The 71,530-nt window shown below is 47.1% G+C and overlaps 2 protein-coding genes and 1 pseudogene across 2 annotated transcripts; 2 read left to right on the top strand and 1 right to left on the bottom strand.

The window, feature by feature from the left end:
• Positions 1-6,165: 6,165 nt before the first annotated feature.
• On the bottom strand, positions 6,166-21,985 carry LOC135568918 (cis-aconitate decarboxylase-like; annotated as a pseudogene).
• Positions 21,986-26,926: 4,941 nt separating this feature from the next.
• Positions 26,927-31,910, top strand: LOC135568920 (uncharacterized). The gene is made up of 7 exons (XM_065015706.1): positions 26,927-26,950; positions 27,122-27,175; positions 27,262-27,342; positions 27,609-27,635; positions 27,727-27,753; positions 27,872-29,552; positions 31,732-31,910. The coding sequence occupies exons 1-7, from the start codon at positions 26,927-26,929 to the stop codon at positions 31,908-31,910; spliced, it is 2,073 nt and encodes a 690-aa protein (XP_064871778.1).
• Positions 31,911-32,780: 870 nt separating this feature from the next.
• Positions 32,781-40,221, top strand: LOC135568919 (putative threonylcarbamoyl-AMP synthase). Its single transcript, XM_065015705.1, has 6 exons — positions 32,781-32,880; positions 33,352-33,461; positions 33,600-33,957; positions 34,677-34,842; positions 38,695-38,789; positions 39,068-40,221. The coding sequence occupies exons 1-6, from the start codon at positions 32,817-32,819 to the stop codon at positions 39,151-39,153; spliced, it is 879 nt and encodes a 292-aa protein (XP_064871777.1). The 5' UTR covers positions 32,781-32,816; the 3' UTR covers positions 39,154-40,221.
• The last annotated feature ends 31,309 nt before the right edge of the window (positions 40,222-71,530 follow it).

Raw genomic sequence — 71,530 nt, forward strand, 5'->3', positions numbered from 1 at the left:
TCTATTATAATATGACAGACCAGCTAGATCTACTGTCTCTAATATATTATGACAGACCAACTAGATCTACTGTCTCTATTATAATATGACAAACCAGCTAGATCTACTGTCTCTATTATATTATGACAGACCAGCTAGATCTACTGCCTCTATTATATTTATGACAGAATAATTACATCTACTGTCTCTATTATATTATGACATACCAGCTAGATCTGCTGTCTCTATTATATTATGACAGACCAGCTAGATCTACTGTCTCTATTATATTATGACAGACCAGGTAGATATACTGTCTCTATTATATTATGACAGACCAGCTAGATATACTGTCTCAATTATATTTATGACAGACTAATTACATCTACTGTCTCTATTATATTATGACAGGCCAGCTACATCTACTGCCTCTATTATATTATGACAGACCAGGTAGATATACTGTCTCTATTATATTATGACAGACCAGCTAGATCTACTGTCTCTATTATATTATGACAGGCCAGCTACATCTACTGCCTCTATTATATTATGACAGACCAGGTAGATATACTGTCTCTATTATATTATGACAGACCAGCTAGATCTGCTGTCTCTATTATATTATGACAGACCAGCAAGACTACTGTCTCTATTATATTATGACAGACCAGCTAGATCTGCTGTCTCTATTATATTATGACAGACCAGCTAGATCTACTGTCTCTATTATAAGATGACAAACCAGCTAGATCTACTTCTCTATTTTAATATGACAAACCAGCTAGATCTACTGTCTCTATGTCTCTATTATATTATGACAGACCAGCTAGATCTACTGTCTCTATTATAATATGACAGACCAGCTAGATCTACTTCTCTATGTCTCTAATATATTATGACAGACCAGCTAGATCTACTTCTCTATGTCTCTAATATATTATGACAGACCAGCTAGATCTACTGTCTCTATGTCTCTAATATATTATGACAGACCAGCTAGTTCTACTGTCTCTATTATAATATGACAGACCAGGTAGATCTACTTCTCTATTTTAATATGACAAACCAGCTAGATCTACTGTCTCTATGTCTCTATTATATTATGACAGACCAGCTAGATCTACTGTCTCTATTATATTATGACAGGCCAGCTACATCTACTGCCTCTATTATATTATGACAGACCAGCTGGATCTACTGTCTCTATTATATTATGACAGACCAGCTAGATCTGCTGTCTCTATTATATTATGACAGACCAGCTAGATCTAATGTCTCAATTATATTTATGACAGACCAGCTAGATCTACTGTCTCTATTATATTATGACAGACCAGCTAGATCTGCTGTCTCTATTATACTATGACAAACCAGCTAGATCTACTGTCTCTAAGTCTCTATTATATTATGACAGACCAGCTAGATCTACTGTCTCTATTATATTATTACAGACCAGCTAGATCCACTGTCTCTATTATACTATGACAAACCAGCTAGATATACTGTCTCTATTATATTATGACAGACCAGCTATATCTACTGTGTCTATTATATTATGACAGACCAGCTAGATATACTGTCTCTATTATATTATGACAGACCAGCTAGATCTACTGTCTCTATTATAATATGACAGACCAGCTAGATCTACTGTCTCTATGTCTCTATTATATTAGGACAGACCAGATAGATCTACTGTCTCTATTATAATATGACATACCTGCTAGATCTACTGTCTCTATTATATTATGACAGGCCAGCTACATCTACTGCCTCTATTATATTTATGACAGACTAATTACATCTACTGTCTCTATTATATTATGACAGACCAGCTAGATCTGATGTCTCTATTATATTATGACATACCAGCTAGATCTGCTGTCTCTATTATATTATGACAGACCAGCTAGATCTACTGTCTCTATTATATTATGACAGACCAGCTGGATCTGCTGTCTCTATTATATTATGACAGACCAGCTAGATCTACTGCCTCTATTATTTACATTTAAGTCATTTAGCAGACGCTCTTATCCAGACCAGCTAGATCTAATGTCTCAATTATATTTATGACAGACCAGCTAGATCTGCTGTCTCAATTATATTTATGACAGACCAGCTAGATCTACTGTCTCTATTATATTATGACAGACCAGCTAGATCTGCTGTCTCTATTATACTATGACAAACCAGCTAGATCTACTGTCTCTAAGTCTCTATTATATTATGACAGACCAGCTCGATATACTGTCTCTATTATATTATGACAGACCAGCTAGATCTACTGTCTCTATTATATTATAACAGACCATCTACATCTATTGTCTCTATTATATTATGACAGACCAGCTCGATCTACTGTCTCTATTATATTATGACAGACCAGCTAGATCTACTGTCTCTATTATATTATAACAGACCAGCTAGATCTACTGCCTCTATTATATTATGACAGACTAATTACATCTACTGTCTCTATTATATTATGACAGACCAGCTAGATCTACTGTCTCTATTATATTATGACATACTAATTACATCTACTGTCTCTATTATATTATGACAGACCAGCTAGATCTACTGTCTCTATTATATTATGACAGACCAGCTAGATCTGCTGTCTCTATTATATTATGACAGACCAGCTTGATCTGCTGTCTATATTATATTATGACAGACCAGCTAGATCTACTGTCTCTATTATATTATGACAGACCAGCTAGATCTGATGTCTCTATTATATTATGACAGACCAGCTAGATCTGCTGTCTCTATTATATTATGACAGACCAGCTAGATCTACTGTCTCTATTATATTATGACAGACCAGCTAGATCTGATGTCTCTATTATATTATGACAGACCAGCTAGATCTACTGTCTCTATTATATTATGACAGACCAGCTAGATCTACTGTCTCTATTATATTATGACAGACCAGCTAGATCTACTGTCTCTATTATATTATGACAGACCAGCTAGATCTACTGTCTCTATTATATTATGACAGACCAGCTAGATCTACTGTCTCTATTATATTATGACAGACCAGCTAGATCTGATGTCTCTATTATATTATGACAGACCAGCTAGATCTACTGTCTCTATTATATTATGACAGACCAGCTAGATCTGATGTCTCTATTATATTATGACAGACCAGCTAGATCTACTGTCTCTATTATATTATGACAGACCAGCTAGATCTGATGTCTCTATTATATTATGACAGACCAGCTAGATCTACTGTCTCTATTATATTATGACAGACCAGCTAGATCTACTGTCTCTATTATATTATGACAGACCAGCTAGATCTGATGTCTCTATTATATTATGACAGACCAGCTAGATCTACTGTCTCTATTATATTATGACAGACCAGCTAGATCTACTGTCTCTATTATATTATGACAGACCAGCTAGATCTGCTGTCTCTATTATATTATGACAGACCAGCTAGATCTACTGTCTCTATTATATTATGACAGACCAGCTAGATCTGATGTCTCTATTATATTATGACAGACCAGCTAGATCTACTGTCTCTATTATATTATGACAGACCAGCTAGATCTGATGTCTCTATTATATTATGACAGACCAGCTAGATCTGCTGTCTCTATTATATTATGACAGACCAGCTAGATCTACTGTCTCTATTATATTATGACAGACCAGCTAGATCTGATGTCTCTATTATATTATGACAGACCAGCTAGATCTACTGTCTCTATTATATTATGACAGACCAGCTAGATCTACTGTCTCTATTATATTATGACAGACCAGCTAGATCTACTGTCTCTATTATATTATGACAGACCAGCTAGATCTGATGTCTCTATTATATTATGACAGACCAGCTAGATCTACTGTCTCTATTATATTATGACAGACCAGCTAGATCTACTGTCTCTATTATATTATGACAGACCAGCTAGATCTGCTGTCTCTATTATATTATGACAGACCAGCTAGATCTGATGTCTCTATTATATTATGACAGACCAGCTAGATCTACTGTCTCTATTATATTATGACAGACCAGCTAGATCTGATGTCTCTATTATATTATGACAGACCAGCTAGATCTACTGTCTCTATTATATTATGACAGACCAGCTAGATCTACTGTCTCTATTATATTATATATGTGTTATTATTGTATGTATATATATAGTATCTATGTGTTAATATTGGGTATATATATATATGTGTATATCTATGTGGTATGTGTATATATATATATATAGTATCTATATGTTATTATTGGGTATATATATATATGTGTATATCTATGTGGTATGTGTATATATATATATATAGTATCTATGTGTTAATATTGGGTATATATATATATATGTGTGTATATATATAGTATCTATGTGTTATTATTGGGTATATATATATATATGTGTATATCTATGTGGTATGTGTATATATATATATATAGTATCTATGTGTTAATATTGGGTATATATATATATATATATATGTGTATATCTATGTGGTATGTGTGTATATATATAGTATCTATGTGTTAATATTGGGTATATATATATATGTGTATATCTATGTGATATGTGTATATATATATATAGTATCTATGTGTTAATATTGGGTATATATATATATATATATATGTGTATATCTATGTGGTATGTGTATATATATATATAGAGTATCTATGTGTTAATATTGGGTATATATATATATGTGTATATCTATGTGATATGTGTATATATATATATAGTATCTATGTGTTAATATTGGGTATATATATATATGTGTATATATATATATAGTATCTATGTGTTGTTTTTGTCAGGTAACATTCCCATGTTATTGTTTGTTTCTGATTCAGTGAGGTAAATGAAGAAGGATAAACAGATCAAGGCTATAATTAGGTTAATATAATTATTTAATGAAGATTCAAGTATAGAATCAGAATAATATACATGTTTGGTAGAATACAAGACTGTTCAACAAAATAGAAAATAAACTTCATAATAAAATCATATGTACATACACGTCCATCCTTCAAATGAATTGTTGTTATTGTCAACATCCACTCAGGACTGTAGAGATACGTTGTCAAGGAAACACAGGGACCCTAATCGGGGTCATATAAATGGATACACCAAAATATACTGTACTTAATCATTTAGCTTTGATTGTTTATATAATTTAATGTACAGCTAAAGTTAATCACCTATAGACTCTCCCTCTTCCCTCACATTGGGAACTAGATTCTTCATTTTAACTTAATTTATGTTTGATTCTTTAAATTATTTACTTGTCTCTTCCCTCACATTGGAACTAGATTCTTCATTGTAACTCAGCTCATAATGTAAAGTGTTAACATGATATTGTAAAAGGCAGAAACATCAACTGGTCAGGAGTTCTGTGACGTGATGTGTGTTTTTATTTATTTTACCTTTATTTTACTAGGCAAGTCAGTTAAGAACAAATTCTTATTTTCAATGACGGCCTAGGAACAGTGGGTTAACTGCCTGTTCAGGGGCAGAACGACAGATTTGTACCTTGTCAGCTCGGGGATTCGAACTTGCAACCTTTCGGTTACTAGTCCAAAGCTCTAACCACTAGGCTACACTGCCGCCCCTGTGTGACCCCTGTAGCTCTGTGTGTGACCCCTGTAGCTCTGTGTGTGATCCCTGTAGCTCTGTGTGTGATCCCTGTAGCTCTGTGTGTGACCCCTGTAGCTCTGTGTGTGACCCCTGTAGCTCTGTGTGTGATCCCTGTAGCTCTGTGTGTGATCCCTGTAGCTCTGTGTGTGACCCCTGTAGCTCTGTGTGTGATCCCTGTAGCTCTGCGTGTGATCCCTGTAGCCTGCGTGTGATCCCTGTAGCTCTGTGTGTGATCCCTGTAGCTCTGTGTGTGATCCCTGTAGCTCTGTGTGATCCCTGTAGCTCTGTGTGTGATCCCTGCTCTGTGTGTGATCCCTGTAGCTCTGTGTGTGACCCCTGTAGCTCTGTAGCTCTGTGTGATCCCTGTAGCTCTGTGTGTGACCCTGTAGCTCTGCGTGTGATCCCTGTAGCTCTGTGTGTGACCCCTGTAGCTCTGTGTGTGACCCCTGTAGCTCTGTGTGACCCTGAGCTCTGCGTGTGATCCCTGTAGCTCTGTGTGTGATCCCTGTAGCTCTGTGTGTTCCCTGTAGCTCTGTGTATGATCCCTGTAGCTCTGTGTGTGACCCTGTAGCTCTGTGTGTGATCCCTGTAGCTCTGTGTGTGATCCCTGTAGCTCTGTGTGTGACCCTGTAGCTCTGTGTGTGATCCCTGTAGCTCTGTGTGTGACCCCTGTAGCTCTGCGTGTGATCCCTGTAGCTCTGTGTGTGACCCTGTAGCTCTGTGTGTGACCCTGTAGCTCTGTGTGACCCTGTAGCTCTGTGTGTGACCCTGTAGCTCTGTGTGTGACCCCTGTAGCTCTGTGTGATCCCTGTAGCTCTGTGTGTCATCACTGTAGCTGCTCCAGCAGAGGACAGCAGTCCTCCAGTCGGTCTAGTCCCTCTACTGCCTCTATCAGACCCTCCACCTTCTCTCTGGGAAGGACCGCCCCAGCGTTGCTACGGAACTTCTTCCTCAGGCTCTCATTGGTCAAAGGGTTACGCCAGTGACCATAAAAAGTATCACAGCGTCCGTTCAGGACGTCCCCGCCCACCAGCGTCACCTGCACCTCGCCGTACATGCGGTCAAAGTTAGCGGGGTTGTCATGGGGATGCTCAACGTGGACACGCCCCAGCAGGGAGTAGAGGTCGGGGCGCTGCAGTGCTTCCTGGGAGAATGAGTCCACGGTGACCTCTCCGTCCAGCAGGGCAGAGCAGGCGTTGAACTGGAAGGAGTGTCTGGCCTCATGCTCCGACTCCGGGAACGGACGATCAATGTACTTGGAGCGGGGAACCCTGAGCAGGATGTCCTGGACCTGACCTACGACCCCTGACCCCTGCTCCCCAGCAGCAGTTTGTGTACGGCGGCAGCAGCGTCGGCCACCCAGTGCATCCCCAGGTGGGCCGGGAACCTCTTAAACCCTATATCCTGGTTCTCTAGGAGGAACTGCAACCCCTCTTCCTCTGGGAGGCCAAAGGTTGTGGGGCGTAGTCCTCGTAGAAGGCGCTGAACCCTGCGACCCCGGCGGTGTCATCCAGGACCCTGGGTGAGGCCTCCAGGCCTCTAGAGGCCAGTAGAGCCGCTTCAAGCCCCAGCCGCGCTGCGTTGCCGATGTGGAGGGGTTTGGACTGGGTGGCGGCGTTAGCCATGGGGGCTCCTGATAGGCTGGCAGCGATGGCCAGGGCGTGGCTACACTGGGAGTGTTCCAGAGAAAGGAGGCGGGCGCAGGCTGCTGCACTACCCAGAGTACCCACAACAGTAGGGGGGTGGAACCTGGAGGGAGAAGGGGGTGGAGGGAGAGAGAGATCAGATGTTAAGGAAGAACAACAGTAGGGGGTGGAACCTGGAGGGAGAGGGGGTGGAGGGAGAGAGAGATCAGATGTTAAGGAAGAACAACAGTAGGGGGTGGAACCTGGAGGGAGAGGGGGGTCAGTTGTTAAGGAAGCACAACACTAAAAAAAGTGTACACTCCAAGGTTCTGATGTTACCTTCCCCTGGTCTCTGAAGTGTACAGTCCAAGGTTCTGATGTTACCGATCTCACCTCTTGGGGATGTTGTGGGTTAGTGTCGGGGTTAGGTTTAGGGGTCAGGGGTCAGAGTCCTTACCTCTTGGGGATGTGGTGGGTTAGTGTCTGGGTTAGGTTTAGGTTAGGGGACAGGGGTCAGAGTCCTTACCTCTTGGGGATGTTGTGAGCCTCGTTGGAGAATCTCATCAGTCGTCCCTGGATCTCTATACCCACATTGAACGCAAGCAGGAAGTCCCGCCCACTAGGCTTGCTGTTACTGGGCAGCATATCGCTGACTGCCAGCAGGGCAGGAAGGACTGCCCCTGACGGGTGAGTGGCAGGATGCCAGGTGTCATCAAAGTCCATTGAGTGGGCCTGGAGAACAGACACACAACAAACTCAGTTAGCCTGAATAACAAACTCAGTTAGCCTGGAGAACAGACACACAACAAACTCAGTTAGCCTGAATAACAAACTCAGTTAGCCTGGAGAACAGACACACAACAAACACAGTTAGCCTGAATAACAAACTCAGTTAGCCTGAATAACAAACTCAGTTAGCCTAAATAACAAACTCAGTTAGCCTGAATAACAAACTCAGTTAGCCTGAATAACAAACTCAGTTAGCCTAAATAACAAACTCAGTTAGCCTGAATAACAAACTCAGTTAGCCTGAATAACAAACTCAGTTAGCCTGAATAACAAACTCAGTTAGCCTAAATAACAAACTCAGTTAGCCTGAATAACAATCTCAGTTAGACTGAATAACAAACTCAGTTAGCCTGAATAACAAACTCAGTTAGCCTGAATAACAAACTCAGTTAGCCTAAATAACAAACTCAGTTAGCCTGAATAACAAACTCAGTTAGCCTGGAGTACAGACACAGTTAGCCTGGAGAACAGACACACAACAAACACAGTTAGCCTGGAGAACAGACACAGTTAGCCTGGAGAACAGACACAGTTAGCCTGGAGAACAGACACACAACAAACACAGTTAGCCTGGAGAACAGACACACAACAAACACAGTTAGCCTGGAGAACAGACACAGTTAGCCTGGAGAACAGACACAGTTAGCCTGGAGAACAGACACAGTTAGCCTGAATAACAAACACAGTTAGCCTGGAGAACAGACACACAACAAACACAGTTAGCCTGAATAACAAACACAGTTAGCCTGGAGAACAGACACACAACAACACAGTTAGCCTGGAGAACAAACACAGTTAGCCTGGAGAACAGACACACAACAAACACAGTTAGCCTGGAGAACAGACACAGTTAGCCTGGAGAACAGACACACAACAAACACAGTTAGCCTGGAGAACAGACACAGTTAGCCTGGAGAACAGACACACAACAAACACAGTTAGCCTGGAGAACAGACACACAACAACACAGTTAGCCTGGACAACAAACACAGTTAGCCTGGAGAACAGACACACAACAAACACAGTTAGCCTGGAGAACAGACACACAACAAACACAGTTAGCCTGGAGAACAGACACACAACAAACACAGTTAGCCTGGAGAACAGACACAGTTAGCCTGGAGAACAGACACACAACAAACACAGTTAGCCTGGAGAACAGACACAGTTAGCCTGGAGACCAGACACACAACAAATACAGTTAGCCTGGAGAACAGACACAGTTAGCCTGGAGAACAGACACACAACAAACACAGCCTGAATAACAAACACAGTTAGCCTGGAGAACAGACACACAACAAACACAGTTAGCCTGAAAAACAAACTCAGTTAGCCTAAATAACAAACTCAGTTGGCCTGAATAACAAACTCAGTTAGCCTGGAGTACAGACACAGTTAGCCTGGAGAACAGACACACAACAAACACAGTTAGCCTGGAGAACAGACACAGTTAGCCTGGAGAACAGACATAGTTAGCCTGGAGAACAGACACACAACAAACACAGTTAGCCTGGAGAACAGACACAGTTAGCCTGGAGAACAGACACACAATAAACACAGTTAGCCTGGAGAACAGACACACAACAAACACAGTTAGCCTGGAGAACATACACAGTTAGCCTGGAGAACAGACACAGTTAGCCTGGAGAACAGACACACAACAAACACAGTTAGCCTGGAGAACAGACACACAACAAACACTGTTAGCCTGGAGAACAGACACACAACAAACACAGTTAGCCTGGAGAACAGACACAGTTAGCCTGGAGAACAGACACAGTTAGCCTGGAGAACAGACACAGTTAGCCTGAATAACAAACACAGTTAGCCTGGAGAACAGACACACAACAAACACAGTTAGCCTGAATAACAAACACAATTAGCCTGGAGAACAGACTCACAACAACACAGTTAGCCTGGAGAAAAAACACAGTTAGCCTGGAGAACAGACACACAACAAACACAGTTAGCCTGGAGAACAGACACAGTTAGCCTGGAGAACAGACACACAACAAACACAGTTAGCCTGGAGAACAGACACAGTTAGCCTGGAGAACAGACACACAACAAACACAGTTAGCCTGGAGAACAGACACACAACTAACACAGTTAGCCTGGAGAACAGACACAGTTAGCCTGGAGAACAGACACACAACAAACACAGTTAGCCTGGAGAACAGACACACAACAAACACAGTTAGCCTGGAGAACAGACACAGTTAGCCTGGAGAACAGACACAGTTAGCCTGGAGGACAGACACACAACAAACACAGTTAGCCTGGAGAACAAACACACAACAAACACAGTTAGCCTGGAGAACAAACACACAACAAACACAGTTAGCCTGGAGAACAAACACACAACAAACACAGTTAGCCTGGAGAACAGACACAGTTAGCCTGGAGAACAGACACAGTTAGCCTGGAGAACAAACACAGTTAGCCTGGACAACAGACACACAACAAACACAGTTAGCCTGGACAACAGACACACAACAAACACAGTTAGCCTGGACAACAGACACAGTGATCCTGGACAACAGACCCAGTGATCCTGGAGAACAGACCCAGTGATCCTGGAGAACAGACACAGTGATCCTGGACAACAGACCCAGAAAAAAGACACCTGTTATTAACAGACTCAGTGGTTGATGGTAAATTTGAACAAGTTATCTGGTGTAATAACTGGCAGAGTGACTGTGTAGTGACTGTAGAGACCCAGGAATATAATAACAGTAGCAGGTCTGTCAGAGTGACTGTGTAGTGACTGTAGAGACCCAGGAATATAATAACAGTAGCAGATCTGTCAGAGTGACTGTGTAGTGACCCAGGAATATAATAACGGTAGCAGGTCTGTCAGAGTGACTGTGTAGTGACCCAGGAATATAGTAACGGTAGCAGGTCTGTCAGAGTGACTGTGTAGTGACTGTAGAGAACCAGGAATATAATAACAGTAGCAGGTCTGTCAGAGTGACTGTGTAGTGACTGTAGAGACCCAGGAATATAATAACTGTAGCAGGTCTGTCAGAGTGACTGTGTAGTGACCCAGGAATATAATAACGGTAGCAGGTCTGTCAGAGTGACTGTGTAGTGACCCAGGAATATAGTAACGGTAGCAGGTCTGTCAGAGTGACTGTGTAGTGACTGTAGAGACCCAGGAATATAATAACAGTAACAGGTCTGTCAGAGTGACTGTGTAGTGACCCAGGAATATAGTAACAGTAGCAGGTCTGTCAGAGTGACTGTGTAGTGACTGTAGAGACCCAGGAATATAATAACAGTAGCAGGTCTGTCAGAGTGACTGTGTGGTGACTGTAGAGACCCAGGAATATAATAACAGTAGCAGGTCTGTCAGAGTGACTGTGTAGTGACTGTAGAGACCCAGGAATATAATAACAGTAGCAGCTCTGTCAGAGTGACTGTGTAGTGACTGTAGAGACCCAGGAATATAATAACTGTAGCAGGTCTGTCAGAGTGACTGTGTCGTGACTGTAGAGACCCAGGAATATAATAACAGTAGCAGGTCTGTCAGAGTGACTGTGTCGTGACTGTAGAGACCCAGGAATATAATAACTGTAGCAGGTCTGTCAGAGTGACTGTGTGGTGACTGTAGAGACCCAGGAATATAATAACTGTAGCAGGTCTGTCAGAGTGACTGTGTAGTGACTGTAGAGACCCAGGAATATAATAACAGTAGCAGGTCTGTCAGAGTGACTGTGTAGTGACTGTAGAGACCCAGGAATATAATAACAGTAGCAGGTCTGTCAGAGTGACTGTGTAGTGACCCAGGAATATAATAACTGTAGCAGGTCTGTCAGAGTGACTGTGTCGTGACTGTAGAGACCCAGGAATATAATAACAGTAGCAGGTCTGTCAGAGTGACTGTGTCGTGACTGTAGAGACCCAGGAATATAATAACAGTAGCAGGTCTGTCAGAGTGACTGCGTAGTGACTGTAGAGACCCAGGAATATAATAACTGTAGCAGATCTGTCAGAGTGACTGTGTAGTGACCCAGGAATATAATAACGGTAGCAGGTCTGTCAAAGTGACTGTGTAGTGACCCAGGAATATAGTAACGGTAGCAGGTCTGTCAGAGTGACTGTGTAGTGACTGTAGAGACCCAGGAATATAATAACAGTAGCAGGTCTGTCAGAGTGACTGTGTAGTGACTGTAGAGACCCAGGAATATAATAACTGTAGCAGGTCTGTCAGAGTGACTGTGTAGTGACCCAGGAATATAATAACGGTAGCAGGTCTGTCAGAGTGACTGTGTAGTGACCCAGGAATATAGTAACGGTAGCAGGTCTGTCAGAGTGACTGTGTAGTGACTGTAGAGACCCAGGAATATAATAACAGTAACAGGTCTGTCAGAGTGACTGTGTAGTGACCCAGGAATATAGTAACAGTAGCAGGTCTGTCAGAGTGACTGTGTAGTGACTGTAGAGACCCAGGAATATAATAACAGTAGCAGGTCTGTCAGAGTGACTGTGTGGTGACTGTAGAGACCCAGGAATATAATAACAGTAGCAGGTCTGTCAGAGTGACTGTGTAGTGACTGTAGAGACCCAGGAATATAATAACAGTAGCAGCTCTGTCAGAGTGACTGTGTAGTGACTGTAGAGACCCAGGAATATAATAACTGTAGCAGGTCTGTCAGAGTGACTGTGTCGTGACTGTAGAGACCCAGGAATATAATAACAGTAGCAGGTCTGTCAGAGTGACTGTGTCGTGACTGTAGAGACCCAGGAATATAATAACTGTAGCAGGTCTGTCAGAGTGACTGTGTGGTGACTGTAGAGACTCAGGAATATAATAACTGTAGCAGGTCTGTCAGAGTGACTGTGTAGTGACTGTAGAGACCCAGGAATATAATAACAGTAGCAGGTCTGTCAGAGTGACTGTGTAGTGACTGTAGAGACCCAGGAATATAATAACAGTAGCAGGTCTGTCAGAGTGACTGTGTAGTGACCCAGGAATATAATAACTGTAGCAGGTCTGTCAGAGTGACTGTGTCGTGACTGTAGAGACCCAGGAATATAATAACAGTAGCAGGTCTGTCAGAGTGACTGTGTCGTGACTGTAGAGACCCAGGAATATAATAACAGTAGCAGGTCTGTCAGAGTGACTGTGTAGTGACTGTAGAGACCCAGGAATATAATAACTGTAGCAGGTCTGTCAGAGTGACTGTGTGGTGACTGTAGAGACCCAGGAATATAATAACTGTAGCAGGTCTGTCAGAGTGACTGTGTAGTGACTGTAGAGACCCAGGAATATAATAACAGTAGCAGGTCTGTCAGAGTGACTGTGTAGTGACTGTAGAGACCCAGGAATATAATAACAGTAGCAGGTCTGTCAGAGTGACTGTGTAGTGACCCAGGAATATAATAACTGTAGCAGGTCTGTCAGAGTGACTGTGTGGTGACTGTAGAGACCCAGGAATATAATAACTGTAGCAGGTCTGTCAGAGTGACTGTGTAGTGACTGTAGAGACCCAGGAATATAATAACAGTAGCAGGTCTGTCAGAGTGACTGTGTAGTGACTGTAGAGACCCAGGAATATAGTAACGGTAGCAGGTCTGTCAGAGTGACTGTGTAGTGACTGTAGAGACCCAGGAATATAATAACAGTAGCAGGTCTGTCAGAGTGACTGTGTAGTGACTGTAGAGACCCAGGAATATAATAACAGTAGCAGGTCTGTCAGAGTGACTGTGTAGTGACTGTAGAGTCATGAATATCCCTTTATGTATCCCACAGAGAGAGGCTCTAAGTTAAGCATGTTATTGGGCACAGAGGGCAGATTGTTTTAACAACAAGGATGTTCACTCAGCATGTACTTCAGCCAGTCCACTCTGCTGGACTCCACCCTATTGACATATCCAGCTTGTTTTGGACATCAGGACTCTAATCTCTGTTCTAGTTCTGTTTTAGTTCTGAGCTCTGCCAAGGGTGGAGCTAAATGATCTTAGCATGACAAGATGACGATCTGCCTGTCAGCTCTCTGATATTTTTACCTCTCTGCCGTCTGTGTCTGTCTGTCTCTAACGCTCAGACAGAGCAGGGAAACCCTGGAGAGGTGAGGTGAGGTGAGTTGAGGCCAGGGTTTTCATGGCTGGCTGCTGGGTGCATTATCACCATCCTCACCGTCTGGCTGAAGTACTGCCATGGCATTAGAGCTCTGTACCCTTATGGTTAATGTTCAACCTGACCTATATCCTCATTGTTTCAGATATTATCATTTATATTTTGTGTTAAAATGAAGAAAATTAGATGTGCCTCATTTGCGTAAGTGCATTCGGAAAGTATTCAGGCCCCTTGACCTTTTTCCACATTTTGTTACGTTGCAGCCTTATTCTAAAATGGATTAAATCGTTTTTTCACTCTCATCAATCTACACACAATACCCCATAATGACATCCCAATACCCCATAATGACATCCCAATACGCCATAATGACATCACAATACCCAATAATGACATCACAATACCCCATAATGACATCACAATACCCCATAATGGCATCACAATACCCCATAATGACAAAGCAAAAACATGTGTTAGACAGAATTTATTTTAAAAATCCTGAAATATCACATTTACATAAGTATTCAGACCTTTTACTTAGTACTTTGTTGAAGAACCTCTGGAAGCGATTACAGCCTTGAGTCTTCTTGGGTATGACGCTACACCTGTATTTGGGGAGTTTCTCCCATTCCTCTCTGCATATTCTCTCAAGCTCTGTCAGGTTGGATGGGGAGTGTCGCTGCACATCTATTTTCAGGTCTCTCCAGAGATGTTTCATTGGGTTCAAGTCCGGGCTCTTGCTGGTCCACTCAAGGACTTGTCCCAAAGCCACTCCTGCGTTGTCTTGACTGTGTGATTAGGGTCATTGTCCTGTTGGAAGATGAACCATTGCCCCAGTCTGAGGTCTTGAGCACTCTGGAGCAGGTTTTCATTACGGATCTCTGTACTTCGCTCCCTTTATCTTTGCCTCGATCCTGACTAGTCTCCCAGTCTCTGCCAATGAAAAACATCCCCACAGCATGATGCTGCCACCACCATGCTTCACCGTAAAGATGGTGCCAGGTTTCCTCCAGACATGATGCTGCCACCACCATGCTTCACCGTAAAGATGGTGCCAGGTTTCCTCCAGACATGATGCTGCCACCACCATGCTTCACCGTAAAGATGGTGCCAGGTTTCCTCCAGACATGATGCTGCCACCACCATGCTTCACCGTAAAGATGGTGCCAGGTTTCCTCCAGACATTCAGGCCAAAGAGTTCAATCTTGGTAAGCAGACAACATCATATTTTTGATGTGCACAGATCGTCACTCGGTGGACATTCGATGTTCCCATTAAGTCATACATCATCAGATGGCAATAGGCTAGATGTGTTCCCCCCATGTAGCTACAGCTCAAACACAGAACAAATGGAATCTTACCTTGGAAGATGTTTGCTGTTTGGTGAAAACTTTTTGAATCTCTGGGCTGGTGATCAATAAGGGAAAGTCACAGGCAGACAAATAAGACCTCCTCATGATCTGTGGGGTCCCGGCTTTCGAATGTATTACGTCTTATGTGTTTATTTCCTTTATGCTTCACAACGCTAACCGGAATGTAGGCAGCAGCCATCTTGAAATAGGGTCATCGGCTCATTCTGTTCTTATAAATTCATATGCCCATATATGGTAGTAAGTCATACCAGATATTTGACGGCATTGATCAATAGCCAAGATACTCAGCTTTCCGCAGACACCCTGCTTCTGCAGAGAGGAGCTACCGTTCTCATACCAGATTGAATTTAATAACAACATTCAAATACAGTCCACAAATTTGGGGACTTCACATTTAAGAGGTTTTAAGTGACAAGTGGATTTTGCACCCCTCAAACACAGGAAATAGATGGCTGAAAATGACAGATCCTCCGGTGGGCGGGGCATGCTAGTATATCTACTCAACGTGTGTCTGTTCAGATCTAGTGTAAATATATCTACTCACTGTGTGTCTGTTCAGATCTAGTGTAAATATATCTACTCAACATGTGTCTGTTCAGATCTAGTGTAAATATATCTACTCAACATGTGTCTGTTCAGATCTAGTGTAAATATATCTACTCAACATGTGTCTGTTCAGATCTAGTGTAAATATATCTACTCAACATGTGTCTGTTCAGATCTAGTGTAAATATATCTACTCAACGTGTGTCTGTTCAGATCTAGTGTAAATATATCTACTCAACATGTGTCTGTTCAGATCTAGTGTAAATATATCTACTCAACATGTGTCTGTTCAGATCTAGTGTAAATATATCTACTCAACATGTGTCTGTGCAGATCTAGTGTAAATATATCTACTCACAGCCACTCCGTTGACGAAGGCAGCCAGGGTTGGGGAGAGTCTGGTTCCTCTGCGTCCGTACACACTGCTGATGTCATCAGGACCGTACATGTGCTGCAGAGACAGTAGGGGGGCGTTAGAGAGACAGACAGACAATCAGACAGACAGACAGACAATCAGACAATCAGACAGACAGACAGACAGACAGACAGACGATAGACAGTAGGGGGTGTTAGAGAGACAGACAGACAATCAGACAGGCAGACAGACAGACAGAGGATAGACAGTAACATTAAACATTCTAACCAATGGACTATAAAGTTGTCTTCTGTTCTCTCACCTGACAGTGTTGCAGGGCCAGCTGGAAGACATGTGTGGTGCTGCCCAGTAGTCCCACTCCGATGGAGTCTAGGACCATTCTCTTACTGCGGTGGAGCACAGTGGGGGTCAGCTGGTGGGGCTGGACACCCTGGATGAACCTGCCAAAACTGTCTGTCACACTGTCCTCTGAGGCTGGATGATCTACCACTGGAGGAGGAGAGGAGGAGGAGAGGAGGAGAGGAGGAGGAGGAGGAGAGGAGCAGGAGAGGGGAGGAGGAGAGGGGAGGAGGGAGGAGAGGAGAGGAGAGGGGAGGAGGAGAGGGGAGGGAGAGGAGGTGGAGAGGGGAGGAGGAGGAGAGGAGAAGGAGGAGGAGGAGAGGAGGAGAGGAGGTGGAGGAGGAGAGGAGCAGGAGAGGGGAGGAGAGGGGAGGAGGAGAGGAGGTGGAGGAGAGGGGAGGAGAGGGAGGAGGAGGAGGAGAGGAGAGGAGAGGGGAGGGAGGAGGAGAGGGGAGGAGAGGAGGAGGAGAGGGGAGGAGGAGGAGAGGAGAAGGAGGAGGAGGAGAGGAGGAGAGGAGGTGGAGGAGGAGAGGAGCAGGAGAGGGAGGGAGGAGGAGAGGAGCAGGAGAGGAGGAGGAGAGGGGAGGAGGAGGAGAGGAGAAGGAGAGGAGAGGAGAGGGGGAGGAGGAGAGGGAGGAGGAGGAGAGGAGAGGGAGGAGGAGAGGAGGAGAGGAGGAGGAGGAGGAGAGGAGCAGGAGAGGGGAGGAGGAGAGGGGAGGAGGAGGAGAGGAGAAGGAGGAGGAGGAGAGGAGGAGGAGAGGAGGAGGAGAGGAGGAGGAGAGGAGGAGAGGAGGTGGAGGAGGAGAGGAGAAGGAGGAGGAGGAGAGGAGAGGAGCAGGAGAGAGGAGGAGGAGAGGGGAGGAGGAGGAGAGGAGAAGGAGGAGAGAGGAGAGGAGGAGGAGAGGAGAAGGAGGAGGAGGAGAGGAGGAGGAGAGGAGGAGGAGGAGGAGGAGAGGAGGAGGAGGAGAGGAGGAGGAGAGGAGAGGAGGAGGAGAGGATGAGGAGGAGGACAGGGGGAGGAGGAGGACAGGGGGAGGAGGAGGAGAGGAGGAGGAGGAGGGAGGAGGAGGAGAGGAGAGGAGCAGGAGAGAGGAGGAGGAGAGGAGGAGGAGGAGAGGAGGTGGAGATCAGGAGGAGGAGAAGGAGAGGAGGAGGAGAGGAGAGGAGCAGGAGAGGAGGAGAGGAGGAGAGGAGGTGGAGATCAGGAGGAGGAGAGGAGGAGGAGGAGGAGGAGGAGGAGGAGAGGAGGTGGAGATCAGGAGGAGGAGAAGGAGAGGAGGAGGAGAGGAGAGGAGCAGGAGAGGAGGAGAGGAGGAGAGGAGGAGGAGGAGAGGAGCAGGAGGAGAGGAGGAGAGGAGGAGAGGAGGAGGAGGAGAGGAGCAGGAGAGGGGAGGAGGGGAGGGGAGGAGGAGGAGGAGGAGGAGGAGGAGAGGAGGAGGAGGAGAGGAGGAGGAGAGGAGGAGGAGGAGGACAGGGGGAGGAGGAGGAGCAGGAGAGGAGGAGGAGAGGAGGAGGAGGATATGGAGGAGGAGAAGGAGGGGGTTGAAGAGGAGAGGGGAGGAGGAGAGGAGAGGAGGAGGAGAGGAGGAGGAGGTTCTATGTTAGTCTGAACTGAGACAAGAGGTTGGTATAGAACCAACACAGCCTGTATCTAGGAAGGTCTATATAGCCTAGTTCTATGTTAGTCTGAACTGAGACAAGAGGTTTGTATAGAACCAACACAGCCTGTATCTAGGAAGGTCTATATAGCCTAGTTCTATGTTAGTAAAGATCCGACCAACAGCCTCTATATATATATATATATATATACTATACATACTGTCAGAAAACACTGAGGACAGAAGAAGCTTAATGTGTGTTAAATTGAGAGAGAGAGAGAGAGAGAGAGAGAGAGAGAGAGAGAGAGAGAGAGAGAGAGAGACAGAGAGATTGAGCTGTTACTGACCATCCAGGGCTGACTGGTGGAGTCGTCTCAGCGTAACAGAGGCAGGTCTGAAGGATCTCTGAGAAACACAGAAACAGAAAACAGCATAATATCAAACCACAGCTTTCTGTTGCATATGAGTTACTGAAGGACAGGTTCACAGTGTGAATCATTGATGTAGACTCTCTTCCTTGGTTACTAAGGCACAATACTCTGCCAGATACTGAGCCAGAGGTTAACAATACTCTGCCAGATACTGAGCCAGAGGTTAACAATACTCTGCCAGATACTGAGCCAGATGGTTACAATACTCTGCCAGATACTGAGCCAGATGGTTACAATACTCTGCCAGATACTGAGCCAGAGGGTTACAATACTCTGCCAGATACTGAGCCAGAGGGTAACAATACTCTGCCAGAGCCAGAGGGTAACAATACTCTGCCAGATACTGAGCCAGAGGGTAACAATACTCTGCCAGATACTGAGCCAGAGGGTAACAATACTCTGCCAGATACTGAGCCAGAGGGTAACAATACTCTGCCAGAGCCAGAGGGTAACAATACTCTGCCAGATACTGAGCCAGAGGGTAACAATACTCTGCCAGATACTGAGCCAGAGGGTAACAATACTCTGCCAGATACTGAGCCAGAGGGTAACAATACTCTGCCAGAGCCAGAGGGTAACAATACTCTGCCAGATACTGAGCCAGAGGGTAACAATACTCTGCCAGATACTGAGCCAGATGGTTACAATACTCTGCCAGATACTGAGCCAGAGGGTAACAATACTCTGCCAGATACTGAGCCAGAGGGTAACAATACTCTGCCAGATACTGAGCCAGAGGGTAACAATACTATGCCAAATACTGAGCCAGAGGGTTACAATACTCTGCCAGATACTGAGCCAGAGGGTAACAATACTCTGCCAGATACTGAGCCAGAGGGTAACAATACTCTGCCAGATACTGAGCCAGAGGGTAACAATACTCTGCCAGATACTGAGCCAGAGGGTTACAATACTCTGCCAGATACTGAGCCAGAGGGTAACAATACTCTGCCAGATACTGAGCCAGAGGGTAACAATACTCTGCCAGATACTGAGCCAGAGGGTAACAATACTATGCCAGATACTGAGCCAGAGGGTAACAATACTCTGCCAGATACTGAGCCAGAGGGTAACAATACTCTGCCAGATACTGAGCCAGAGGTTAACAATACTCTGCCAGATACTGAGCCAGAGGGTTACAATACTCTGCCAGATACTGAGCCAGAGGGTAACAATACTCTGCCAGATACTGAGCCAGAGGTTAACAATACTCTGCCAGATACTGAGCCAGAGGGTAACAATACTATGCCAGATACTGAGCCAGAGGGTAACAATACTCTGCCAGATACTGAGCCAGATGGTTACAATACTCTGCCAGATACTGAGCCAGAGGGTAACAATACTCTGCCAGATACTGAGCCAGAGGGTAACAATACTCTGCCAGATACTGAGCCAGAGGGTAACAATACTCTGCCAGATACTGAGCCAGATGGTTACAATACTCTGCCAGATACTGAGCCAGAGGTTAACAATACTCTGCCAGATACTGAGCCAGAGGTTAACAATACTCTGCCAGATACTGAGCCAGAGGGTAATAAACAGAAACATGGTAGCAGAACAACATGGTAGCAGAACAACATGGTAGCAGAACAACATGGTAGCAGAACAACATGGTAGCAGAACAACATGGTAGCAGAACAACATGGTAGCAGAACAACATGGTAGCAAAACAACAAGGTAGCAGAACAACATGGTAGCAACACAACATGGTAGCAACACAACATGGTAGCAACACAACATGGTAGAATTACAACATGGTAGCAGAACAACATGGTAGAACCAAAACATGGTAGAAGTTTCACATGGTAGCAGTGCAACATGGTAGCAAAACAACATGGTAGCAACTCAACATGGTAGCAACACAACATGGTAGCAGGACAACATGGTAGCAGCACAACATGGCAGCAGCGCAACATGGTAACAACACAACATGGTAGCAGCACAAAATGGTAGCAGCACAACATGGAAGCAACACAACATGGAAGCAACACAACATGGAAGCAACACAACATGGAAGCAACACAACATGGTAGCAGCACAACATGGAAGCAACACAACATAACATGGTAGCAGCACAACATGGTAGCAGCACAACATGGAAGCAACACAACATGGTAGCAGCACAACATGGTAGAATTACAACATGGTATCAGAACAACATTGTAACAGCACAACAGCACAACATGGTAGCAGCACAACAGCAAGACATGATAGAAGTTTCACATGGTTGCAGTGCAACATGGTAGCAAAACAACATGGTAGCAAGTCAACATGGTAGCAGCACAACATGGTAGCAGCACAACATGGTAGCAGCACAACATGGCAGCAGTACAACATGGTATCAGAACAACATTGTAACAGCACAACAGCACAACATGGTAGCAGCACAACAACAAGACATGGTAGCAGAGCAACATGGTAGCAACACAACATGGTAGCAGAGCAACATGGTAGCAGCTCAACATGCCACAGGTTTCTAGGTATCTAACCTCTAACCTCTACTAATGTATTGACAGGTTTCTAGGTCTCTAACCTCTAACCTCTACTAATGTACTGACATGTTTCTAGGTCTCTAACCTCTAACCTCTACTAATGTACTGACAGGTTTCTAGGTCTCTAACCTCTAACCTCTACTAATGTACTGACAGGTTTCTAGGTCTCTAACGTCTAACCTCTACTAATGTACTGACAGGTTTCCAGGGCTCTAACCTCTAACCTCTACTAATGTAGTGACAGGTTTCTAGGTCTCTAACCTCTACTAATGTACTGACAGGTTTCTAGGTCTCTAACCTCTAACCTCTACTAATGTAGTGACAGGTTTCTAGGTCTCTAACCTCTACTAATGTACTGACAGGTTTCTAGGTCTCTAACCCCTAACCTCTACTAATGTAGTGACAGGTTTCTAGGTCTCTAACACAATGAGGCAGTTGAAGAGAAAGAGACCTATACATTTCAAACTAAATAATTTAATATAAGTCTCATATACTGTAGGTTATGCCTGGTGACCATATTGACTACATGACTGAGTCTTACCTGTACTTTGGAGAGCATGTCTGTCTGTCTGTCTGTCTGTTGCTGATCTCTTCTCTCTGTTTCTCCTCTCTCTTCTTTGTCGGCGTGGGATCGATGGATGGGTGGATGATGTAGCGTAGGTAGGGAGGATGCAGGTTGTCTCTCAGGTGAGCTCTGCCTGTCTTATATACTGCAGAATGGACAAAAGGTCTAAACCGATAGACGACAGGGAGAGGGGCAGGAACTTCCAGAACACCACCTCTACTCCAATCACAAGCTGAGATTTTTCCTCCTCCTCATCATCATCAGAAGGAAGTAATTGGCTTCTTAGGTAAGGTATGATGTCACCACTCAAGGGTGGGACCAGGGGAACTCCAGAAACTCCTCCCACCCTGAAGACAGAATATTTCTGGTGATAAACATCATCATTCCTCCAGAGCATCAGATTAACAGCCTTTCTCTCTCTCCGTCCCAGCATCACCTCTTCTCTCTCTCAGCCTGACAATCATCATTATCACCATCTTGTCCACCGCCAGGTAAAAACTCTGTCTTACTTGTCACTGAATAATCTGTCCATCTCTTCCCTCTGTAAATGCACTGTATAGGCTAGTTTCAGATCAAACAATATATTATATTAAAACATTCATGGCACGATTAGAAATAACATGTATTTGATGTAAATATGAATGTTAAGAATGTTAAAAACAGCTTTTAGCACCGTGGAGAAGTTGTCTGACAAGTTAGCAGAGACTCTCAGTGGAGAAATTGTAAAATGGTGAGAGAGAGAGAGATGAGGACAGGAGAGAGGAGAGTGGAGAGAGGAGAGTGGAGAGAGGAGAGTGGAGAGTGAGAGAGTGGAGAGAGAGAAGAGAGTGGAGAGTGGAGAGTAGAGAGAAGAAAGAGAGTAGAGAGTGGAGAGTGGAGAGTAGAGAGTGAGAGCGAGAGTGAGTGAGAGAGAGTGAGAGAGAGTGAGAGTGGAGAGAAGAGAGTGGAGAGAGGAGAGTGGAGAGTGGAGAGTGGAGAGAGGAGAGTGGAGAGTGGAGAGTGGAGAGTGAGAGAGTGGAGAGAGAGAAGAGAGAGAGTAGAGAGAGAGGTCTGATATCAGTAGAAGACCTCTACTAAACTAAAAACAGTCCTCAACTTAATAATATACTTGATGTTTGACAGTCTAACATATATACAGTATGACAGTCTAGCAGATATACAGTATGATAGTCTAACAGATATACAGTATGACAGTCTAGCAGATATACAGTATGACAGTCTAACAGATATACAGTATGACAGTCTAACAGATATACAGTATGACAGTCTAGTAGATATACAGTATGACAGTCTAACATATATACAGTATGACAGTCTAGTAGATATACAGTATGACAGTCTAACAGATATACAGTATGACAGTCTAACAGATATACAGTATGACAGTCTAGCAGATATACAGTATGACAGTCTAACAGATATACAGTATGACAGTCTAGTAGATATACAGTATGACAGTCTAACAGATATACAGTATGACAGTCTAACAGATATACAGTATGACAGTCTAACAGATATACAGTATGACAGTCTAACAGATATACAGTATGACAGTCTAGCAGATATACAGTATGACAGTCTAGCAGATATACAGTATGACAGTCTAGTAGATATACAGTATGACAGTCTAACAGATATACAGTATGACAGTCTAGCAGATATACAGTATGACAGTCTAACAGATATACAGTATGACAGTCTAACAGATATACAGTATGACAGTCTAGCAGATATACAGTATGACAGTCTAACAGATATACAGTATGACAGTCTAACAGATATACAGTATGACAGTCTAGCAGATATACAGTATGACAGTCTAACAGATATACAGTATGACAGTCTAACAGATATACAGTATGACAGTCTAACAGATATACAGTATGACAGTCTAGCAGATATATAGTATGACAGTCTAACAGATATACAGTATGACAGTCTAACAGATATACAGTATGACAGTCTAACAGATATACAGTATGACAGTCTAGCAGATATACAGTATGACAGTCTAACAGATATACAGTATGACAGTCTAGTAGATATACAGTATGACAGTCTAGCAGATATACAGTATGACAGTCTAGCAGATATACAGTATGACAGTCTAACAGATATACAGTATGACAGTCTAGTAGATATACAGTATGACAGTCTAGCAGATATACAGTATGACAGTCTAACAGATATACAGTATGACAGTCTAGCAGATATACAGTATGACAGTCTAACATATATACAGTATGACAGTCTAGCAGATATACAGTATGACAGTCTAGCAGATATACAGTATGACAGTCTAACAGATATACAGTATGACAGTCTAGCAGATATACAGTATGACAGTCTAGCAGATATACAGTATGACAGTCTAACAGATATACAGTATGACAGTCTAGCAGATATACAGTATGACAGTCTAACAGATATACAGTATGACAGTCTAGCAGATATACAGTATGACAGTCTAGCAGATATACAGTATGACAGTCTAACAGATATACAGTATGACAGTCTAGCAGATATACAGTATGACAGTCTAACAGATATACAGTATGACAGTCTAGCAGATATACAGTATGACAGTCTAACAGATATACAGTATGACAGTCTAGCAGATATACAGTATGACAGTCTAACAGATATACAGTATGACAGTCTAGCAGATATACAGTATGACAGGTTAACAGATATACAGTATGACAGTCTAACAGATATACAGTATGACAGTCTAACAGATATACAGTATGACAGTCTAGTAGATATACAGTATGACAGTCTAACAGATATACAGTATGACAGTCTAGTAGATATACAGTATGACAGTCTAGCAGATATACAGTATGACAGTCTAACAGATATACAGTATGACAGTCTAGTAGATATACAGTATGACAGTCTAACAGATATACAGTATGACAGTCTAACAGATATACAGTATGACAGTCTAGTAGATATACAGTATGACAGGTTAACAGATATACAGTATGACAGTCTAACAGATATACAGTATGACAGTCTAACAGATATACAGTATGACAGTCTAGCAGATATACAGTATGACAGTCTAACAGATATACAGTATGACAGTCTAACAGATATACAGTATGACAGTCTAGCAGATATACAGTATGACAGTCTAACAGATATACAGTATGACAGTCTAACATATATACAGTATGACAGTCTAACAGATATACAGTATGACAGTCTAGTAGATATACAGTATGACAGTCTAACAGATATTCTGTAATAATTCCTAAATGTTTTCTCATAATAAGTGTAGTTTGCTGTGTTCCATCTAGAGGGAGCTGTGATCTTTATGTTCACTGAGAAATAACATGAAGTATTGAGATAAATCTGGCCTGCTTCGTATCCAGGAAGTCTGTCAGACTAGGACTGCTGAGATAGGATCAGTTAACATGAAGAATATCTGTCTCTGTCTGTCTGTCTGTCTGTCTGTCTGTCTGTCTGTCTGTCTGTCTGTCTGTCTGTCTGTCTGTCTGTCTGTCTGTCTGTCTGTCTGTCTGTCTGTCTGTCTGTCTGTCTGATTGTCTGTCTGTCTCTCTAATGCCCCCCTACTGTCTGTCTGTCTGTCTGTCTGAGAGCAAATATTAGGTTTAAGAGTATAGCTAGAGGAAGGCTTAGCTAGTCTCAGCCCTGGGTTGGAGGAGCGTGTTGACAGACAGACAAGCCAACCACACCAGCTAGGCTGCATCCTAAATGCCCCCCTCCTCCCTATATACTGTAGTGCACTACTTTTGACTAGGTTCCCCATAGGAGAGAGGGAGCCAAGGGAGGCTCAGTCTACAACCTTGGGGTTAAACATTTGACCTAAGGCTGGAATAAAAGCCTACTGAATAACATCTATTTTCATCATTCAGCCGTCTCTCTCACTCTTTCTTCATTTTCCAGTTGTCTCTCTCACTCTTTCTTCCTTTTCCAGTTGTCTCTCTCACTCTTTCTTCCTTTTCCAGTTGTCTCTCTCACTCTTTCTTCATTTTCCAGCCGTCTCTCTCACTCTTTCTTCATTTTCCAGCCGTCTCTCTCACTCTTTCTTCATTTTCCAGCCGTCTCTCTCACTCTTTCTTAATTTTCCAGTTGTCTCTCTCATGGTGACATGATATTAGGATCTTCTCTGTTGTTTTACAGCTGTAGCTAAACCACTGCGCCATGGCAACCTTGGATGGTTTTCCCGCCAGTTTCTATGGGGAGCCGGGGGTGTTGGGTATGTTGGCCAATGGGATCAGTGCGTTCCTGGTTCTACTGCAGAACTTCAACTCAGCTAGAACCGGAGTATCTGCCGAGGGGGTGGAGAACATTCTGGCAGGTACGCCAATCAATCCATCCATCACGATCGCTTTCACAATGACTAACCCTACTCTTTTCCCTGTTCACAATGACTAACCCTACTCTTTTCCCTGTTCACAATGACTAACCCTACTCTTTCCCTGTTCACAATGACTAACCCTACTATTTTCCCTGTTCACAATGACTAACCCTACTATTTTCCCTGTTCACAATGACTAACCCTATTCTTTCCCTGTTCACAATGACTAACCCTACTATTTTCCCTGTTCACAATGACTAACCCTACTCTTTTCCCTGTTCACAATGACTAACCCTACTCTTTCCCTGTTCACAATGACTAGCCCTACTCTTTTCCCTGTTCACAATGACTAACCCTACTCTTTTCCCTGTTCACAATGACTAACCCTACTCTTTTCCCTGTTCACAATGACTAACCCTACTCTTTTCCCTGTTCACAATGACTAACCCTACTCTTTTCCCTGTTCACAATGACTAACCCTACTCTTTTCCCTGTTCACAATGACTAACCCTACTCTTTTCCCTGTTCACAATGACTAACCCTACTCTTTCCCTGTTCACAATGACTAACCCTACTCTTTTCCCTGTTCACAATGACTAACCCTACTCTTTTCCCTGTTCACAATGACTAACCCTACTCTTTCCCTGTTCACAATGACTAACCCTACTCTTTCCCTGTTCACAATGACTAACCCTACTATTTTCCCTGTTCACAATGACTAACCCTACTCTTTCCCTGTTCACAATGACTAACCCTACTCTTTTCCCTGTTCACAATGACTAACCCTACTCTTTCCCTGTTCTTGATGTGTTGTGTTTCAGGTGTTGTTCAACATCACTGTCTTGTGTTTCAGGTGTTGTTCAACATCACTGTGTTTCAGGTGTTGTTCAACATCATTGTGTTTCAGGTGTTGTTCAACATCATTGTGTTGTGTTTCAGGTGTTGTTCAACATCATTGTGTTTCAGGTGTTGTTCAACATCAGTGTGTTTCAGGTGTTGTTCAACATCATTGTGTTTCAGGTGTTGTTCAACATCATTGTGTTTCAGGTGTTGTTCAACATCACTGTGTTGTGTTTCAGGTGTTGTTCAACATCATTGTGTTTCAGGTGTTGTTCAACATCATTGTGTTTCAGGTGTTGTTCAACATCATTGTGTTTCAGGTGTTGTTCAACATCACTGTGTTGTGTTTCAGGTGTTGTTCAACATCATTGTGTTTCAGGTGTTACATTTACATTACATTTAGGTCATTTAGCAGACGCTCTTATCCAGAGCGACTTACAAATTGGTGCGTTCACCTTAAGACATCCAGTGGAGCAGCGACTTTACAATAGTGCATCTAAATCTTTTAAGGGGGGGGGGGGGGGGGTGAGAAGGATTACTTTATCCTATCCTAGGTGTTGTTCAACATCATTGTGTTGTGTTTCAGGTGTTGTTCAACATCATTGTGTTTCAGGTGTTGTTCAACATCATTGTGTTGTGTTTCAGGTGTTGTTCAGCATCATTGTGTTTCAGGTGTTGTTTAACATCACTGTGTTGTGTTTCAGGTGTTGTTCAGCATCATTGTGTTTCAGGTGTTGTTCAACATCATTGTGTTGTGTTTCAGGTGTTGTTCAACATCATTGTGTTTCAGGTGTTGTTCAACATCATTGTGTTTCAGGTGTTGTTCAACATCATTGTGTTGTGTTTCAGGTGTTGTTCAACATCATTGTGTTTCAGGTGTTGTTCAACATCATTGTGTTTCAGGTGTTGTTCAACATCATTGTGTTGTGTTTCAGGTGTTGTTCAACATCATTGTGTTGTGTTTCAGGTGTTCATCTCATCCTGATAGGTGGAGTGTGTCAGCTGATTGCCGGCCTCCTGTCGTTCCGTAAATACGACCACCTGAGTGGCACCGCCTTCATTGGCTATGCAGCTCTCTGGGGCAGCTATGGTGCCACACGCATCTTCCTGGGTGCATCCCAACCAATCACAACTAACCTGACCATGTCACATGACCTGATGAGTAACGCGACCCCGCTCACTGCCCTCACGACCAACCTATCTCTGTCGGCTGAACTCTGGAACAGCACCTCGCAGAGCCCTGATTGGCTGTCTCTCCTGCTCATCCCCCAGTCTGCCATCGCGGGATTGGTCCCCTACATCCTTCTATCCTTCCTATTGGCCTTCTGCTCTGCCACGGTAAACGTCATCATGCCCTTCGTGTTCGGTGCCATCACGCTTACCCTGCTGTTTGAGGCTGTGGCGGTGGGCGTGTCCTCGGCCTGGCCACTGGTCGTCTCTGGCATTCTAGAACTCCTCATCCTCCTTTTCGCCGTGTACGGCAGCGCCGCCCTGTTGGTGAAAGGTCTGGCGCAGCGCTATGTCCTCAAGGGGTTCGGCACGCCCCTGTTCAACGTGCTCCTGCTGGGGACCAACAGCCCTGCGGCCAGCGCCCAGAGCCTGGGACAGGAGAAGAAGAAGAACACCAAGTACGCTGAACCCCAGGCGCTCTTCTTCTTCTGTGACACGGTGTCTCCCTTCATCATGTTGTTCCACAGCTTTGGATACGTCACGTCCTTCTCCCTGGGTGCTGTGTGGGTCTCCATCATCTCTGCTGCTCAACTCCTCTCTAGCTACTACGCTCACCTGCGGCAAGATGGCTACCTGGTCACCAAGGCCGGCCTGCATGCCACCTACTGGCTTACCAAGGCGTGGGAGGAGTTTGTGTTGTCGGCTGTGATCGTGTCGGAGCCGGAGGGAGAGGTGGCTACTGGGAGACAGGCGATGGTTGGTGATTGGTTCTTCGTGGCGGTGGCGCTCCTCCTCCTAGTTGTCAGTCTGAGTAATGACACCCTGGAGGTTACCCATAATGCTCTGTTCCTGCTGCTGTCCATCTCCACGGTCCCCCAGATCCCCCTCCAGGGGTACTATGTGTTCTTCGGGGTGTCCTGTTCCCTGTTCACCTCCGCTTCGCTCTACGGGACATTTTGCCGCCTGATCAACTCCATCGCTGAGAAGAGTCTGATCCCGGTGGGTCCTCAGCCCATCTCCTCTGACCGTCTCCACTCCTTCCTGTCCTGCTTTCGCTCCCCGGGGAAACTCCAGGGGGCGCTGCCTTCATCATCATCAGCATCCTCCCCGACCAATCAGATCCCTGACGCTCTGTTCTACCTGACCAACGGCGTGGCCGCTCTCTCGGCGCTCCACGTGGCCTCATCCAGTCAGAGCGTGTCCTTCCTGCGACTGAGTGTTCCCTGGGTTCTGGTATCTGGAGCGGTGGTACAGGGGTTCGTCAGCAGGCTGCAGGTCAGAGGAGGACAGAGGTTTGGCTCCGTCATCCCATCCTTCTACCTGTCTGTCTGGGCCACCTGGACATGGTATCGCTTCGCAGGTATGTGGATGACTTCAAGCTAACACTAACCAATCCTAACTGGAGTTAACTTTTTGCATAACTAGGAAAAGCCCCATAAAAATTCAGACTCCAGCCACCCAAGCCATAGAATGTTCTCTCTGCTACCGCACGGCAAGCAGTACCAATGTACCAAGTCTGCAACCAACAGGACCCTGAAACGCTTCTACCTCCTCTACCCTGTATATATAGCCAAGTTATTATCTGATACCCCGTATATATAGCCATGTTATTATCTCATACCTTGTATATATAGCCATGTTATTATCTGATACCCCGTATATATAGCCATGTTATTACCTGATACCCCGTATATATAGCCATGTTATTACCCGATACCCCGTATATATAGCCATGTTATTACCTCATACCCTGTATATATAGCCATGTTATTACCTCATACCCTGTATATATAGCCATGTTATTACCTCATACCCTGTATATATAGCCATGTTATTATCTGATACCCTGTATATATAGCCAGGTTATTACCTCATACCCTGTATATATAGCCAGGTTATTACCTCATACCCTGTATATATAGCCATGTTATTATCTGATACCCTGTATATATAGCCAGGTTATTATCTCATACCCCGTATATATAGCCATGTTATTACCTGATACCCTGTATATATAGCCATGTTATTACCCGATACCCTGTATATATAGCCAGGTTATTACTTGATACCCCGTATATATAGCCAGGTTATTACCTCATACCCTGTATATATAGCCATGTTATTACCTGATACCCCGTATATATAGCCAGGTTATTACCTCATACCCTGTATATATAGCCATGTTATTATCTCATACCCTGTATATATAGCCATGTTATTATCTCATACCCTGTATATATAGCCATGTTATTATCTCATACCCTGTATATATAGCCATGTTATTATCTCATACCCCGTATATATAGCCATGTTATTACCTGATACCCTGTATATATAGCCATGTTATTATCTCATACCCTGTTGTTGTTGTTTATGTTGTTGTTGATATTGTTGTTGTTGATTTTGCTTTTGCTGTTGTTGCTGTTGTTGCTGTTGTTGATGTTGTTGCTGTTGTTGCTGTTGTTGATGTTGTTGCTGTTGTTGCTTTTGCTGTTGTTGATGTGGTTGTTGTTGTTGCTGTTGTTGATCTTATTGTTGTTGCTGTTGATGTGGTTGATGTGGTTGTTGTTGATGTTGATGTGGTTGTTGATGTTGTTGCTGTTGTTGATCTTATTGTTGTTGCTGTTGATGTGGTTGATGTGGTTGTTGATGATGTTGTTGATGTGGTTGTTGATGTTGTTGCTGTTGTTGATCTTATTGTTGTTGCTGTTGATGTGCTTGTTGTTAATGTTGTTGTTAATGTTGTTGTTCATGTTGTTGATGTTGTTGATGTGGTTGTTGTTGTTGATCTTATTGTTGTTGCTGTTGATGTTGTTGATGTGGTTGTTGATGATGTTGATGATGTTGATGTGGTTGTTGTTGTTGTTGTTGCTGTTGTTGTTGATGTTGTTGTTGATGTTGATGTGGTTGTTGTTGTTGTTGTTGCTGTTGTTGTTGATGTTGCTGTTGATGTTGTTGATGTGGTTGTTGATGTTGTTGTTGATGTTGATGTGGTTGTTGTTGTTGTTGTTGCTGTTGTTGTTGATGTTGTTGTTGATGTTGTTGCTGTTGTTGTTGTTGATGTTGATGTGGTTGTTGTTGTTGTTGTTGCTGTTGTTGTTGATGCTGTTGTTGATGTGGTTGTTGATGTTGTTGCTGTTGTTGATCTTATTGTTGTTGCTGTTGATGTGCTTGTTGTTAATGTTGTTGTTAATGTTGTTGTTCATGTTGTTGATGTTGTTGATGTGGTTGTTGTTGTTGATCTTATTGTTGTTGCTGTTGATGTTGTTGATGTGGTTGTTGTTGATGTTGATGTGGTTGTTGTTGTTGTTGTTGTTGATGTTGATGTGGTTGTTGTTGTTGTTGTTGTTGATGTTGTTGTTGATGTTGTTGTTGCTGTTGATGTTGTTGTTGTTGTTGTTGATGTTGTTGCTGTTGTTGTTGTTGTTGCTGCTGTGGTTGTTGTTGTGGTTGTTGTGGTTGTTGATGTTGTTGTTGTTGTTGCTGTCACCATGCTCTGTTGCCTGTTTCAGTAAAACATCTCTGTGTTCTTTCCTCAGGCCCCTTGCTGCAGATCTCTCCAGTAGGATCCTATGGGTTTACAGCTGGAGCCATTGCTTTCCTGGTCATCAATGCTTTCCTCATGCTCATTGGTCAGTCTTTACATGACATCACCTATATCTCCCTCTTCTCCTGCTGCAACACAGAGGGAGAGAAGAACGGAGTGGGTTTTCCCTAATGGCATTCTATTCCCTACACAGCCCCATGGGTCCTGGTCTAAAGTAGTGCACTATATAGAGAATAGGGCCCTGATCTAAAGTAGTGCACTATATAGAGAATAGGGCCCTGGTCAAAAGTAGTGCCCACTCCATGGTAACCTGGTCCTAACCCTCTCCATGGTAACCTGGTCCTAAACCTCTCCATGGTAACCTGGTCCTAACCCTCTCCATGGTAACCTGGTCCTAAACCTCTCCATGGTAACCTGGCCCTAACCCTCTCCATGGTAACCTGGTCCTAAACCTCTCCATGGTAACCTGGTCCTAAACCTCTCCATGGTAACCTGGTCCTAAACCTCTCCATGGTAACCTGGTCCTAACCCTCTCCATGGTAACCTGGTCCTAAACCTCTCCATGGTAACCTGGTCCTAAACCTCTCCATGGTAACCTGGTCCTAACCCTCTCCATGGTAACCTGGTCCTAAACCTCTCCATGGTAACCTGGTCCTAACCCTCTCCATGGTAACCTGGTTCTAACCCTCTCCATGGTAACCTGGTCCTAACCCTCTCCATGGTAACCTGGTCCTAACCCTCTCCATGGTAACCTGGTCCTAACCCTCTCCATGGTAACCTGGTCCTAACCCTCTCCATGGTAACCTGGTCCTAACCCTCTCCATGGTAACCTGGTCCTAACCCTCTCCATGGTAACCTGGTCCTAACCCTCTCCATGGTAACCTGGTCCTAACCCTCTCCATGGTAACCTGGTCCTAACCCTCTCCATGGTAACCTGGTCCTAACCCTCTCCATGTCCCTTCGAGCTGCGTATGGTAACCTGGTCCTAACCCTCTCCATGGTAACCTGGTCCTAACCCTCTCCATGTCCCTTCCAGCTGCGTATGGTAACCTGGTCCTCTTGTCTCTGACCGTGGTCATGGAGGCGGTTCTGGTGTGTTTCCTCCTGTCCACTCTGCAACAGCTCCCCTACCAGCTGGAGAGTAAGTGACCTGCTTTTCACCTCCCTACACTGACAGGACTCACATTCTACATAAACGTCTCAGGAGGCTCCTGAGGGGAGAACGGCTCATAATAATGGCCGGAACGGAGCAAATGGAATGGCATCAACCACCTTGAAACTATGTGTTTGATGTATTTGATACCATTCCACTGATTCTGTTCCAGTCAATAGAACAAGCCTAATAACAAGCCCTCATTTCTCCCCAATGACGGTTCCACCAACCTATTGTGATATACAGTAAGGCTGAAACCCAAAACCAACACTTGGCCATCTGCCCTTTATGGAGTGATCTGAGTGGTTGAAGTGTTGGGTTTGTGATTCAGACAGTGTTATGTGGTATCCATCAATACGTTTGCTGCTCAAACAGTAACTGTAAAATGTACACATTATTTTGCCATCTAGATGTCAGCTGTGTTACTGTTCTAACACATTTCTGGCGTTGTTCTTGTAGTTGCCATGCTAGCTGTGTTCTCTGTCGTCTGTCTATATGGAACCCTGGCATCACTGGTCAACTGTACCTTCTGTCAGAGTGTGATGCCCATGGGGCCTCCACTGGTTAAGGTGAGAACAAGGCACTATTCCATTCTGTTGCTTTCCACTGGATGAGCTGACAAGTAGAATGGAGTGGGTTCATGCGTTTCATTACATTTTCTATTGTGTTCCATATTGTGTCTCTCTCCCTGTGTTGTTGTGTGTCAGGATGTGAATCAGCAGCAGAAGTCCTCCCCTGCTCTGCCTTGTCCCGTGGCAGACTCCAGACTGACCAGCGGTCTTCTGAAGATCTCCAGACTGCTGGACGACGGGGGGGTCTGTGGAATCCCCACCGATACAGTCTACGCCCTGGCCGCATCCTGCAAGAACCCTCAGGCCATCGAGAACATCTACAACATTAAGGACCGTCCAGCAGAGAAGCCCATCTGTATCTGTATCTCCAGTGTGGAGCAGCTGGTGGCAGCCAAGCCCCCATTCAGCTCTCTACTCTGGGAATTCATGAGGAACGTCTACCCTGGAGGCATCAGCTGCATCGTCAGCAAGGGAGACTGGCTACTCAGACTGGGTAAGGAGGGATGAAGAGGGGAGGAGAGAGGAAGAGGAGGGTGGATACTCAGACTGGGTAAGGAGGGATGAGAGGGGAGGGATGAGGAGGAGGATGGTGGCTTCAACTGCATTGGGAGACTGGCTACTCAGACTGGGTAAGGAGAGAGGAGGAGGAGGGTGGATACTCAGACTGGGTAAGGGGTGAGGAGAGGGGAGGAGGAGGGTGGATACTCAGACTGGGTAAGGAGGGATGAGGAGGGGAGGAGAGAGGAGGAGGAGGGTGGATACTCAGGCTGGGTAGGGAGGGATGAGGAGGGTGAGGAGAGGGGAGGAGGAGGGTGAGGGTGGATACTCAGACTGGATAAGGAGGGTGGATACTCAGACTGGGTAAGGGGTGAGGAGGAGGGTGGCTTCAACTGCATTGGGATTTTAAATTGTTGTTTCTTTTACCTTTATTTAACTAGGCAAGTCAGTTAAGAACAAATTCTTATTTTCAATTACGGCCTAGGAACAGTGGGTTGACTGCCTGTTCAGGTGCAGAATGACAGATTTGTACCTTGTCAGCTCAGGGGTTTGAACTTGCAACCTTCCGGTTACTAGTCCAACGCTCTAACCACTAGGCTACCCTGCCGGGTTCCATTGGATTAGAGTTAGGGATACTCTCAGAAATGGTTTCTTTATTCTATATTGTGAGCAATCATTGGATTGATGTTCTAATTGTTTACCTGTGTTGTCCAGGTGTGGGTCCGGCCTACGACCGCGTGGGGACCAATGATAGCATCATGATCCGAGTCCCCGACCACACCGTCACAGGACACCTGTGTGACATCACCGGACCACTTGCCATCACCTCAGCCAATCCCAGTGGAGAACCCGACAGCACGCACCACGACATGGTCATCAGGTAAAGTCCTATCATAACACTCACCTGTACCCACCAGTACCCACCTCTACCCACCTGTACTCACCCGTTCTCACCTGTACCCACCTGTACCCACCTGTAATCACCTGTACACTCCTCTACCCACCTGTACCCACCTGTACTCACCTCTAACCACAAGTACTCGCCTGTACCCACCTGTACCCACCTCTACCCACCTGTACTCACCTGTACTCACCTGTACCCACCTGTACCCTGTACTCACCTATACTTAAGCACTTAAACCTGTTGGTATGCCATGCTGCCTTCATCAGATAGTTTGAACAGCTATGCTGCCTTCATCAGATAGTTTGAACAGCTATGCTGCCTTCATCAGATAGTTTGAACAGCTATGCTGCCTTCATCAGATAGTTTGAACAGCTATGCTGCCTTCATCAGATAGTTTGAACAGCCATGCTGCCTTCATCAGATAGTTTGAACAGCTATGCTGCCTTCATGCTGATCGTGATACTGAAAGTGATGTCAATATTGAAGTATTTTTCTATCTTGGATTGCTGGTTGTATTGTAAACTGGTCTGATATTTCCTGTCAGACTGGTTTCATATCAGTCAGCCTGCTGTGTAAATATCCAGTTCTACTAATATATCTGTGTTAATCAGTCCTCTGCCTTGTGTCCTGCTGGCTGTAGGGTCATGATGATTAGATTCCAGTGATGGTAGGTGCCGTTTAAGAATAGTGAGGATGATTATTTTTCTAAGAGCATGGCCTTAAATCTATTACAGCATATTGAATGACTGGAATTCACTATTCCATTCACCCAGTTCAATGTAACAGTGATGGGTTTAGGTTACTGTCATTCACCCAGTTCAATGTAACAGTGATGGGTTTAGGTTACTGTCATTCACCCAGTTCAATGTAACAGTGATGGGTTTAGGCTACTACATGATACTCTAATGTTCCCTCTACCCATCACGAGGTTGCTACAACCTGGCCTACGAATGAACGTTTACAATGTAGGTGCCCAGGTCGTGTAATCAAGGTGCCAGACAGTGACACATTCAATACCGCCTTTCACACTCTTGCCTGCATCTAGCTGGCTGAGGTGCACCCATGACCAGCTCTGAAACCAGATTGCATAGCAGAGAAGGTACGGTGAGATTCGAAATGGTCGGTAATCTGTTTGTTGACTTGGCTTTCGAAGACCTTAGAAAGGCATGGTAGGATAGATATAGGTCTGTAGCAGTTTGGGTTGCCTGCATCTAGCTGATCTAGGGTGGAATCATTCGTACAAACAAAATCAAATCAAATCAAATGTTATTTGTCACTTGCGCCAAATACACAGGTGTAGTAGACCTTACAGTGAAATGCTTACTTACAAGCCCTTAACTAACAATGTTAAAGAACAAGTGTTAAGAAAAAAAAAGTAATAAAAAATAAAAGTAACCAATAATCAAAATAACAATGTGGAGGCTATATACAGGGTATTACGGTACAGAGTCAATGTGGAGGCTATATACAGGGTATTACGGTACAGAGTCAATGTGGAGGCTATATACAGGGTGTTACGGTACAGAGTCAATGTGGAGGCTATATACAGGGTATTACGGTACAGAGTCAATGTGGAGGCTATATACAGGGTGTTACGGTACAGAGTCAATGTGGAGACTATATACAGGGTATTACGGTACAGAGTCAATGTGGAGGCTATATACAGGGTATTACGGTACAGAGTCAATGTGGAGGCTATATACAGGGTGTTACGGTACAGAGTCAATGTGGAGGCTATATACAGGGTATTACGGTACAGAGTCAATGTGGAGGCTATATACAGGGTATTACGGTACTGAGTCAATGTGGAGACTATATACAGGGTGTTACGGTACAGAGTCAATGTGGAGGCTATATACAGGGGGTACCGGTACAGAGTCAATGTGGAGGCTATATACAGGGTATTACGGTACAGAGTCAATGTGGAGGCTATATACAGGGTGTTACGGTACAGAGTCAATGTGGAGGCTATATACAGGGTATTACGGTACAGAGTCAATGTGGAGGCTATATACAGGGTATTACGGTACAGAGTCAATGTGGAGGCTATATACAGGGTGTTACGGTACAGAGTCAATGTGGAGACTATATACAGGGTATTACGGTACTGAGTCAATGTGGAGGCTATATACAGGGTGTTACGGTACAGAGTCAGTGTGGAGGCTATATACAGGGTGTTACGGTACAGAGTCAATGTGGAGGCTATATACAGGTTGTTACGGTACAGAGTCAATGTGGAGGCTATATACAGGGTATTACGGTACAGAGTCAATGTGGAGGCTATATACAGGGTGTTACGGTACAGAGTCAATGTGGAGGCTATATACAGGGTGTTATGGTACAGAGTCAATGTGGAGACTATATACAGGGTATTACGGTACAGTGTCAATGTGGAGGCTATATACAGGGGGTACCGGTACAGAGTCAATGTGGAGGCTATATACAGGGTATTACGGTACAGAGTCAATGTGGAGGCTATATACAGGGTATTACGGTACAGAGTCAATGTGGAGGCTATATACAGGGTATTACGGTACAGAGTCAATGTGGAGGCTATATACAGGGTATTACGGTAGAGAGTCAATGTGGAGGCTATATACAGGGTATTACGGTACAGAGTCAATGTGGAGGCTATATACAGGGTGTTACGGTACAGAGTCAATGTGGAGGCTATATACAGGGTATTACGGTACAGAGTCAATGTGGAGGCTATATACAGGGTATTACGGTACAGAGTCAATGTGGAGGCTATATACAGGGTATTACGGTACAGAGTCAATGTGGAGGCTATATACAGGGTATTACAGTACAGAGTCAATGTGGAGGCTATATACAGGGTATTACGGTACAGAGTCAATGTGGAGGCTATATACAGGGGGTACCAGTACAGAGTCAATGTGGAGGCTATATACAGGGGGTACCGGTACAGAGTCAATGTGGAGGCTATATACAGGGTATTAGAGTACAGAGTCAATGTGGAGGCTATATACAGGGTATTACGGTACAGAGTCAATGTGGAGGCTATATACAGGGTATTATGGTACAGAGTCAATGTGGAGGCTATATACAGGGTATTACGGTACAGAGTCAATGTGGAGGCTATATACAGGGTATTACGGTACTGAGTCAATGTGGAGGCTATATACAGGGTATTACGGTACTGAGTCAATGTGGAGACTATATACAGGGTATTATGGTACAGAGTCAATGTGGAGGCTATATACAGGGTATTATGGTACAGAGTCAATGTGGAGGCTATATACAGGGTATTACGGTACAGAGTCAACGTGGAGGCTATATACAGGGTATTACAGTACAGAGTCAATGTGGAGGCTATATACAGGGGGTACCGGTACAGAGTCAATATACAAGGTGTAAACCTAACCTGAACCTGAACCTACTCTGACACTGTCTGTCTCTACGTGTATCCTAGTCGGCTGGGCCAATCTAAACCTAACCTAAACCTAAACCTGAACCTGAACCTGAACCTACACTGTCTGTCTCTACGTGTATCCTAGTCGGCTGGGCCAATCTAAACCTAACCTAAACCTGAACCTGAACCTACTCTGTCTGTCTCTATGTGTATCCTAGTCGGCTGGGCCAATCTAAACCTAACCTAAACCTGAACCTGAACCTACTCTGACACTGTCTGTCTCTATGTGTATCCTAGTCGGCTGGGCCAATCTAAACCTAACCTAAACCTGAACCTGAACCTACTCTGACACTGTCTGTCTCTATGTGTATATTAGTCGGCTGGGCCAATCTAAACCTAACCTAATCCTGAACCTGAACCTACTCTGACACTGTCTGTCTCTATGTGTATCGTAGTCGGCTGGGCCATAAGATCCAGGGGGTTCTGTGTGACGGGGATTCCAACGAGATCGTAGCCTCAACGGTGGTGAACTGCCTCAAGATAGATGAAGGTATGATGTTACAGAACAGAAGCATACTACAATAACTAATTACTAACCTCTTAGGTTGTGTTGTCCTGTCTTGGGATGGAACATTCTGAAAACGTTCCCTAAATTCCCAGGCTTTCCAGAAATACAGGTTGAAAGATTCCTGGATTTCAAAGAATCCTCTGACCAGGATTTCTGGAAAACCTGGGAAAGTTGCCGGGACATTGCAACCCTCGTCCCACCCTATGATTCATTGTGTGTCAGTGATCACTCGGTCAATATTGTGTTTCCTCCTCCTCCAGGCACGATTAGTATCGTGAGGGAAGGCTGCGTCCCGGCGGTGAAGGTCCGACAGATCTTTGAGAGGGTGAAGACCAGTATGTTGTGAGGAGGACCTTTCCCTCCGTCCCTCTATCCTCTCTTCCATCCAGCTCCCCTCCCCCATTCTCTCCCTCAATCCTCTGTTGACCAATGACGACACTCAGATCAGATACTGGACCCACCCACCCCAGGCCACCATCCAATTTGTCTCTCAAACATGTTGAGGAACAGTTGTTACATATTTATTCTGTATGTTGTCGATGTAATCATATATAAATATGTGCATTTTAGATTCGATTTTCGGATTATAAATATGTTTTGTTTTGTTCTGTATGATTTGATTATGTAAAATGAAGTGGGAACAGAAATTATACTCTAATGATGTAGTACTCTAAATGAGGGATTAATGAAGGATGATGTAGTTCTCTAAATGAGGGATTAATGAAGGATGATGTAGTACTCTAAATGAGGGATTAATGAAGGATGATGTAGTACTCTAAATGAGGGATTAATGAAGGATGATGTAGTTCTCTAAATGAGGGATTAATGAAGGATGATGTAGTACTCTAAATGAGGGATTAATGAAGGATGATGTAGTACTCTAAATGAGGGATTAATGAAGGATGATGTAGTACTCTAAATGAGGGATTAATGAAGGATGATGTAGTTCTCTAAATGAGGAATTAATGAAGGATGATGTAGTTCTCTAAATGAGGGATTAATGAAGGATGATGTAGTTCTCTAAATGAGGGATTAATGAAGGATGATGTACAACTCTAAATGAGGGATTAATGAAGGATGATGTAGTTCTCTAAATGAGGGATTAATGAAGGATGATGTAGTTCTCTAAATGAGGGATTAATGAAGGATGATGTATGTGAATGTACGATGCTGCTGGGTATGAATTAATAATACATTATTGTGAAGTACTGTTTAACTGGGAATATATATATTATTTAATATGGGAGATTGACGCAGGCCAAATGCATACATGCAAAATTGAAAAGCATTATTTGCTTTGGCAATTTACTGCAATAGATCCATGTACATAGTGAAGTTATACTTTTTTTAAATTGTTGTAGATCCATGTATATAGTGACGTTATACTTTCAGAATAAAACTCTAATTAAATATACTTATTTCTCCACTTTTGTTCTGCTCTGTAACCAACATTTCAGATCATCAAATCAAATGTTATTTTCCACATGTGCCAAATACAGCATGGGTAGACTTTACCGTGAAATGCTGACTTACGAGCCCTTAACCAACGGTGAAGTTAAAAAGTAAAACAGATATTTACTAAATTAATAAGGAAAAAGGTAGACAATGAAAACAATAACGAGGCTATAAACAGGAAGTAGCAGGTAATAACATGGCTATAAACAGGAAGTAGCAGGTTGTAACATGGCTATATACAGGGAGTACCAGGTAATAACATGGCTATATACAGGGAATACCAGGAAATAACATGGCTATATACAGGGAGTACCAGGTAATAACATGGCTATATACAGGGAGTACCAGGTAATAACATGGCTATATACAGGGAGTACCAGGTAATAACATGGCTATATACAGGGAGTACCAGGTAATAACATGGCTATATACAGGGAATACCAGGTAATAACATGGTTATATACAGGGAGTACCAGGTAATAACATGGCTATATACAGGGAGTACCAGGTAATAACATGGTTATATACAGGGAGAACCAGGTAATAACATGGTTATATACAGGGAGTACCAGGTAATAACATGGCTATATACAGGGAGTACCAGGTAATAACATGGCTATATACAGGGAGTACCAGGTAATATCATGGCTATATACAGGGAGTACCAGGTAATAACATGGTTATATACAGGGAGTACCAGGTAATAACATGGCTATATACAGGGAGTACCAGGTAATATCATGGCTATATACAGGGAGTACCAGGTAATAACATGGTTATATACAGGGAGTACCAGGTAATATCATGGCTATATACAGGGAGTACCAAGTAATAACATGGTTATATACAGGAAGTACCAGGTAATAACATGGTTATATACAGGGAGTACCAGGTAATAACATGGCTATATACAGGGAGTACCAGGTAATAACATGGTTATATACAGGGAGTACCAGGTAATAACATGGTTATATACAGGGAGTACCAGGTAATAACATGGCTATATACAGGGAGTACCAGGTAATAACATGGCTATAAACAGGGAGTACCAGGTAATAACATGGCTATATACAGGTAGTACCAGGTAATAACATGGCTATATACAGGGAGTACCAGGTAATAACATGGTTATATACAGGGAGTACCAGGTAATAACATGGCTATATACAGGCAGTACCAGGTAATGACATGGCTATATACAGGTAGTACCAGGTAATGACATGGCTATATACAGGGAGTACCAGGTAATAACATGGTTATATACAGGGAGTACCAGGTAATAACATGGCTATATACAGGCAGTACCAGGTAATAACATGGCTATATACAGGGAATACCAGGTAATATCATGGCTATATACAGGGAGTACCAAGTAATAACATGGTTATATACAGGAAGTACCAGGTAATAACATGGTTATATACAGGGAGTACCAGGTAATAACATGGCTATATACAGGGAGTACCAGGTAATAACATGGCTATATACAGGGAGTACCAGGTAATAACATGGCTATATACAGGGAGTACCAGGTAATAACATGGCTATATACAGGGAGTACCAGGTAATAACATGGTTATATACAGGGAGTACCAGGTAATAACATGGCTATATACAGGGAGTACCATGTAATAACATGGCTATATACAGGGAGTACCAGGTAATAACATGGCTATATACAGGGAGTACCAGGTAATAACATGGCTATATACAGGGAGTACCAGGTAATAACATGGCTATATACAGGGAGTACCAGGTAATAACATGTCTAGTCAGTGTGTGGGTAGAGTCTAGTCAGGTTGTGGGTAGAGTCTAGTCAGTGTGTGTGTAGAGTCTAGTCAGTGTGTGGGTAGAGTCTAGTCAGTGTGTAGGTAGAGACTAGTCAGTGTGTGGGTAGAGTCTAGTCAGTGTGTGGGTAGAGTCTAGTGAGTGTGTGGGAAGAGTCTAGTCAGTGTGTGGGTAGAGTCTAGTCAGTGTGTGGGTAGAGTCTAATCAGTGTGTGGGTAGAGTCTAGTGAGTGTGTGGGCAGAGTCTAGTGAGTGTGTGGGAAGAGACTAGTGAGTGTGTGGGTAGAGACTAGTGAGTTTGTGAGTAGAGTCTAGTCAGTGTGTGGGTAGAGACTAGTCAAATCAAATCAAATGTATTCATATAGCCCTTCGTACATCAGCTGATATCTCAAAGTGCTGTACAGAAACCCAGCCTAAAACCCCAAACAGCAAGCTAGCACAGTGGCTAGGAAAAACTCCCTAGAAAGGCCAAAACCTAGGAAGAAACCTAGAGCGGAACCAGGCTATGTGGGGTGGCCAGTCCTCTTCTGGCTGTGCCGGGTGGAGATTATAACAGAACATGGCCAAGATGTTCAAATGTTCATAAATGACCAGCAAGGTCCAATAATAATAAGGCAGAACAGTTGAAACTGGAGCAGCAGCACGGCCAGGTGGACTGGGGACAGCAAGGAGTCATCATGTCAGGTAGTCCTCAGGCATGGTCCTAGGGCTCAAGTTCTCAGAGAGAGAGAAAGAAAGAGAAAAAGCGAGAATTAGAGAGAGCACACTTAAATTCACACAGGACACCGAATAGGACAGGAGAAGTACTCCAGATATAACAAACTGACCCTAGCCCCCTGACACATAAACTACTGCAGCATAAATACTGGAGGCTGAGACAGGAGGGGCCAGGAGACAATGTGGCCTCATCCGAGGACACCCCCGGACAGGGCCAAACAGGAAGGATATAACCCCACCCACTTTGCCAAAGCACAGCCCCCACACCACTAGAGGGATATCTTCAACCACCAACTTACCATCCTGAGACAAGGCCGAGTATAGCCCACAAAGATCTCCGCCACGGCACAACCCAAGGGGGGGGTGCCAACCCAGACAGGAAGATCACATCAGTGACTCAACCCACTCAAGTGACACACCCCCCCCAGGGACAGTATGAAAGAGCCCCAGTAAGCCAGTGACTCATCCCCTGTAATAGGGTTATAGGCAGAGAATCCCAGTGGAAAGAGGGGAACTGGCCAGGCAGAGACAGCAAGGGCAGTTCTTTGCTCCAGAGCCTTTCCGTTCACCTTCACACTCCTGGGCCAGACTACACTCAATCATATGACCCACTGAAGAGATGAGTCTTCAGTAAAGACTTAAAGGTTGAGACCGAGTTTGCGTCTCTTACATGGGTAGGCAGACCATTCCATAAAAATGGAGCTCTATAGGAGAAAGCCCTGCCTCAAGCTGTTTGCTTAGAAATTCTAGGGACAATTAGGAGGCCTGCGTCTTGTGACCGTAGCTTAAGTTTAGGTATGTACGGCAGGACCAAATCAGAGAGATAGGTAGGAGCAAGCCCATGTAATGCTTTGTAGGTTAGCAGTAAAACCTTGAAATCAGCCCTTGCCTTGACAGGAAGCCAGTTTAGGGAGGCTAGCACTGGAGTAGTATGATCACATTTTTTGGTTCTAGTCAGGATTCTAGCAGCCGTATTCAGCACTAACTGAAGTTTATTTAGTGCTTTATCCGGGTAGCCGGAAAATAGAGCATTGCAGTAGTCTAACCTAGAAGTGACAAAAGCATGGATTTATTTTTCTGCATCATTTTTGGACAGAAAGTGTCTGATTTTTGCAATGTTACGTAGATGGAAAAAAGCTGTCCTTGAAATGGTCTTGATATGTTCTTCAAAAGAGAGATCAGGGTCCAGAGTAACGCCGAGGTCCTTCACAGTTTTATTTGAGAGGACTGTACAACCATTAAGATTAATTGTCAGATTCAACAGAAGATCCCTTTGTTTCTTGGGACCTAGAACAAGCATCTTTGTTTTGTCCCAGTTTAAAAGTAGAAAGTTTGCAGCCATCCACTTCCTTATGTCTGAAACACATGCTTCTAGCAAGGGCAATTTTGGGGCTTCACCATGTTTCATTGAAGTGTACAGCTGTGTGTCATCCGCATAGCAGTGAAAGTTAACATTATGTTTTCGAATGACATCCCCAAGAGGTAAAATATATAGTGAAAACAATAGTGGTCCTAAAACGGAACCTTGAGGAACACCGAAATTTACAGTTGATTTGTCAGAAGACAAACCATTCACAGAGACAAACTGATATCTTTCCAAGCTAGTCGGAAGACTTCCAGTTTGGTGTGGCGCCATTCTGTTCCAATTTTCTGGAAGCTTGCGTCAGAGCTCGGGTATTTTCTGTGTACCAGGGAGCTAGTTTCTTATGAGAAATGTTTTTCGTTTTTAAAGGTGCAACTGCATCTAGGGTATTGAGCAATGTTAAATTGAGTTCCTCAGTTAGGTGGTTAACTGATTTTTGTCCTCTGGCATCCTTGGGTAGACAGAGGGAATCTGGAAGGACATCAAGGAATCTTTGTGTTGTCTGTGAATTTATAGCACAACTTTTGATGTTCCTTTGGTTGGGGTCTGAGCAGATTATTTGTTGCAATTGCAAACGTAATAAAATGGTGGTCCGATAGTCCAGGATTATGAGGAAAAACATTAAGATCCACAACATTTATTCCATGGGACAAAACTAGGTCCAGAGTATGACTGTGACAGTGAGTGGGTCCAGAGACATGTTGGACAAAACCCACTGAATCGATGATGGCTCCGAAAGCCTTTTGGAGTGGGTCTGTGGACTTTTCCATGTGAATATTAAAGTCACCAAAGATTAGAATATTATCTGCTATGACTACAAGGTCCGATAGGAATTCAGGGAACTCAATGAGGAAAGCTGTATATGGCCCAGGATGCCTGTAAACAGTAGCTATGAAAAGGGATTGAGTAGGCTGCATAGATTTCATGACTAGAAGCTCAAAAGACGAAAACGTCATTTTTTTTCAACCTAGGTCGAGGCACAGACACGGTCTCAATGGGGGTAGCTGAGCTGACTACACTGACTGTGCTAGTGGCAGAATCCACTATGCTGGCAGGCTGGCTAACAGCCTGCTGCCTGGCCTGCACCCTATTTCATTGTGGAGTTAGAGGAGTTAGAGCCCTGTCTATGTTGGTAGATAAGATGAGAGCACCCCTCCAGCTAGGATGGAGTCCGTCACTCCTCAGCAGGTCAGGCTTGGTCCTGTTTGTGGGTGAGTCCCAGAAAGAGGGCCAATTATCTACAAATTCTATCTTTTGGGAGGGGCAGAAAACAGTCAGTGTTTGGGTAGAGACTAGTCCGTTGTTTTCCACAGCAGAGTCACTCCACAGTCAGGGTGGTTTTCCACAGCAGAGTCACTCCACAGTCAGGGTGGTTTTACACAGCAGAGTCACTCCACAGTCAGGGTCAGGGTGGGTTTTATACAGCAGAGTCACTCCACAGTCAGGGTCAGGGTGGTTTTACACAGCAGAGTCACTCCACAGTTAGGGTGGTTTTACACAGCAGAGTCACTCCACAGTTAGGGTGGTTTTACACAGCAGAGTCACTCCACAGTTAGTTAGTCTTGTGGCTTGGGGGTAGAAGCTGTTTAGAAGCCTCTTGGACCTAGACTTGGCGCTCCGGCTTTCCAGAAATGGGTGGAGATTGCAACAGTGTTTAGAGATAACAGGTGGTGGTGAGGACCAAAATGCCTCCTGCAGGTTACAAGGTTTAGCTGGAAATCATCCAAGAGGAAGTCATTTACTCATTGGACTCCCCCCTCCTCTTCTTCCTCCCCGCCTCCTACCCCCCCCCCCCCCCATTGTGAAGGAGCTAACAGGTGATGGAGAAGTAAAAGCCATAAGGACTCAATGTGGATACCAAATCATTACCTAGGGTATGGCCATGAGGAAGTTTCAGAGGACAAATCAACAGCCCTGTCACGTCAGTAGACAGGCTGAGAAGTTGTCTTTTCTCTCTCTCTCTCTCATAGCGTTCCATTTCCTTGAACTCACCACTCCAACTTTCAGGTTGCCAATCACGTACATTAGAGGGGGGGGGGGGGTCTGCTGTTTATGAGGCGTGACTCAATCTCCGGTCTTCATTCATAAATGAGTATCAGGTGGCCTTTATATATCTGATATATTGCAACCCCTTCATATAGTCTATGATTGAAACCTATGTTAGATTGTATTACAGTGAGTTTATACATCTGTTGTTTTCTGTCTGTTGCTGTTCACACATATCACTACTAAGATGAACAGTTCAGAGATGTTCGGTCCTTCAGGATATAGATACTGTTCAACAGCATAGGCCTCCTCATTGCTCATACAATAGGCTCTCATGCCATTAATGAAAAGCTGATTTGTTTTCTCGGTGAGATGATTATTATTACAGTCAAGCCATCAGGGAATATTTAGTTCTATCGTCTTTTCTTCCCCTCGAGGAAACATGATGGAACAAGAGAATGGAAACAGTTCTTAGGTGTTGTTATCACACAATCTCTGTGTAATCCTACTTCATCTCATTGTTATCCATGCAGGTCAAAGAAACAAAGGCCCAGGAAGATAGCTGGATGTAATCAAGGTGACAGACAGTGACGCATTGGATGGATGCCAGGTTAATCAAGGAAATTAAGGGTTGACGGTAAACTGTACAATAAACTGTGTTGACCAAAGAATGAGGAAACACTGACAATAGATTCGTTTCTCAGAAACTATTACACTCTTACTGTAAATACACACCTTTGACTGGTACTATAAATAAATTAACTCTATATGGCAAATTATTAAGGAGCTAGCTGCCAACAATACCTTATATGAGTCTTTAATTAAAGAGCAACTGAACCAAAAAAACAACTTCTCTGGTTTAAACCCATGTCTGAACCTTTAAGATTTTACAGAATAAGACTTACCTTTAAGATGTCATAGAACATGACTAAGATGTTACAGAACATGACTAAGATGTCACAGAACATGACTAAGATGTCACAGAACATGACTAAGATGTTACAGAACATGACGATGTTACAGAACATGACTAAACCTTTAAGATGTTACTGAACATGACTAAACCTTTAAGATGTTACTGAACATGACTAAGATGTTACAGAACATGACTAAGATGTTACAGAACATGACTAAGATGTTACTGAACATGACTAAGATGTTACAGAACATGACTAAACCTTTAAGATGTTACAGAACATGACTAAACCTTTAAGATGTTACAGAACATGACTAAACCTTTAAGATGTTACAGAACATGACTACACCTTTAAGATGTTACAGAACATGACTAAGATGTTACAGAACATGACTAAGATGTAACAGAACATGACTAAACCTTTAAGATGTTACTGAACATGACTAAGATGTTACAGAACATGACTAAACCTTTAAGATGCTACAGAACATGACTAAGATGTTACAGAACATGACTAAGATGTTACAGAACATGACTAAGATGTTACTGAACATGACTAAACCTTTAAGATGTTACTGAACATGACTAAACCTTTAAGATGTTACTGAACATTACTAAGATGTTACAGAACATGACTAAACCTTTAAGATGTTACAGAACATGACTAAACCTTTCAGATGTTACTGAACATTACTAAGATGTTACAGAACATGACTAAACCTTTAAGATGTTACAGAACATGACTAAACCTTTAAGATGTTACAGAACATGACTAAACCTTTAAGATGTTACAGAACATGACTAGGATGTTACTAAACATGACTAAACATTTAAGATGTTACAGAACATGACTAAGATGTCACAGAACATGACTAAGATGTTACAGAACATGACTAAACCTTTAAGATGTTACTGAACATGACTAAACCTTTAAGATGTTACAGAACATGACTAAGATGTTACTGAACATGACTAAGATGTTACTGAACATGACTAAACCTTTAAAAGATGTTACTGAACATGACTAAACCTTTAAGATGTTACAGAACATGACTAAACCTTTAAGATGTTACAGAACATGACTAAACCTTTAAGATGTTACAGAACATGACTAAGATGTTACAGAACATGACTAAGATGTTACAGAACATGACTAAACCTTTAAGATGTTACTGAACATGACTAAACCTTTAAGATGTTACAGAACATGACTAAGATGTTACTGAACATGACTAAGATGTTACAGAACATGACTAAGATGTTACTGAACATGACTAAACCTTTAAGATGTTACAGAACATGACTAAACCTTTAAGATGTTACAGAACATGACTAAGATGTTACTGAACATGACTAAACCTTTAAGATGTTACAGAACATGACTAAGATGTTACAGAACATGACTAAACCTTTAAGATGTTACTGAACATGACTAAGATGTTACAGAACATGACTAAGATGTGACAGAACATGACTAAACCTTTAAGATGTTACAGAACATGACTAAACCTTTAAGATGTTACAGAACATGACTAAGATGTTACAGAACATGACTAAACCTTTAAGATGCTACAGAACATGACTAAGATGTTACAGAACATGACTAAGATGTTACAGAACATGACTAAGATGTTACTGAACATGACTAAACCTTTAAGATGTTACTGAACATGACTAAACCTTTAAGATGTTACTGAACATTACTAAGATGTTACAGAACATGACTAAACCTTTAAGATGTTACAGAACATGACTAAACCTTTCAGATGTTACTGAACATTACTAAGATGTTACAGAACATGACTAAACCTTTAAGATGTTACAGAACATGACTAAACCTTTAAGATGCTACAGAACATGACTAAACCTTTAAGATGTAACAGAACATGACTAAGATGTTACAGAACATGACTAAACCTTTAAGATGTTACAGAACATGACTAAACCTTTAAGATGTTACAGAACATGACTAAGATGTTACAGAACATGACTAAACCTTTAAGATGTTACAGAACATGACTAAGATGTTACAGAACATGACTAAACCTTTAAGATGTTACAGAACATGACTAAACCTTTAAGATGTTACTGAACATGACTAAACCTTTAAGATGTTACAGAACATGACTAAGATGTTACAGAACATGACTAAACCTTTAAGATGTTACAGAACATGACTAAGATGTTACAGAACATGACTAAACCTTTAAGATGTTACAGAACATGACTAAGATGTCACAGAACATGACTAAGATGTTACAGAACATGACTAAACCTTTAAGATGTTACTGAACATGACTAAACCTTTAAGATGTTACAGAACATGACTAAGATGTTACTGAACATGACTAAGATGTTACTGAACATGACTAAACCTTTAAGATGTTACTGAACATGACTAAACCTTTAAGATGTTACAGAACATGACTAAACCTTTAAGATGTTACAGAACATGACTAAGATGTTACAGAACATGACTAAACCTTTAAGATGTTACAGAACATGACTAAGATGTTACAGAACATGACTAAACCTTTAAGATGTTACTGAACATGACTAAGATGTTACAGAACATGACTAAGATGTTACAGAACATGACTAAGATGTTACAGAACATGACTAAACCTTTAAGATGTTACAGAACATGACTAAGATGTTACAGAACATGACTAAGATGTTACTGAACATGACTAAACCTTTAAGATGTTACAGAACATGACTAAACCTTTAAGATGTTACAGAACATGACTAAACCTTTAAGATGTTACAGAACATGACTAAGATGTTACTGAACATGACTAAGATGTTACAGAACATGACTACACCTTTAAGATGTTACTGAACATGACTAAACCTTTAAGATGTTACTGAACATGACTAAGATGTTACTGAACATGACTAAACCTTTAAGATGTTACTGAACATGACTAAGATGTTACAGAACATGACTACACCTTTAAGATGTTACTGAACATGACTAAACCTTTAAGATGTTACTGAACATGACTAAGATGTTACAGAACATGACTACACCTTTAAGATGTTACTGAACATGACTAAACCTTTAAGATGTTACAGAACATGACTAAACCTTTAAGATGTTACTGACTACAGATATTACTGAACATGACTAAGATATTACTGAACATGACTAAGATATTACTGAACATGACTAAGATATTACTGAACATGACTAAGATATTACTGAACATGACTAAGATATTACTGAACATGACTAAGATATTACTGAACATGACTAAGATATTACTGAACATGACTAAGATATTACTGAACATGACTAAGATATTACTGAACATGACTAAGATATTACTGAACATGACTAAGATATTACTGAACATGACTAAGATATTACTGAACATGACTAAGCCATTGTAAAAAATAAAAATAAATCACTGACAAATGGAATTAACTTTTTATTCATTTTTGTATTTTTTTTACAATAATGTTTAATAGTTTGTTGTTGTACATTGCTGTTTTTATTTAATGGCAGAGATGAGTGAATTAATAAATTACAACCATAATCATGTTCATATGAAATAAAGACATGTCCAGATATTGTGGCCAAGGTTTATTTATTGTGGCCAAGGTTTATTTATTGTGGCTAGGTAGCGAGGTTAGTTTGGTTTAGCAAATGTTTGTTTTTACATTATCACAATTAAACTTGGGTGTTTGCTCTGCTCTGCACTCCTCTCCTTCTCTCCTCTCCTTCTCTCCTCTCTCCTTCTCTCCTCTCCCCAGCAGGGGTGTTTGCTCTGCTCTGCACTCCTCTCCAGCCCCCTCTCCTTCTCTCCTCTCCCCAGCAGGGGTGTTTGCTCTGCTCTGCACTCCTCTCCAGCCCCCTCTCCTTCTCTCCTCTCCCCAGCAGGGGTGTTTGCTCTGCTCTGCACTCCTCTCCAGCCCCCTCTCCTTCTCTCCTCTCTCCTTCTCTCCTCTCCCCAGCAGGGGTGTTTGCTCTGCTCTGCACTCCTCTCCAGCCCCCTCTCCTTCTCTCCTCTCTCCTTCTCTCCTCTCCCCAGCAGGGGTGTTTGCTCTGCTCTGCACTCCTCTCCTTCTCTCTCTCTCCTTCTCTCCTCTCTCCTTCTCTCCTCTCCCCAGCAGGGGTGTTTGCTCTGCTCTGCACTCCTCTCCAGCCCCCTCTCCTTCTCTCCTCTCTCCTTCTCTCCTCTCCCCAGCAGGGGTGTTTGCTCTGCTCTGCACTCCTCTCCTTCTCTCCTCTCCTTCTCTCCTCTCTCCTTCTCTCCTCTCCCCAGCAGGGGTGTTTGCTCTGCTCTGCACTCCTCTCCAGCCCCCTCTCCTTCTCTCCTCTCTCCTTCTCTCCTCTCCCCAGCAGGGGTGTTTGCTCTGCTCTGCACTCCTCTTCTTCTCTCCTCTCCTTCTCTCCTCTCTCCTTCTCTCCTCTCCCCAGCAGGGGTGTTTGCTCTGCTCTGCACTCCTCTCCTTCTCTCCTCTCCTTCTCTCCTCTCTCCTTCTCTCCTCTCCCCAGCAGGGGTGTTTGCTCTGCTCTGCACTCCTCTCCTTCTCTCCTCTCCTTCTCTCCTCTCTCCTTCTCTCCTCTCCCCAGCAGGGGTGTTTGCTCTGCTCTGCACTCCTCTCCAGCCCCCTCTCCTTCTCTCCTCTCCCCAGCAGGGGTGTTTGCTCTGCTCTGCACTCCTCTCCTTCTCTCCTCTCCTTCTCTCCTCTCCTTCTCTCCTCTCCCCAGCAGGGGTGTTTGCTCTGCTCTGCACTCCTCCCCTTCTCTCCTCTCCTTCTCTCCTCTCTCCTTCTCTCCTCTCCCCAGCAGGGGTGTTTGCACTGCTCTGCACTCCTCTCCAGCCCCCCCCTCTCCTTCTCCCCTCTCCTTCTCTCCTCTCCAGCCCCCTCTCCTTCTCTCCTCTCCCCAGCAGGGGTGTTTGCTCTGCTCTGCACTCCTCTCCAGCCCCCTCTCCTTCTCTCCTCTCTCCTTCTCTCCTCTCCCCAGCAGGAGTGTTTGCTCTGCTCTGCACTCCTCTCCAGCCCCCTCTCCTTCTCCCCTCTCCTTCTCTCCTCTCCAGCCCCCTCTCCTTCTCTCCTCTCCCCAGCAGGGGTGTTTGCTCTGCTCTGCACTCCTCTCCAGCCCCCTCTCCTTCTCTCCTCTCTCCTTCTCTCCTCTCCCCAGCAGGGGTGTTTGCTCTGCTCTGCACTCCTCTCCAGCCCCTCTCCTCTCTCTCCTCTCCCCAGCAGGGGTGTTTGCTCTGCTCTGCACTCCTCTCCTTCCCCTCTCCTTCTCTCCTCTCTCCTTCTCTCCTCTCCCCAGCAGGGGTGTTTGCTCTGCTCTGCACTCCTCTCCAGCCCCCTCTCCTTCTCTCCTTCTCTCCTCTCTCCTTCTCTCCTCTCTCCTTCTCTCCTCTCCCCAGCAGGGGTGTTTGCTCTGCTCTGCACTCCTCTCCAGCCCCCTCTCCTTCTCTCCTCTCTCCTTCTCTCCTCTCCCCAGCAGGGGTGTTTGCTCTGCTCTGCACTCCTCCTCTCCAGCCTCCTCTCCTTCTCTCCTCTCTCCTTCTTCTCTCTCTCCCCAGCAGGGGTGTTTGCTCTGCTCTGCACTCCTCTCCTTCTCCCCTCTCCTTCTCTCCCTCTCCTTCTCTCCTCTCCCCAGCAGGGGTGTTTGCTCTGCTCTGCACTCCTCTCTCCCCAGCCCCCTGCACTCCTCTCTCCTCTCTCCTTCTCTCTCTCTCCCTCTCCCCAGCAGGGGTGTTTGCTCTGCTCTGCACTCCTCTCCTTCTCTCCTCTCCTTCTCTCCTCTCTCCTTCTCTCCTCTCCCCAGCAGGGGTGTTTGCTCTGCTCTGCACTCCTCTCCAGCCCCCTCTCCTTCTCTCCTCTCTCCTTCTCTCCTCTCCCCAGCAGGGGTGTTTGCTCTGCTCTGCACTCCTCTTCTTCTCCCCTCTCCTTCTCTCCTCTCTCCTTCTCTCCTCTCCCCAGCAGGAGTGTTTGCTCTGCTCTGCACTCCTCTCCTTCTCTCCTTCTCTCCTTCTCTCCTCTCTCTTCTCTCTCTCTCCCCAGCAGGGGTGTTTGCTCTGCTCTGCACTCCTCTCCTTCTCTCCTCTCCTTCTCTCCTCTCTCCTTCTCTCCTCTCCCCAGCAGGGGTGTTTGCTCTGCTCTGCACTCCTCTCCAGCCCCCTCTCCTTCTCTCCTCTCCCCAGCAGGGGTGTTTGCTCTGCTCTGCACTCCTCTCCTTCTCTCCTCTCCTTCTCTCCCTCTCCTTCTCTCCTCTCCCCAGCAGGGGGGGTGTTTGCTCTGCTCTGCACTCCTCCCCTTCTCTCCTCTCCTCTCTCCCTCTCTCCTTCTCTCCTCTCCCCAGCAGGGGTGTTTGCTCTGCTCTGCACTCCTCTCCAGCCCCCTCTCCTTCTCTCCCTCTCCTTCTCTCCTCTCCAGCCCCTCTCCTTCTCTCCTCTCCTTCCCCAGCAGGGGTGTTTGCTCTGCTCTGCACTCCTCTCCAGCCCCCTCTCCTTCTCTCCTCTCTCCTTCTCTCCTCTCCCCAGCAGGGGTGTTTGCTCTGCTCTGCACTCCTCTCCAGCCCCCTCTCCTTCTCCCCTCTCCTTCTCTCCTCTCCAGCCCCCTCTCCTTCTCTCCTCTCCCCAGCAGGGGTGTTTGCTCTGCTCTGCACTCCTCTCCAGCCCCCTCTCCTTCTCTCCTCTCTCCTTCTCTCCTCTCCCCAGCAGGGGTGTTTGCTCTGCTCTGCACTCCTCTCCAGCCCCTCTCCTTCTCTCCTCTCCCCAGCAGGGGTGTTTGCTCTGCTCTGCACTCCTCTCCAGCCCCCTCTCCTTCTCTCCTCTCTCCTTCTCTCCTCTCCCCAGCAGGGGTGTTTGCTCTGCTCTGCACTCCTCTCCAGCCCCCTCTCCTTCTCTCCTCTCTCCTTCTATCCTCTCCCCAGCAGGGGTGTTTGCTCTGCTCTGCACTCCTCTCCAGCCCCCTCTCCTTCTCTCCTCTCTCCCCAGCAGGGGTGTTTGTTCTGCTCTGCACTCCTCTCCAGCCCCCTCTCCTTCTCTCCTCTCTCCTTCTCTCCTCTCCCCAGCAGGGGTGTTTGCTCTGCTCTGCACTTCACTCCAGCCCCCTCTCCTTCTCTCCTCTCCCCAGCAGGGGTGTTTGCTCTGCTCTGCACTCCTCTCCAGCCCCCTCTCCTTCTCTCCTCTCTCCTTCTCTCCTCTCCCCAGCAGGGGTGTTTGCTCTGCTCTGCACTCCTCTCCAGCCCCCTCCTTCTCTCCTCTCTCCTTCTCTCCTCTCCCCAGCAGGGGTGTTTGCTCTGCTCTGCACTCCTCTCCAGCCCCTCTCCTTCTCTCCTCTCCCCAGCAGGGGTGTTTGCTCTGCTCTGCACTCCTCTCCAGCCCCTCTCCTTCTCTCCTCTCTCCTTCTCTCCTCTCCCCAGCAGGGGTGTTTGCTCTGCTCTGCACTCCTCTCCAGCCCCCTCTCCTTCTCTCCTCTCTCCTTCTCTCCTCTCCCCAGCAGGGGTGTTTGCTCTGCTCTGCACTCATCTCCAGCCCCCTCTCATTCTCTCCTCTCCCCAGCAGGGTGTTTGCTCTGCTCTGCACTCCTCTCCAGCCCCCTCTCCTTCTCTCCTCTCTCCTTCTCTCCTCTCCCCAGCAGGGGTGTTTGCTCTGCTCTGCACTCCTCTCCAGCCCCTCTCCTTCTCTCCTCTCTCCTTCTCTCCTCTCCCCAGCAGGGGTGTTTGCTCTGCTCTGCACTCCTCTCCAGCCCCCTCTCCTTCTCTCCTCTCCAGCCCCCTCTCCTTCTCTCCTCTCCCCAGCAGGGGTGTTTGCTCTGCTCTGCACTCCTCTCCTTCTCTCCTCTCCTTCTCTCCTCTCTCCTTCTCTCCTCTCCCCAGCAGGGGTGTTTGCTCTGCTCTGCACTCCTCTCCTTCTCTCCTCTCCTTCTCTCCTCTCTCCTTCTCTCCTCTCCCCAGCAGGGGTGTTTGCTCTGCTCTGCACTCCTCTCCAGCCCCCTCTCCTTCTCTCCTCTCCCCAGCAGGGGTGTTTGCTCTGCTCTGCACTCCTCTCCAGCCCCCTCTCCTTCTCACCTCTCCCCAGCAGGGGTGTTTGCTCTGCTCTGCACTCCTCTCCAGCCCCCCTCTCCTTCTCTCCTCTCTCCTTCTCTCCTCTCCCCAGCAGGGGTGTTTGCTCTGCTCTGCACTCATCTCCAGCCCCCTCTCCTTCTCTCCTCTCCCCAGCAGGGGTGTTTGCTCTGCTCTGCACTCCTCTCCAGCCCCCTCTCCTTCTCTCCTCTCTCCTTCTCTCCTCTCCCCAGCAGGGGTGTTTGCTCTGCTCTGCACTCCTCTCCAGCCCCTCTCCTTCTCTCCTCTCTCCTTCTCTCCTCTCCCCAGCAGGGGTGTTTGCTCTGCTCTGCACTCCTCTCCAGCCCCCTCTCCTTCTCTCCTCTCCAGCCCCTCTCCTTCTCTCCTCTCCCCAGCAGGGGTGTTTGCTCTGCTCTGCACTCCTCTCCTTCTCCCCTCTCCTTCTCTCCTCTCTCCTTCTCTCCTCTCCCCAGCAGGGGTGTTTGCTCTGCTCTGCACTCCTCTCCAGCCCCTCTCCTTCTCTCCTCTCTCCTTCTCTCCTCTCCCCAGCAGGGGTGTTTGCTCTGCTCTGCACTCCTCTCCAGCCCCCTCTCCTTCTCTCCTCTCCCCAGCAGGGGTGTTTGCTCTGCTCTGCACTCCTCTCCAGCCCCTCTCCTTCTCTCTCCTCTCCCCAGCAGGGTGTTTGCTCTGCTATGCACTCCTCTCCAGCCCCCCTCTCCTTCTCTCCTCTCTCCTTCTCTCCTCTCCCCAGCAGGGGTGTTTGCTCTGCTCTGCACTCCTCTCCAGCCCCCTCTCCTTCTCTCCTCTCTCCTTCTCTCCTCTCCCCAGCAGGGGTGTTTGCTCTGCTCTGCACTCCTCTCCAGCCCCCTCTCCTTCTCTCCTCTCCCCAGCAGGGGTGTTTGCTCTGCTCTGCACTCCTCTCCAGCCCCCTCTCCTTCTCTCCTCTCCCCAGCAGGGGTGTTTGCTCTGCTCTGCACTCCTCTCCAGCCCCCTCTCCTTCTCTCCTCTCTCCTTCTCTCCTCTCCCCAGCAGGGGTGTTTGCTCTGCTCTGCACTCCTCTCCAGCCCCCTCTCCTTCTCTCCTCTCTCCTTCTCTCCTCTCCCCAGCAGGGGTGTTTGCTCTGCTCTGCACTCCTCTCCAGCCCCTCTCCTTCTCTCCTCTCCCCAGCAGGGGTGTTTGCTCTGCTCTGCACTTCTCTCCAGCCCCCTCTCCTTCTCTCCTCTCTCCTGCTCTCCTCTCCCCAGCAGGGGTGTTTGCTCTGCTCTGCACTCCTCTCCAGCCCCTCTCCTTCTCTCCTCTCTCCTTCTCTCCTCTCCCCAGCAGGGGTGTTTGCTCTGCTCTGCACTCCTCTCCAGCCCCCTCTCCTTCTCTCCTCTCTCCTTCTCTCCTCTCCCCAGCAGGGGTGTTTGCTCTGCTCTGCACTCCTCTCCAGCCCCTCTCCTTCTCTCCTCTCTCCTTCTCTCCTCTCCCCAGCAGGGGTGTTTGCTCTGCTCTGCACTCCTCTCCAGCCCCCTCTCCTTCTCTCCTCTCCCCAGCAGGGGTGTTTGCTCTGCTCTGCACTCCTCTCCAGCCCCCTCTCCTTCTCTCCTCTCCCCAGCAGGGGTGTTTGCTCTGCTCTGCACTCCTCTCCAGCCCCCTCTCCTTCTCTCCTCTCTCCTTCTCTCCTCTCCCCAGCAGGGTTGTTTGCTCTGCTCTGCACTCCTCTCCAGCCCCCTCTCCTTCTCTCCTCGCTCCTTCTCTCCTCTCCCCAGCAGGGGTGTTTGCTCTGCTCTGCACTCCTCTCCAGCCCCCTCTCCTTCTCTCCTCTCCCCAGCAGGGGTGTTTGCTCTGCTCTGCACTTCTCTCCAGCCCCCTCTCCTTCTCTCCTCTCTCCTGCTCTCCTCTCCCCAGCAGGGGTGTTTGCTCTGCTCTGCACTCCTCTCCAGCCCCCTCTCCTTCTCTCCTCTCCCCAGCAGGGGTGTTTGCTCTGCTCTGCACTCCTCTCCAGCCCCCTCTCCTTCTCTCCTCTCTCCTTCTCTCCTCTCCCCAGCAGGGGTGTTTGCTCTGCTCTGCACTCCTCTCCAGCCCCCTCTCCTTCTCTCCTCTCTCCTTCTCTCCTCTCCCCAGCAGGGGTGTTTGCTCTGCTCTGCACTCCTCTCCAGCCCCCTCTCCTTCTCTCCTCTCCCCAGCAGGGGTGTTTGCTCTGCTCTGCACTCCTCTCCAGCCCCCTCTCCTTCTCTCCTCTCCCCAGCAGGGGTGTTTGCTCTGCTCTGCACTCCTCTCCAGCCCCTCTCCTTCTCTCCTCTCTCCTTCTCTCCTCTCCCCAGCAGGGTTGTTTGCTCTGCTCTGCACTCCTCTCCAGCCCCCTCTCCTTCTCTCCTCTCTCCTTCTCTCCTCTCCCCAGCAGGGGTGTTTGCTCTGCTCTGCACTCCTCTCCAGCCCCCTCTCCTTCTCTCCTCTCCCCAGCAGGGGTGTTTGCTCTGCTCTGCACTTCTCTCCAGCCCCCTCTCCTTCTCTCTCTCTCCTGCTCTCCTCTCCCCAGCAGGGGTGTTTGCTCTGCTCTGCACTCCTCTCCAGCCCCCTCTCCTTCTCTCCTCTCCCCAGCAGGGGTGTTTGCTCTGCTCTGCACTCCTCTCCAGCCCCTCTCCTTCTCTCCTCTCCCCAGCAGGGGTGTTTGCTCTGCTCTGCACTCCTCTCCAGCCCCTCTCCTTCTCTCCTCTCTCCTTCTCTCCTCTCCCCAGCAGGGGTGTTTGCTCTGCTCTGCACTCCTCTCCAGCCCCCTCTCCTTCTCTCCTCTCCCCAGCAGGGGTGTTTGCTTTGCTCTGCACTCCTCTCCAGCCCCCTCTCCTTCTCTCCTCTCCCCAGCAGGGGTGTTTGCTCTGCTCTGCACTCCTCTCCAGCCCCCTCTCCTTCTCTCCTCTCTCCTTCTCTCCTCTCCCCAGCAGGGGTGTTTGCTCTGCTCTGCACTCCTCTCCAGCCCCCTCTCCTTCTCTCCTCTCCCCAGCAGGGGTGTTTGCTCTGCTCTGCACTCCTCTCCAGCCCCCTCTCCTTCTCTCCTCTCCCCAGCAGGGGTGTTTGCTCTGCTCTGCACTCCTCTCCAGCCCCCTCTCCTTCTCTCCTCTCCCCAGCAGGGGTGTTTGCTCTGCTCTGCACTCCTCTCCAGCCCCCTCTCCTTCTCTCCTCTCTCCTTCTCTCCTCTCCCCAGCAGGGGTGTTTGCTCTGCTCTGCACTCCTCTCCAGCCCCCTCTCCTTCTCTCCTCTCTCCTTCTCTCCTCTCCCCAGCAGGGGTGTTTGCTCTGCTCTGCACTCCTCTCCAGCCCCTCTCCTTCTCTCCTCTCCCCAGCAGGGGTGTTTGCTCTGCTCTGCACTTCTCTCCAGCCCCCTCTCCTTCTCTCCTCTCTCCTGCTCTCCTCTCCCCAGCAGGGGTGTTTGCTCTGCTCTGCACTCCTCTCCAGCCCCTCTCCTTCTCTCCTCTCTCCTTCTCTCCTCTCCCCAGCAGGGGTGTTTGCTCTGCTCTGCACTCCTCTCCAGCCCCCTCTCCTTCTCTCCTCTCTCCTTCTCTCCTCTCCCCAGCAGGGGTGTTTGCTCTGCTCTGCACTTCTCTCCAGCCCCCTCTCCTTCTCTCCTCTCTCCTGCTCTCCTCTCCCCAGCAGGGGTGTTTGCTCTGCTCTGCACTCCTCTCCAGCCCCTCTCCTTCTCTCCTCTCCCCAGCAGGGGTGTTTGCTCTGCTCTGCACTCCTCTCCAGCCCCCTCTCCTTCTCTCCTCTCCCCAGCAGGGGTGTTTGCTCTGCTCTGCACTCCTCTCCAGCCCCTCTCCTTCTCTCCTCTCTCCTTCTCTCCTCTCCCCAGCAGGGGTGTTTGCTCTGCTCTGCACTCCTCTCCAGCCCCCTCTCCTTCTCTCCTCTCCCCAGCAGGGGTGTTTGCTCTGCTCTGCACTCCTCTCCAGCCCCTCTCCTTCTCTCCTCTCCCCAGCAGGGGTGTTTGCTCTGCTCTGCACTCCTCTCCAGCCCCTCTCCTTCTCTCCTCTCTCCTTCTCTCCTCTCCCCAGCAGGGGTGTTTGCTCTGCTCTGCACTCCTCTCCAGCCCCTCTCCTTCTCTCCTCTCTCCTTCTCTCCTCTCCCCAGCAGGGGTGTTTGCTCTGCTCTGCACTCCTCTCCAGCCCCTCTCCTTCTCTCCTCTCCCCAGCAGGGGTGTTTGCTCTGCTCTGCACTTCTCTCCAGCCCCCTCTCCTTCTCTCCTCTCTCCTGCTCTCCTCTCCCCAGCAGGGTGTTTGCTCTGCTCTGCACTCCTCTCCAGCCCCCTCTCCTTCTCTCCTCTCTCCTTCTCTCCTCTCCCCAGCAGGGGTGTTTGCTCTGCTCTGCACTCCTCTCCAGCCCCCTCTCCTTCTCTCCTCTCTCCTTCTCTCCTCTCCCCAGCAGGGGTGTTTGCTCTGCTCTGCACTCCTCTCCAGCCCCCTCTCCTTCTCTCCTCTCTCCTTCTCTCCTCTCCCCAGCAGGGGTGTTTGCTCTGCTCTGCACTCCTCTTCAGCCCCCTCTCCTTCTCTCCTCTCCCCAGCAGGGGTGTTTGCTCTGCTCTGCACTCCTCTTCAGCCCCCTCTCCTTCTCTCCTCTCCCCAGCAGGGGTGTTTGCTCTGCTCTGCACTCCTCTCCAGCCCCCTCTCCTTCTCTCCTCTCTCCTTCTCTCCTCTCCCCAGCAGGGTTGTTTGCTCTGCTCTGCACTCCTCTCCAGCCCCCTCTCCTTCTCTCCTCTCTCCTTCTCTCCTCTCCCCAGCAGGGGTGTTTGCTCTGCTCTGCACTCCTCTCCAGCCCCTCTCCTTCTCTCCTCTCCCCAGCAGGGGTGTTTGCTCTGTTTGCTCTGCACTTCTCTCTCCAGCCCCTCTCCTTCTCTCCTCTCTCCTGCTCTCCTCTCCCCAGCAGGGGTGTTTGCTCTGCTCTGCACTCCTCTCCAGCCCCCTCTCCTTCTCTCCTCTCTCCTTCTCTCCTCTCCCCAGCAGGGGTGTTTGCTCTGCTCTGCACTCCTCTCCAGCCCCTCTCCTTCTCTCTCTCTCCTTCTCTCCTCTCCCCAGCAGGGGTGTTTGCTCTGCTCTGCACTCCTCTCCAGCCCCCTCTCCTTCTCTCCTCTCTCCTTCTCTCCTCTCCCCAGCAGGGGTGTTTGCTCTGCTCTGCACTCCTCTCCAGCCCCCTCTCCTTCTCTCCTCTCCCCAGCAGGGGTGTTTGCTCTGCTCTGCACTCCTCTCCAGCCCCCCTCTCCTTCTCTCCTCTCTCCTTCTCTCCTCTCCCCAGCAGGGGTGTTTGCTCTGCTCTGCACTCCTCTCCAGCCCCCTCTCCTTCTCTCCTCTCTCCTTCTCTCCTCTCCCCAGCAGGGGTGTTTGCTCTGCTCTGCACTCCTCTCCAGCCCCTCTCCTTCTCTCCTCTCCCCAGCAGGGGTGTTTGCTCTGCTCTGCACTCCTCTCCAGCCCCCTCTCCTTCTCTCCTCTCCCCAGCAGGGGTGTTTGCTCTGCTCTGCACTCCTCTCCAGCCCCCTCTCCTTCTCCCCTCTCCTTCTCTCCTCTCCTTCTCCCCTCTCCTTCTCTCCTCTCCCCAGCAGGGGTGTTTGCTCTGCTCTGCACTCCTCTCCAGCCCCCTCTCCTTCTCTCCTCTCCCCAGCAGGGGTGTTTGCTCTGCTCTGCACTCCTCTCCAGCCCCCTCTCCTTCTCTCCTCTCTCCTTCTCTCCTCTCCCCAGCAGGGGTGTTTGCTCTGCTCTGCACTCCTCTCCAGCCCCCTCTCCTTCTCTCCTCTCTCCTTCTCTCCTCTCCCCAGCAGGGTGTTTGCTCTGCTCTGCACTCCTCTCCAGCCCCCTCTCCTTCTCTCCTCTCTCCTTCTCTCCTCTCCCCAGCAGGGGTGTTTGCTCTGCTCTGCACTCCTCTCCAGCCCCCTCTCCTTCTCTCCTCTCCCCAGCAGGGTGTTTGCTCTGCTCTGCACTCCTCTCCAGCCCCTCTCCTTCTCTCCTCTCTCCTTCTCTCCTCTCCCCAGCAGGGGTGTTTGCTCTGCTCTGCACTCCTCTCCAGCCCCTCTCCTTCTCTCCTCTCCCCAGCAGGGGTGTTTGCTCTGCTCTGCACTCCTCTCCAGCCCCCTCTCCTTCTCTCCTCTCTCCTTCTCTCCTCTCCCCAGCAGGGGTGTTTGCTCTGCTCTGCACTCCTCTCCAGCCCCCTCTCCTTCTCTCCTCTCTCCTTCTCTCCTCTCCCCAGCAGGGGTGTTTGCTCTGCTCTGCACTCCTCTCCAGCCCCCTCTCCTTCTCTCCTCTCCCCAGCAGGGGTGTTTGCTCTGCTCTGCACTCCTCTCCAGCACCCTCTCCTTCTCTCCTCTCTCCTTTTCTCCTCTCCCCAGCAGGGGTGTTTGCTCTGCTCTGCACTCCTCTCCAGCCCCCTCTCCTTCTCTCCTCTCCCCAGCAGGGGTGTTTGCTCTGCTCTGCACTCCTCTCCAGCCCCTCTCCTTCTCTCCTCTCCCCAGCAGGGGTGTTTGCTCTGCTCTGCACTCCTCTCCAGCCCCCCTCTCCTTCTCCCTCTCCTTCTCTCCTCTCCTTCTCCCCTCTCCTTCTCTCCTCTCCCCAGCAGGGGTGTTTGCTCTGCTCTGCACTCCTCTCCAGCCCCCTCTCCTTCTCTCCTCTCCCCAGCAGGGGTGTTTGCTCTGCTCTGCACTCCTCTCCAGCCCCCTCTCCTTCTCTCCTCTCCCCAGCAGGGGTGTTTGCTCTGCTCTGCACTCCTCTCCAGCCCCTCTCCTTCTCTCCTCTCCCCAGCAGGGGTGTTTGCTCTGCTCTGCACTCCTCTCCAGCCCCCTCTCCTTCTCTTCTCTCCCCAGCAGGGGTGTTTGCTCTGCTCTGCACTCCTCTCCAGCCCCCTCTCCTTCTCTCCTCTCCCCAGCAGGGGTGTTTGCTCTGCTCTGCACTCCTCTCCAGCCCCCTCTCCTTCTCTCCTCTCCCCAGCAGGGGTGTTTGCTCTGCTCTGCACTCCTCTCCAGCCCCCTCTCCTTCTCTCCTCTCCCCAGCAGGGGTGTTTGCTCTGCTCTGCGCTCCTCTCCAGCCCCCTCTCCTTCTCTCCTCTCCCCAGCAGGGGTGTTTGCTCTGCTCTGCACTCCTCTCCAGCCCCCTCTCCTTCTCTCCTCTCCCCAGCAGGGGTGTTTGCTCTGCTCTGCACTCCTCTCCAGCCCCTCTCCTTCTCTCCTCTCCCCAGCAGGGGTGTTTGCTCTGCTCTGCACTCCTCTCCAGCCCCCTCTCCTTCTCTCCTCTCCCCAGCAGGGGTGTTTGCTCTGCTCTGCACTCCTCTCCAGCCCCCTCTCCTTCTCTCCTCTCCACAGCAGGGGTGTTTGCTCTGCTCTGCACTCCTCTCCAGCCCCCTCTCCTTCTCTCCTCTCCCCAGCAGGGGTGTTTGCTCTGCTCTGCACTCCTCTCCAGCCCCCTCTCCTTCTCTCCTCTCCCCAGCAGGGGTGTTTGCTCTGCTCTGCACTCCTCTCCAGCCCCTCTCCTTCTCTCCTCTCCAGCCCCCTCTCATTCTCTCCTCTCCAGCCCCCTCTACTTCTCTCCTCTCCAGCCCCCTCTCCTTCTCTCCTCTCCAGCCCCCTCTCCTTCTCTCCTCTCCCCAGCAGGGGTGTTTGCTCTGCTCTGCACTCCTCTCCAGCCCCCTCTCCTTCTCTCCTCTCCCCTGCTCTCCTCTTCTCCTCTCCTCTCCCCTGCTCTCCAGTCATCTCTTCTCCTCTCTCCTGCCCTCCTCTCCTCCTCTCCTCTCGTCCTATCTTCTCCTCTCCCCTCCTCTCCTCTCCTTCTCTCCTTTCGTCCTGTCTTCTCCTCTCCAGCCCTCTCTCCTTCTCTCCTCTTGTCCTATCTTCTCCAGCCCTCTCTCCTCTTCCCCTCTCGTCCTATCCTCTCCTCTCCTCCTCTCGTCCTATCTTCTCCTCTCGTCCTATCTTCTCCTCTCCTGCCCTCTGTCCTCTTCTCCTCTCGTCCTATCTTCTCCTCTCCCCTCCTCTCCTCTCCTTCTCTCCTTTCGTCCTAACTTCTCCTCTCCTCCTCTCGTCCTATCTTCTCCTCTCCAGCCATCTCTCTCCTCTTCCCCTCTCGTCCTATCTTCTCCTCTCCAGCCCTCTCTCCTTCTCACCTCTTGTCCTATCTTCTCCTCTCCAGCCCTCTCTCCTCTTCCCCTCTCGTCCTATCTTCTCCTCTCCTGCCCTCTGTCCTCTTCTCCTCTCGTCCTATCTTCTCCTCTCCAGCCCTCTCTCCTCCTCCCCTCTCGTCCTATCTTCTCCTCTCCAGCCCCCTCTCCTTCTCTCCTCTCATCCTATCTTCTTCAGCCCTCTCTCCTCTTCTCCTCTCGTCCTATCTTCTCCAGCCCTCTCTCCTTATCTCCTCTCGTCCTATCTTCTCCTCTCCAGCCCTCTCTCCTTCTCTCCTCTCGTCCTATCTTCTCCAGCCCTCTCTCCTCTTCTCCTCTCGTCCTATGTTCTCCAGCCCTCTCTCCTCTTCTCCTCTCGTCCAATATTCTCTTCTCCAGCCCTCTCTCCTCTTCTCCTCTCGTCCTATCTTCTCCAGCCCTCTCTCCTCTTCTCCTCTCGTCCAATATTCTCTTCTCCAGCCCTCTCTCCTCTTCTCCTCTCGTCCTATCTTCTCCAGCCCTCTCTCCTTATCTCCTCTCGTCCTATCTTCTCCTCTCCAGCCCTCTCTCCTTCTCTCCTCTCGTCCTATCTTCTCCAGCCCTCCCTCCTCTTCTCCTCTCGTCCTATCTTCTCCAGCCCTCTCTCCTCTTCTCCTCTCGTCCAATATTTTCTTCTCCAGCCCTCTCTCCTCCTCTCCTCTCGTCCTATCTTCTCCTCTCCAGCCCTCTCTGCTTCTCTCCTCTTGTCCTATCTTCTCCAGCCCTCTCTCCTTATCTCATCTCGTCCTATCTTCTCCTTTCCAGCCCTCTCTCCTCTTTTCCTCTCATCCTATCTTCTCCAGCCCTCTCTCCTTATCTCCTCTCGTCCTATCTTCTCCTCTCCAGTCCTCTCTCCTCTTCTCCTCTCATCCTATCTTCTCCAGCCCTCTCTCCTTATCTCCTCTCGTCCTATCTTCTCCTTTCCAGCCCTCTCTCCTCTTTTCCTCTCATCCTATCTTCTCCAGCCCTCTCTCCTTATCTCCTCTCGTCCTATCTTCTCCTCTCCAGCCCGCTCTCCTCTAATTGTCACTCTCTCCCTCAGAACAGTTTAAACTGGAGCAGCAGCACGGCCAGGTGGACTGGGGACAGCAAGTAGTCATCATGCCAGGTAGTCCTAAGGCATGGACCTAGGGCTCAGGTCCTCCAAGAGAGAGAAAGAAAGAGGGAAAGAGAGAATTAGAGAGAGCATACTTAAATTCACACAGGAGAACAGGAGAAATACTCCACATATAACAGACTGACCCTAGCCCCCCGACACATAAACTACTGCAGCATAAATACTGGAGGCTGAGACAGGAGGGGTCAGGAGACACTGTGGCCCCATCCGACGATAGCCCCAGACAGGGCCAAACAGGCAGGATATAACCCCACCCACTTTGCCAAAGCACAGCCCCACACCACTAGAGGGATATCTTCAACCACCAACTTACCATCCTGAGACAAGGCCGAGTATAGCCCACAAAGATCTCCAGTAAGCCAGTGACTCAGCCCCTGTAATAGGGTTAGAGGCAGAGAATCCCAGTGGAGAGGGGAATCGGCCAGGCAGAGACAGCAAGGGCGGTTCGTTGCTCCAGTGCCTTTCCATTCATCTTCACACTCATGGGCCAGACTACACTTAATCATATGACCCACTGAAGAGATGAGTCTTCAATAAAGACTTAAAGGTTGAGACCTTGGATAAGTCTCACATGGATAAGCAGACCATTCCACAAAAATGGAGCTCTGTAGGAGAAAGCCCTGCCTCCAGCTGTTTGCTTAGAAAATCTAGGGACAATTAGGAGGCCTGCATCTTGTGACCGTAGCGTACGTGTAGGTATGTACGGCAGGACCAAATCAGAAAGATAGGTAGGAGCAAGCCCATGTAATGCTTTGTAGGTTAGCAGTAAAACCTTGAAATCACCCCTAGCCTTAACAGAAAGCCAGTGTAGAGAGCACTGGAGTAATATGATCAATGTTTTGGTTCTAGTCAGGATTCTAGCAGCCGTATTTAGCATCTTGACTCGAACCCCAAACAATAAGAATGTTGTGATGTCATTATTCTGTCTTAACCGTTAATATTTGCACCTTTTCATTATATTATAACGTCATTATTTGGTCATCAATATTTGCACCTTTTCTAACTCCCCTCCATGTCACCTGTTCTCCCTGCCCTGTCAGCATCCTCATGCTCTCTCTCTGTCCTGTTAGCATCCTCATGCTCTCTCTCTCCCTGCTCTGTCAGCATCCTCATGCTCTCTCTCTCCCTGCCCTGTCAGCATCCTCATGCTCTCTCTCTCACTGCCCTGTCAGTATCCTCATGCTCTCTCTCTCTGTCCTGTTAGCATCCTCATGCTCTCTCTCTCCCTGCTCTGTCAGCATCCTCATGCTCTCTCTCTCCCTGCCCTGTCAGTATCCTCATGCTCTCTCTCTCCCTGCTCTGTCAGCATCTTCATGCTCTCTCTCTCTGCCCTGTCAGCATCCTCATGCTCTCTCTCCCGGCCCTGTCAGCATCCTCATGCTCTCTCTCCCTGCCCTGTCAGCATCCTCATGCTCTCTCTCTCCCTGCTCTGTCAGCATCCTCATGCTCTCTCTCTCTGCCCTGTCAGCATCCTCATGCTCTCTCTCTTTCTGCCCTGTCAGCATCCTCATGCTCTCTCTCTCTCCCTGCTCTGTCAGCATCCTCATGCTCTCTCTCTCCCTGCTCTGTCAGCATCCTCATGCTCTCTCTCTCCCTGCCCTGTCAGTATCCTCATGCTCTCTCTCTCCCTGCCCTGTCAGTATCCTCATGCTCTCTCTCTCCCTGCCCTGTCAGTATCCTCATGCTCTCTCTCTCCCTGCCCTGTCAGCATCCTCATGCTCTCTCTCTCCCTGCTCTGTCAGCATCCTCATGCTCTCTCACTCCCTGCCCTGTCAGTATCCTCATGCTCTCTCTCTCCCTGCCCTGTCAGTATCCTCATGCTCTCTCTCTCCCTGCCCTGTCAGTATCCTCATGCTCTCTCTCTCCCTGCCCTGTCAGTATCCTCATGCTCTCTCTCTCCCTGCCCTGTCAGTATCATCATGCTCTCTCTCTCCCTGCCCTGTCAGCATCCTCATGCTCTCTCTCTCCCTGCCCTGCCCTGTCAGCATCCTCATGCTCTCTCTCTCCCTGCCCTGTCAGCATCCTCATGCTCTCTCTCTCTCTCTCTCTGCCCTGTCTGCATCCTCATGCTCTCTCTCTCTGCCCTGTCTGCATCCTCATGCTCTCTCTCTCTGCCCCATCTGCATCCTCATGCTCTCTCTCTCTCTCTGCCCTGTCTGCATCCTCATGCTCTATCTCTCTCTATCCTGTCAGTATCCTCATGCTCTCTCTCTCCCTGCCCTGTCAGTATCCTCATGCTCTCTCTCTCCCTGCCCTGTCTGCATCCTCATTCTCTATCTCTCTCTATCCTGTCAGTATCCTCATGCTCTCTCTCTCCCTGCCCTGTCAGTATCCTCATGCTCTCTCTCTCCCTGCCCTGTCAGTATCCTCATGCTCTCTCTCTCCCTGCCCTGTCAGTATCCTCATGCTCTCTCTCTCCCTGCCCTGTCAGTATCATCATGCTCTCTCTCTCCCTGCCCTGTCAGCATCCTCATGCTCTCTCTCTCCCTGCCCTGCCCTGTCAGCATCCTCATGCTCTCTCTCTCCCTGCCCTGTCAGCATCCTCATGCTCTCTCTCTCTCTCTCTCTCCCTGCCCTGTCTGCATCCTCATGCTCTCTCTCTCTGCCCTGTCAGCATCCTCATGCTCTCTCTCCCGGCCCTGTCAGCATCCTCATGCTCTCTCTCTCTGCCCTGTCAGCATCCTCATGCTCTCTCTCTCTCCCTGCTCTGTCAGCATCCTCATGCTCTCTCTCTCCCTGCTCTGTCAGCATCCTCATGCTCTCTCTCTCCCTGCCCTGTCAGTATCCTCATGCTCTCTCTCTCCCTGCCCTGTCAGTATCCTCATGCTCTCTCTCTCCCTGCCCTGTCAGTATCCTCATGCTCTCTCTCTCCCTGCCCTGTCAGCATCCTCATGCTCTCTCTCTCCCTGCTCTGTCAGCATCCTCATGCTCTCTCACTCCCTGCCCTGTCAGTATCCTCATGCTCTCTCTCTCCCTGCCCTGTCAGTATCCTCATGCTCTCTCTCTCCCTGCCCTGTCAGTATCCTCATGCTCTCTCTCTCCCTGCCCTGTCAGTATCCTCATGCTCTCTCTCTCCCTGCCCTGTCAGTATCATCATGCTCTCTCTCTCCCTGCCCTGTCAGCATCCTCATGCTCTCTCTCTCCCTGCCCTGCCCTGTCAGCATCCTCATGCTCTCTCTCTCCCTGCCCTGTCAGCATCCTCATGCTCTCTCTCTCTCTCTCTCTCCCTGCCCTGTCTGCATCCTCATGCTCTCTCTCTCTGCCCTGTCTGCATCCTCATGCTCTCTCTCTCTGCCCCATCTGCATCCTCATGCTCTCTCTCTCTCTCTGCCCTGTCTGCATCCTCATGCTCTATCTCTCTCTATCCTGTCAGTATCCTCATGCTCTCTCTCTCCCTGCCCTGTCAGTATCCTCATGCTCTCTCTCTCCCTGCCCTGTCAGTATCCTCATGCTCTCTCTCTCCCTGCCCTGTCAGTATCCTCATGCTCTCTCTCTCCCTGCCCTGTCAGTATCATCATGCTCTCTCTCTCCCTGCCCTGTCAGCATCCTCATGCTCTCTCTCTCCCTGCCCTGCCCTGTCAGCATCCTCATCTCTCTCTCCCTGCCCTGTCAGCATCCTCATGCTCTCTCTCTCTCTCTCTCTCCCTGCCCTGTCTGCATCCTCATGCTCTCTCTCTGCCCTGTCTGCATCCTCATGCTCTCTCTCTCTGCCCCATCTGCATCCTCATGCTCTCTCTCTCTCTCTGCCCTGTCTGCATCCTCATGCTCTATCTCTCTCTGTCCCGTCTGCATCCTCATGCTCTATCTCTCTCTCTATCCCGTCTGCATCCTCATGCTCTCTCTCTCTCTTCCCCGTCTGCATCCTCATGCTCTCTCTCTCTCTTCCCCGTCTGCATCCTCATGCTCTCTCTCTCTCTGCCCCATCTGCATCCTCATGCTCTCTCTCTCTGCCCCATCTGCATCCTCATGCTCTCTCTCTCTCTCTCTGCCCTGTCTGCATCCTCATGCTCTCTCTCTCTCTGCCCCATCTGCATCCTCATGCTCTCTCTCTCTGCCCCATCTGCATCCTCATGCTCTCTCTCTCTCTCTCTTCCCCATCTGCATCCTCATGCTCTCTCTCTCTCTCTCCTCCCCGTCTGCATCCTCATGCTCTCTCTCTCTCTGCCCCATCTACATCCTCATGCTCTCTCTCTCTGCCCCATCTGCATCCTCATGCTCTCTCTCTCTCTCTCTCTCTCTCTCTTCCCCCGCTGTCTGCATCCTCATGCTCTCTCTCTCTCTCTCTGCCCCATCTGCATCCTCATGCGCTCTCTCCCTGCCCCATCTGCATCCTCATGCTCTCTACAGGTCAGTTGCAATGATTAATTATGATGTCGTAGTGACAACACCAACACGGCGACATCAAATATTGATTGTCAAGACGCTTAAGCGTTCAGCTTATTATATTATCAACAAGCACAGCACTTACACAAATGACTTTTTTCAATCTTTACAAACGAGTAAAGCCAGTGTGTCAATGTAGGTGGGTGAGGGGTGACAGCCACTGGCTTTGAGTATAGAGTTTCTATGTAGGTGGGTGAGGGGTGAAAGCCACTGGCTTTGAGTATAGAGTTTCTATATAGGTGGATGAGGGGTGAAAGCCACTGGCTTTGAGTAAAGAGTTTCTATGTAGGTGGATGAGGGGTGACAGCCACTGGCTTTGAGTATAGAGTTTCTATGTAGGTGGATGAGGGGTGAAAGCCACTGGCTTTGAGTAAAGAGTTTCTATGTAGGTGAGGGGTGACAGCCACTGGCTTTGAGTATAGAGTTTCTATGTAGGTGGGTGGGGGGTGAAAGCCACTGGCTTTGAGTATAGAGTTTCTATGTAGGTGGGTGAGGGGTGAAAGCCACTGGCTTTGAGTATAGAGTTTCTATGTAGGTGGATGAGGGGTGAAAGCCACTGGCTTTGAGTATAGAGTTTCTATGTAGGTGGGTGAGGGGTGAAAGCCACTGGCTTTGAGTAAAGAGTTTCTATGTAGGTGGGTGAGGGGTGAAAGCCACTAGCTTTGAGTATAGAGTTTCTATGTAGGTGGGTGAGGGGTGACAGCCACTGGCTTTGAGTATAGAGTTTCTATGTAGGTGAGGGGTGAAAGCCACTGGCTTTGAGTAAAGAGTTTCTATGTAGGTGAGGGGTGAAAGCCACTGGCTTTGAGTAAAGAGTTTCTATGTAGGTGAGGGGTGAAAGCCACTGGCTTTGAGTAAAGAGTTTCTATGTAGGTGAGGGGTGAAAGCCACTGGCTTTGAGTAAAGAGTTTCTATGTAGGTGAGGGGTGACAGCCACTGGCTTTGAGTAAAGAGTTTCTATGTAGGTGAGGGGTGAAAGCCACTGGCTTTGAGTAAAGAGTTTCTATGTAGGTGGGTGAGGGTTGACAGCCACTGGCTTTGAGTAAAGAGTTTCTATGTAGGTGGATGAGGGGTGAAAGCCACTGGCTTTGAGTAAAGAGTTTCTATGTAGGTGGATGAGGGGTGAAAGCCACTGGCTTTGAGTATAGAGTTTCTATGTAGGTGGGTGAGGGGTGAAAGCCACTGGCTTTGAGTAAAGAGTTTGTATGTAGGTGAGGGGTGAAAGCCACTGGCTTTGAGTATAGAGTTTCTATGTAGGTGGGTGAGGGGTGAAAGCCACTGGCTTTGAGTATAGAGTTTCTATGTAGGTGGGTGAGGGGTGAAAGCCACTGGCTTTGAGTAAAGAGTTTCTATGTAGGTGGGTGAGGGGTGAAAGCCACTGGCTTTGAGTATAGTTTCTATGTAGGTGGGTGAGGGGTGACAGCCACTGGCTTTGAGTAAAGAGTTTCTATGTAGGTGGATGAGGGGTGAAAGCCACTGGCTTTGAGTAAAGAGTTTCTATGTAGGTGAGGGGTGACAGCCACTGGCTTTGAGTATAGAGTTTCTATGTAGGTGGATGAGGGGTGACAGCGACTGGCTTTGAGTATAGAGTTTCTATGTAGGTGGATGAGGGGTGACAGCCACTGGCTTTGAGTATAGAGTTTCTATGTAGGTGGATGAGGGGTGACAGCGACTGATATGAGTATAGAGTTTCTATGTAGGTGGATGAGGGGTGAAAGCCACTGGCTTTGAGTATAGAGTTTCTATGTAGGTGGATGAGGGGTGACAGCGACTGGCTTTGAGTATAGAGTTTCTATGTAGGTGGGTGAGGGGTGAAAGCCACTGGCTTTGAGTAAAGAGTTTCTATGTAGGTGAGGGGTGAAAGCCACTGGCTTTGAGTATAGAGTTTCTATGTAGGTGGGTGAGGGGTGACAGCTACTGGCTTTGAGTAAAGAGTTTCTATGTATGCGGGTGAGGGGTGAAAGCCACTGGCTTTGAGTATAGAGTTTCTATGTAGGTGGATGAGGGGTGACAGCCACTGGCTTTGAGTATAGAGTTTCTATGTAGGTGGATGAGGGGTGACAGCCACTGGCTTTGAGTAAAGAGTTTCTATGTAGGTGGATGAGGGGTGAAAGCCACTGGCTTTGAGTAAAGAGTTTCTATGTAGGTGAGGGGTGACAGCTACTGGCTTTGAGTACAGAGTTTCTATGTAGTTGGATGAGGGGTGACAGCCACTGGCTTTGAGTATAGAGTTTCTATGTAGGTGGGTGAGGGGTGACAGCCACTGGCTTTGAGTATAGAGTTTCTATGTAGGTGGATGAGGGGTGACAGCCACTGGCTTTGAGTAAAGAGTTTCTATGTAGGTGGGTGAGGGGTGACAGCCACTGGCTTTGAGTAAAGAGTTTCTATGTAGGTGGGTGAGGGGTGACAGCCACTGGCTTTGAGTAAAGAGTTTCTATGTAGGTGGATGAGGGGTGACAGCCACTAGCTTTGAGTAAAGAGTTTCTATGTAGGTGAGGGGTGAAAGCCACTGGCTTTGAGTATAGAGTTTCTATGCAGGTGAGGGGTGACAGCCACTGGCTTTGAGTAAAGAGTTTCTATGTAGGTGGGTGAGGGGTGAAAGCCACTGGCTTTGAGTAAAGAGTTTCTATGCAGGTGAGGGGTGACAGCCACTGGCTTTGAGTAAAGAGTTTCTATGTAGGTGGGTGAGGGGTGACAGCCACTGGCTTTGAGTATAGAGTTTCTATGTAGGTGGGTGAGGGGTGACAGCCACTGGCTTTGAGTATAGAGTTTCTATATAGGTGGGTGAGGGGTGAAAGCCACTGGCTTTGAGTATAGAGT

Source organism: Oncorhynchus nerka, unplaced genomic scaffold (assembly GCF_034236695.1).
Source record: "Oncorhynchus nerka isolate Pitt River unplaced genomic scaffold, Oner_Uvic_2.0 unplaced_scaffold_1334, whole genome shotgun sequence".
In the NCBI taxonomy this organism is placed as follows: domain Eukaryota; kingdom Metazoa; phylum Chordata; class Actinopteri; order Salmoniformes; family Salmonidae; genus Oncorhynchus; species Oncorhynchus nerka.

Excerpts from the sequence above, each read along its gene's own strand:
- LOC135568920 (XM_065015706.1), top strand. The coding sequence starts at position 26,927 with ATGACTAACCCTACTCTTTTCCCT. Across the intron at positions 26,951-27,121 it reads CTAACCCTACTCTTTTCCCT|GTGTTGTTCAACATCATTGT; the intron begins GTTCACAATGAC and ends GTTGTGTTTCAG. Across the intron at positions 27,176-27,261 it reads TCAACATCAGTGTGTTTCAG|GTGTTGTTCAACATCATTGT; the intron begins GTGTTGTTCAAC and ends GTTGTGTTTCAG.
- LOC135568919 (XM_065015705.1), top strand. The coding sequence starts at position 32,817 with ATGGAGGCGGTTCTGGTGTGTTTCCTCCTGTCCACTCTGCAACAGCTC. Across the intron at positions 32,881-33,351 it reads GCTCCCCTACCAGCTGGAGA|TTGCCATGCTAGCTGTGTTC; the intron begins GTAAGTGACCTG and ends TTGTTCTTGTAG. Across the intron at positions 33,462-33,599 it reads TGGGGCCTCCACTGGTTAAG|GATGTGAATCAGCAGCAGAA; the intron begins GTGAGAACAAGG and ends GTTGTGTGTCAG.